Source organism: Macrosteles quadrilineatus, unplaced genomic scaffold (assembly GCF_028750875.1).
Source record: "Macrosteles quadrilineatus isolate MER2022 unplaced genomic scaffold, UCM_ALF_1.0 Scaffold_4__1_contigs__length_99947679, whole genome shotgun sequence".
Lineage (NCBI taxonomy): Eukaryota > Metazoa > Arthropoda > Insecta > Hemiptera > Cicadellidae > Macrosteles > Macrosteles quadrilineatus.
The window spans coordinates 89,247,465-89,308,412 of NW_026542597.1; the positions used below are offsets into that span (position 1 = coordinate 89,247,465).

Below are 60,948 nucleotides of genomic sequence, written 5' to 3' on the forward strand. Positions count from 1 at the left end.
TATTACGAATCGAAAATCGCCTGCTAAATTGCACTCCCGAATTGGCAGGAAGTTTTCTATGGCTTAATTTAGGCCTAGTGCTCTATAATGGAAAAATATATCAGATTAATTGACCGGTGATAGCAATGATTATTGTGTTATGAATGCTATTTTTTGTGTAGAAGCTTTGGATTTTAACAGGTTTGTTTCAACATTTTATTCATCAAATGTTTGTGAGTTTTATTTATGCTACTATTTACAAGTAATTGATGCACAAAATGTTGCTGATATTATTGTACAAATTATTTTTTGGCAATCGTTATATTTATAGTCCTTGTTTATTGTTTTGCTTTTTTATATAAACATTTTGAATAAACAATAAAATTTTAAGGTTGTATAAAAGTTGTGTATAGATAATATAGTTTTCACCGTATGTAAAGTGGGTATAAATATTTTGTTGGCAAATACAGAGAAGTTATTGAATAAGAATTTTAATCATTTATCTGCATAGAGATACTAGAAGATTTACAGCTTTATTTTTCATTCAAAATTAATAATCGTTGGTAAAATTAACTAAGTTATAAATATTGTTGATACTAATTTAGCTCTTGTATAAGAAATAAGAGTTATAAACATTATTTGTTGTTCTTAGAAATTCTTTAGCATACTATGCATAATAATTGTTGGCGTAGGCCTACAAAGAAATTCTGACTTAAAGTATTATTGGTTGTCGTAAAAGAATATTTATTTAGGCTGTGCACGTTAATTCACCTGTACATAAATTATGGGTTTGGTTCTAAATTAGTTGTTGCCGCAATATTATTTTTGTAGAAATAGAAATTCTGGACTATAATTACTTGTGTGCACCTATACAAGTACAAGTCCTGGAATACAACAATTAACGTTGGTTTTTTTTTTATTATCTGTACATATTATTTTTATCCAAAACAGTGGTTCTTGAGTACCACTGAGGTACTAGTTTTGAGGTACTTTAAACGAAAAGTTTGTTGCCCTTAGTTAAATATTTCACATTCTTAAAAAACATTAAGACATAAGACGTAGTATAATTACATGTATAATAAAATATTGTAATTTTTACAGGTACATCGGCATTAAAATTATATGTTTTAATTACACATTAAATATTTGTGATAAAGTTATAAAACGATGGTTGGTTATAATCGATGAAAATATAACCAACAACTAACACACTGAAAAACTGACAAGAATTTAAAGAGTAGAATGTTACCCCAACATCCTGTGTCCCCTGAAGAATACCTTAGTTTGGGAGAGAATAATAAGGATTTATATGAACCCCTACCAGTATTTTAAGTTGTAGGCTAAAATTTATTTTTTACTCAAAGGCAAAAATAAATATTCTTGGTTCATAAAAACAATTACGATAGTATGTGTGTGTGCCTTTAAGTATTTGTGTTTGAGTGATTAAGTTTTTAGAACAGTAACAAATTTGTAAATCTAGCACCATGTAAAAAGAGTTTTGTAAAAAAATTCAAAATATTTGTCTATTACAATTTAATGTCACGTAAGAGTTAACACAAACAATTTGAAACACTTAACCTCCATGCATCTACGCCTTTCTTTTAAATTATGTTCTTCTTATTTTCCCCATGTTTGTGTCAAAAGGATTATACACGTATAGTATTGTAAACATGTAAGAAATATGTTTAAAATCTGTGAATATTTTTTACAAAATGTAAGGGATGACAACAAATTGACCACCCTTTACCTGCATACGTCTACACCTTGCTTTCAGATTATTTATCTTATTTTTTTTACAAATTTCAAAAATGCAATTGAAATTCCAAAATACTCACTTATCTCCTCAGTATGTGTACACACTTCACTTTACGCGCACGCACACACACCCGCACCCGCGCGGTACGTCAACGGCTGGCCGACCGGCACACGACTGGCAAACGGAACGGCGGCAACGGCGCCGGTAGACGGCGCGCGCACCCGTCAATAGTCACACACTAACACACACGTACACTCCCTACGGCAATGTTTGTCTGTGTTATTGTTTATGTTCCGCAATGTGTTAGTTCCGCAAACTTTTCGCATAAAGTCCAATAAGAGAGAAGGTAAATAAGGTGTGCGATATTTTAATTTTGTAAGCAGGGTGATATTTGTTTATGTTTGAGTTTTCAGTCTTGATAATGTTGGTAGCCTGTGCGTGATTAAAAAAAACTTACCCTTGAAAAAAAATAATTTCGAAGGGAATTTAATCATGGTTCCCCTAGTACAGAAAAACAATTTTCAATGTTTAATATTTATGTTTTAAACATTTGATTCGTGTTTTTATTTTACACAGACATGACAAGACATACACACAATACTAGTTTAAATCAAAAACTTGAATTTTAGGCTTTGATTTTGGATCCACCGAGTTACCTTACACTTTTTAGCAGTATAACACATTGTTACCGATTCTATATTGGTCTGATTACAATTTATGTCACATCCTAGGACGCTAGGTTTTAACCTAGAGCTGTTTTCCACATTACTTCAGGCTAGTCCTAGAGGGTCACGGTATTATCAGGTACAAAATCAATTGGTGATTGGCGGGATTTGAACCCGATACCTCGGCCTCCAAAGTCCTGTGCTCTACCACCAAGCCAGCTCACTACCACGTCGTTTGTGAAATTACTTAGTTTCAAATAATTAAGATCACACAGAACATTTTATATTTGTAAATTGCTATTTGAGGTATTAAAACTAAACGGTAGAGCAAATCACATTCAGAAAAACTTAACCAGAAACATGAAATAAAATGATGAATTTACACCAACTAACATTAACCAAACATAAAAGAGGCATTGAATTATCTACACTTTCAATACGCTCATAAATTTATAAGTAAATATACCAAGAATATTCAATGCCAATGTTTAAACTACGACTATAATCGATCTTACTTTAATCTTTAATCAACAAATATAATCCAAAATCGATGCAAAACTAAACATCTCAACTAATAGCACACAGATAAAACATACTCCTAACAGGATCTACAAAATAAACAAAACAGCTGATTCAATAATTATTTTCTAGTATGTTCATTTAACAATTTTAAAAATAGGTTAATTTTCAGTAAATCGTGTAACTTATGCCATTTTCAACCAGAAACTTTCAAATTATAAACTAGTTATTGAACCCTTAAAATGAAATACGTGTTTTAAATCGAGTTTTTCACAGACTTGTCGGATTGTAGAGAAAAGTAAATTCGCAGTTGAGGTGATGGATCTTCCGATGTCCCCAGAAAGAAGCAAAGTTTTATCTGGTAAATATATCTTATTTAAGGTACTTCGTTAATTTAAGGTACTACTTTGATGCAATCCTGGTATATTTAACACACCGTAATACACATACTATTTCATATAGGCTACTGATATTTCATAAATAATTAAAATAAAGATAATAACTTTTCGTGAGTTGTCAATGGTACCGAGAACCGAGGCAACGATGTCGTGGGTTCGTTCCTAGTGCATTAACAATTGACCAGTCAATTCTTGTATTGTACCATACAGCACATAGTGTACTGTAGCTTGAGCCCTGTTTTTCTTGATTAATTCGACGCACTGGCCCATTGGGTTGGCAAATGCTATGTTAAAATATACCTTCAACCTCAACAAAGGAAGAATTCTCGTTTTTAAGTAATATTAAACATGTATGCCTGGATAATTAATCATGGGTCTTTACAAGTAGTAGTTTTTGTATCTATATGTACGAAATGGTATCAAAGTCTTAGTATTTTAATGCATTATTTGTTCGAGCAAACTGTTATTCGGTAAAAAGCTACTGTACGGGAATCCATATTGCACCCAGCTATTAAAGGCAACCTACGAACTTCGGTTCAATTAAAAACACTGTACGGCCGTGACCTTTAATTATAAACCTGTGTCTGTGTGGCCTTAGTAAATTGTTGCCAAGTTTTTGGCAAACTTCCTGTTTACTTAGGTTAGGGAAAATATAAATTGTGTACATACCATCTTACAGTGAACAGTATTAATTTGGATAAATATTTAAACTGTTGTTATTATAGTCTTTCTATTCACATTTCGTACAATGTTGATTAATAAGTGTCACAAATCTTCCTTAACCTTTTCGCTATAATACTAGATTGTTTATAATAAATTAGAGATAATTTGAGTTGCCAGAATAATTTAAAAATAAATAAATAATGAAAAACTAATTATTGACAACAAAACGACTCACAGGTAACCTAAACGTTACCGTTTTATGATCTACAATAAGGCATTGTGATTATAAATCTATAATAAATCATGTTTCAAAATCTACCGTATCAGCGCAGTCAAAAGTTCTCAAACATGAACATGCATTAAAATAGGCTACACTTTACAATGGGACATTGTACTTTCGTTGTTCGAAATCTATGACATTACCTAGCAAATCGAAGCATATTTAGACTTTATGTTTGTCTAATTTAATTGTTTTAGCGAATTTCCCTATAGGGAAGTAGCTATTAACGTAGGTCTCATGGTAAGACCTAAGCCCGGGACCGATTTACTTTTTTCATTTTGATGTCCCTAGAGGCCAAAAACACCATTCGTTCAAATTTTTATATATCTATATATAGGGTATATATATGTGTCCATCCGCACGATAACTTGAGTAATTTTTGTCCGATTTTGATAAAATTTTGTTTGAAGATGTAAGGCGGGATAAACTTGAATGAGTTCGCGAACCAGCATGATCGGACTATGGGAACGGGGGTTTATGGGGGGTTTTATGGGGTAAAAATAGTGTTTTCCCATTTTTGACCCTAAAAACACAAAATTTCACAATTTCTTTTCAAACCTTTTTGTAGAGCTTAAAAAACAAATAATTTAGTATATTGAAGCGTTATTATGCGCCTAATTGTTACGGAGAAAATTCATAAACATTATAATTTTAAAACTCCCATGTTATTCTTATGGAGAATAAGTCAACTGTTGTTGTTTGCTTGTTTATGAACATATTTTGATCAAATTTGGAGAATACATTAATTTCTTACTAAACCACAGTATCTTTTAATATTTAACATTTAAAAAAACTTTTTTACCCTCCCTGTTGCAGCAAATCTAAGAACTCATTAAACTAATTCTGTTTAAATTGGGAATAAAAATGTGATATTTTTAAGGAGACATTTAGTTTAAATCCAATCAGGCAAATGGAAATTCGCTAAGTCTGCAGGTTTGCTGCGGCGGGGGTATTTACATAGACTGTGCAACGTCTTCACTCATTTAGGATGAGACACCACTGTTAGAAAAGAACCGGTATGGATTAGGGGCCTATACAAATAAACAAATGACGTTACTTTATTTAAATGCGACTGTCAAAATACGTCCGAACCAGATGATACGGCTAAAGACATTCGGACCTGTGACGTAATTTATTTATCTTTATATTCACCGTTTCTGTTCTCATATATTAGTTATTTGAAGGTGAATGTTATTCACTTTTGTTCCCTCGTTGAATGGTACTAGCTACATATTGATCATTGTTCCTTAATGGGGGTACAATGTGAGTTCAAGGCTATTCCGTTGAAAGGATAAATAATCGGTATCAGCAACCGGACACATACTTTCTCCCAATAGCGGTGGGAGCTACTAGCATTTTTACGGGATAGAGTTGCAATAATTTTTGAACCGTACTATTTACAGCAATTAGGGTTATGCCGTTTTGTTGAGAGTTACAAGGGCAAAATATTTGGAGCCAGTTTTTTTTAATCCATTTTTCTGGGTGTTATGGAAAAATCACTGTAAAAAATCTAAATTAAAAAAAAATGAAAAAAGCTGGAGCTACTATGGATTGGTACCTACATAGCTAATTTCATCAACATCATCCCACAGGTATGGTCTGTAACTCTGTAGGTTTAAACAGTACACACAGAACATCACTTTGAAAACCACTTATTTTGGGTTCAGAAGGACCCAAAACAGACATTTCCACAAAAAACTACCTATATAACTCGAAAATTTCTCCATATACTATGTATAGGGGGAGAAAATAAAAATTCAGGGTGTACCCTACAAATGCACATAGTGTGGAGCGGTGGCATCTGTCCATGCTCAATGTTGGTTCACATGTCTTTCCCATGGGATTGTTCAGGGATCTTCCCCTTTGAACTGACATCCCCGGGGATAATTTTATCGCTCCCCCCACCAAGGTGCCCCAGGCTTACTTTTCAATCAATTCAACGCCTATATCAGTAGTACTGTAATTAACCGTTCCCCCGTTACAGCAACCCTATGGTGTTTTTGGAATACATTAAAGAGCAGCCCGTACAACTTTAGCATTCGTACTGGGATGTTTTAATAATTGTTACAGTGATACATTCAGCGTTGTGAATTTTAGCGAATTTCCCTATAGGGAAGTAGCTATTACCGTAGGTGGCACGGTAAGACCTAGACCCGGGACTGATTTACTTTTTCATTTTGATGTCCCCAGAGGCCAAAAACACCATTCGTTCAAATTTTTATATAGACTTATATATATATACGTCCGTGAACGCGATAACTTGAGTAATTTTTGTCCGATTTTGATGAAATTTGGTTTAAAGGTGTAAAGCGGGATAAACTTGAATGAGTTCGCGAACCAGCACGATCGGACCATGGGAACGGGGCTTTACGGGGGGTTTTATGGGGTAAAAATTGGTTTTCTCACTTTTGACCCTCAAAACACAAAATTTCCCGATTTCTCTTTAGACATTTTTAATGAGCTTAAAAAAACAAATAATTTAGTATATAAAAGTATTTTTGTTCGATTATTAGTAACGGAGAAAATTAAAAAAAAAATTTAAATTTAAAATTCCCATGTTATTCTTATGGAGAATATTGTCAAATGTTGTAGTTTGCTTGTTTATGGATATATTTTGATCAAACTTGGCAAATTTATTTATTTTGTACTAAGCTATCAATATTTTACTCAAAAACACACTTTATTAGTTTCCTTGTAGCAGCAAACCTAGGTACTCGTTAAGCCTAATGTTATTAAAATATATTTAACTGAAAATCAATTCAGACAAATGGAAATTCGCTTAGTCGGCAGGTTTGCTGCGGCGGGGGTATTTTATTTTATTTTATTTTTTTTTTTTTTGTTAAATACCAAACGAACAAATATGTGGTAGGAATATTCCACTAATATTATACGTGAGAAAGTTTGGATGTATGGATGTTTTTGTGACAAGTAAATGAGGAAAATACTAAACCGACAGGGTTGAAAATTGGTATGATAGCTCACATTCCCGATTAACATATAGACATATTCTTATCTCAAAAATCCTTTCCGGCTCTGCCCCAGTTGCTCGTTTCCGATGTTAACCTTATATTATATATTATATATATTATATTCATATTTGAAAAAAAAAACTACTGTAATTTGTTATGGTCCTTATAATTCTTAACAAAATAGTGCAACCCCCTATTGCTGTAACAATTACGGATTGGTTATTGCAACTTTTGTGATTTTCCCTTATAAAATATTAGCGAATTGTCCTAAAAGGAAGTTACTATTACCGTAGGTGGCACGGTAAGACCTAGGCCCGGGGCCGATTTATTTTTTTTTATTTTTATGTCCCCAGTAAAAGCTTATGTAAATCTTAAAAGCTGATTTACACTAGCGAGTTTGAGTTGTAATTAATACCCCCGCCACAGCAAACCTGCAGACAAAAAGAACTTCCATTTGCCTGGTTGGAGTGTCACTAAAAATTATTTTTATAAGATAGCATATTATTTATTTCGTATTTAAGAAACATCAATTGAACTAGTACGTATGGTTGCTGCTACAGGGAATGTAATTAAGTTTTTGTGAAATGTTAATAGTCTAGTGTGAAATAGATAAATTTTCCAAATTTGATCAAAATATTTTCATAAACAAGCAAACAACAACAAGTTTATTCTTTACAAGAATAACAATTGATATTAAATTTTGGTAGTTTTTTTTTTAATTATTTTCCTCTTAACCATTTGGCGCATTACAACGCTTCAATATATAAAATTATTTGTTTTTAAGCTCTACAAAATGTTTTGGGAATAAATTACTAAAGTTTTTAGGATAAAAAATTAGAAACCCAATATTTACCCCATAAGCCGATCACACTAGTTCGTGAACTCCTTTGAATAAATGTAGGTTTACACGTTTATAACGAAGACAAGATTTTATTTTGATCGAGATTTTTTCGAGACGAGATTATGAAAAAACTGTTAAAAACGCCTGCAGAAAGTCAATGCAATGTACAATACAAGAACAGACTGCTGTTGCGTTTCCTTTGCGAAGGCGTTCTTATTTAATTAATAACTTTTTACATTTAGGCTACTAATGCTTTTTTAAATTTTTTTCATCTTTACATCGCAAATGATGAGAAGTTTTGTTAAGTGTAAGCAGTGTGAGACATGTTTTACTAACTGTAAACATTGACAAAACAAGTTATTCAAAAACATTCTAAAAATAACACAAGACTGAAAATTAAATTAATAGGTACTTAACTAGTAAAGATTTATGTTTTAGACGTTATTTTTTTCAAATTTGAACTCCGTACTGTTATCACCATGTTTCCTTCGCGTAAGAGTTATTTTTAATATGATAGGCCAAATTAATATTTGTTTTTTTTATACTGATATTGATGTTTGTTAAATATACGGAAATTTGATGGTTATGAATGAAAACTGCGTTATGTAAAAAGTGAAATAAATATATTTATTATGCTGGTTCCACAATAGTAGGTTTACACGTTGGTTCTCAATGTCATAAAATCGGATAGTTTTCACCCGAGTTTGCTTACAATAAATTTAACGTGATTGAGTTGCATTAAATCCAGATCCAGCCCAACACCATTCGGTTTCAATACATGGTATCCCGTAGGATTTGCCCATCGATCGATAGTTTGATATTGATGCCTGACTATTCATAATCAACGAGTGTACGAAATTAATCTAGAAGTAGTTATTAAATTATAAGCCAATCATCGGTCTCAGGTAAGAGACACGACTCTCGGCTTCTCAAACAATTTATGAAAAACTTTAAAGATTGCCTCGTATATCATCCACAAGTTAAGACAAATGAAGATGTTAGAAGCTAGTCATGTTCCAGCTACTCAAAACTCCCTGCGAGTATCAACTGACACGGAGGACTCATACTAAACTACCGCGGCTTTAAATCGCAATTTTGTCCTTTTTTCACAATTAATAAATGGCAGTCTTTCTTTTAGGTAAAGTTTGATTTCTTTTCGTAACTTAATAATATTAATAAATAAATTAACCTCAATGGGTTAAGATGTATTTGTTTCACTGACATCTAGCGGTGAATAGACGAACTCGCCGCACTTTGGGTGGTGACATCTAGCGGCGATTGGACGAACTGTTGTGCTCTCCGGACTTTATCTACACGTGTAGCTGATATAAAGTCAATGCTTTTAGGGAATTTTCCACAGGAAATAAGCTATTACCATAGGCCTCATGGTAAGATCTGGGCTCGGGACCGATTTACTTTTTCGTTTTGAGGTCCCCAGACAGCAAAAATACCAATCGTTCAAATTCACGGCCCGTTGGCCGTTGATAACTCGAGAAAAAATAATCCGATTTTGATTAAATTTGTCACAAACGTGTAAACCTACGTTTATTAGAACGAGCTCGCGAACCGGCACGATCAGGCTATGGGAACGGGGGCTTATGATGGGTTTAATGGGGTGCAAATTGTGCAAACATAAAATTCTCAATTTAATTCTAAACCGTAGAGCTTAAAAACAAATAATTTAGTATACGGAAGCATTGTTGTATGCCTGATGGTGACGCAGAAAATTCCTAAAAGTGTAAATAAAATTCCCACGTTATGTTAATGGATAAAAACAAAACTGTTGTAGTTTTCTTGTTTATGGATATATTTTTATTGAATATTGCAAATTTCTTTATTTCATACCAAACTAATTAACATACAGCATCAATAAAAATACACCTTATAGGTGCCATTTACTACATTTATGAAAAGCGCTATTTGAACCAACTAGCAACAGATGCTGTGGTCCACAACGAGAACTTTACTTTTTTCTATGGTTTAGGCGCAGTGGTAGAGCATTATGTCTGTGGTGGATGTGGCATAGCGTATGAATTAAAAAGAACCGATTTTTCTTAAACTTTGTCCTCTCCCATAACTGCAATAAGCTTTTTATACTTATAGGCCTATGCCAACCCAGTACGAAAGACGGATACTCTGCTAGTAGGGTCTACTGTATTTAACAGTTTTACCATTTTGTAAGTGATGAATTTTATGGATAAGAAATATGTTTAAGATCATTGCTTGGAACTATTTGTGATTTGTTTCTTAAAAGTGGTGAAATAATTGGATAATTGTTTATTTAAAGGTAATTCCTTATGTTAGCTTTGCACAACCGAACTGTAAGTTAAATAGTTTATTACCATGCTTCGTTCACTGCTGAAATTAATCTGTTAAAATGCAAGAACACTGTTTTTGGAGACACTGTATTAATTTCATGCTACGTAGTGTTAAGTGTGCGTTTTTTTACACCGGTTTGAGTTCATTATTCAAATTATAGCTGAAATGTTTTTTTCTTTTGTTAACCACGTAATAAGATTGCAATTTCAATACAGACTCGGCATGGGAAAATAAAGAAACAGGCCAACACGTTTTATAGTTTAGAACATGTTTTAAACATTTACAATCGCTCATTTTTATTTACTCGTCTTGTCCTGATCTCGTTGAACGAATTTTCTACAAAAACGTAACCAAAAACAACTTAGAAAAAACAGCGATTTTATTAGTATGTTTTCCACTACATTAATCACCACACTATATATATTTTATATATATATTATTTTATTTCAACTTTGTTTTCGCAAATATCCAAACCACAGTAACGTCCTCCGACTTTTGTCAAAACAAGTCTTTGTGGTTGCACGTTTTACCCGTGTTTTCCGAGGAACCGAAAATTTACAATTCAAAGACGAAAACATTCCCGAGGTGTTTTCATTCGGGAAAGAATGGAAATTCGTTCCCAATCTGCTTAGGGGCGACCCCGCGTTATCTTGGGGTCATAAATTGTTGCGCCTACCTGTCCGTTGCCATGGCAACCACCCTGTCTCCCAACGGCGCACCGGATATCGCGAGTACGGATCTGTATCCGGTCTAGCACCGCTGTTCCAATTGCGGTCAACCCCCCCCCCGCAATCAAAACATTGGGGTTATACACACCCTTGTGCCAATTGTGACTAATTTTGAAATTTGTACCCCTTTTGATCTTGATTAGCTGTTTTGTGGTAACGATTGGGGGGTTGTTATTCGATAGCATTGCAGTTTTTGATGCTTGTGGTATGTGCGAACAGAGGCTGTAATTCATTTAATTATAGTGTTTGCCTTCAAATATGGAGGTTGCGGTTTGATTACAAGCAGACTTAGATGTAATTAGTCATTCATCAGGCGACTGATTTGATGCTATGTAACAAAAGATTGGCATAGCATGGTTAACATGATCAGGGTGTAGACCATTACTTACATAAATACATAATCAAATTCTCATTTCTTTTTTAGAACAAAAATAAATTAAACTAAATCAATAGAAATAAAAAATCATATGAGAATTCAGTTTAAACAGAAATAAATTGGCAAATATACAAAAAAATCTAAGGCTATCGCCACAAATGCTAATTTCAAATTTATTTAAACACTTGTTAAATGCTGGGATACTGCTTCATAATATCATTGACTTTATATCTACACTATCTTCTTTATAGATATAAAGTAAATGTCTGCAAAGATGATTTTAATAACTACCAGAAGCATCAACAGTGCACACTGTACAAGGGATCTTTAAAATAACTAAATCGATTGACAACAAATATAAACCATAATAATAAACTAAGTACAGTTCAGTATTCAGTCATTGGAATAACTAATTAATAACAAGGGCATATTACACTGATGATAGACTTTAAAAATTCTCCCTTATTATTCTGTTAATCTAAGTTTTTAAATGCAATCTTACTCAAGAAATTTGTACTGTTAAAAATATATAACAATTTTCATTTATTGAATAACCTTTTTACAGTTTAAAAAGTGTCAAAATATTTTGTAACACAACTTTGTACATATTCATCAGCACTACTAGCAATTTCAACATATCAGGGAACGAACTGGTCTAGTGGTTAGAATGCGGGACTTCGGTTCCCGGGTTCTAATCCCGCCAAATCACCAATGAATTTTATCTAAGTGATAATGCAGAATTAAAGTGAAAAACAATCCCAGGCTTGTGCCTAGCGTTCTAAGCAAAAAAATAGACTATCATAACTTTTAGTGGTACAAGTTTGCAAATTATTTGCTGCATTTTATCCATTCCTTGTACACCTCAATATTACTTACACTAAAAATAGGCTTTACCTTCGTCACTGCAGCTCAAATTCTTGTGGTGTAACTATGTTACGGCCGTTTCGGCATTATAATGCCATCGTCAGACTACAAAAACACAAACTCGGCTGAAGTAGCGTCGTTGAAGTTTAAACACGTAACACATACGAACAATATATTGTACGAACATAATTGTTCGTATGTGTTACGTGTTTAAACTTCAACGACGCTACTTCAGCCGAGTTTTTGTAGTCTGACGATGGCATTATAATGCCGAAACGGCCGTAACATAGTTACACCACAAGAATTTGAGCTGCAGTGACGAAGGTAAAGCCTATTTTTAGTTATTATACAGCTCAGGGGCTAAAACATGTATTTTAATTACTTACACCTTCAGTTCAGTAAGTGAAAAGGAAAAGTTTTGAAATACAAAAGCAAAATCTCCCCTTCTTTGCCAACAATAGAGCACTTTCCATTGTGAGTTCACCTAAAGTATTAGATACGCTTACACCTTTTCACTGGTTACTTGCACTTTTAGTCTCGTGATGGGATTTTCAACATTTAGGTATTCTTGCTTCTTTTTAGTTTGTGAGTGAGTTCTGTGAACTTTGAAAATAGTTTAAGATATTTTATTTCGATCAGTTAAATTTTTTAGGATCTTAAAAAGTTAATTTTCAAATTTAGGACTCCCCATTGTATTCATGCTAAGAATTGGTATATAAATTATATTCATTGATTATTTTTTTGTTGCAGACATTGAGCAATCAATTCAGAATGCCCTGGCGTTATTCAACACTAAAGATCTTGATTTGGGAATTGACCAGCCATACGTCATCGATGATCCCATAGTCTCCCTCCACGTAAGACGACAATCAATAAATAGAAGTAATACAGAAATAAATTAGTGTGTTAAATAACCTCTGAAATTTTACAGCAAAATGAATGATTAACTATTGATTTATTTTATTTTTCTGTTAAGTTCAAAGAAAATATCAGTTTAGCAATTATGTGAATGGTATGTGGTGTGTTTGCCTAAATCTGTTAAACCGATAGCCAACAGTTTGTGATTTAAAGACAAAATTATAGGAACAACAATTATTAATTAAATACTAATTTGTTGTTTATGTGTTTATGATTTTAGAATCTTCTGTATATAATAGTTAGAGATTTACAGAATCGTTTTAGTATTTCCAAAATTATTTACACCCAAAAAGAAAAATACAGTAAATTAAAATTCCAATGTTAACATTGTTGTAGTCATCATTATGATGTTAAACAATGCCATTCATAAAAAATTATTGCTTAATTTGTAATTTATAGGACCCAAAAACTGAGGATCCGGAAAAACGCCTTGAAACTTCAAATTCTCGTAAATCAAAAGAAGTTAAAAATATGTACACGCCAAGGAGTCACTTGAATCAAGATGAAAACCAACAGTTTTACGATGCTCTTCCCTTCACTGATACCAAAATGTCGAAGGAGTCTATTGATCGTTGTTTTCTACAAGATCCGGTTAAAAGCACATTTGAAGAAATGCAAAGAGTTTTGAATACAAAAACTGAAACGTTTTCTCCACGGAGTCAATCGGTGAATCAACAATTCTCTCAATCCCCTAAACAGATGTCTTCATCCCCAAAACATGTTGAACCGTCGCCGGAAGAGATACTGAACATTTTTAGTCAAGATCTAGGAATAAATTACAGTCCCAATGTAACGCCTCGAGTCATTTACCAAAACATCAATACAAACGACTACGCAAAACCAAAAGAAAAGAAGGACAAAAAACCAAAACAGTTAAAACTAAAAGAAAAGAAAGTAGAAACAGGAAAAAGAAAATCGGCCAAACAAGAAATTACGCAGAAGGACAATAAAATGAAAGAATTGATGAATATCTATGGATGTGGGGACAAGATGAAGAAACTAAATTCCGATTCAACTATTGGCTCAAAGTCAATGAGTAAAATTGTATCAAGAAAACAATCTAGTGTCAATAAAATTTCGAGCAAAGCAAGTAGTGTAGCTATGTCGAGAAAATCAAAAATCAAATACAAAATCACAAATGATTTAGACATGAATTTCAGTGAGGGGGATTCAGTACCAATAGAGAAATCGAGTAGGCTAAGTACAAAAAGAAAGAATAAACAGAAAATTAACAGTGTAAAACCAATAAAAAACCCAAGTTTGAAAAGAAAATTTGCAAATAAACAAATTGATGAGGAAAATTTGAAACCGAGCAAAAATCTGTCTTCTTACAGGAATAAAAGTTATGAAACTCAGAAGAATAATGTTAAGACCTATAAGGACAGTCAAAATGGTCTATTGAAAAACAAGAACCTAACACATTCTTATCATAATCCAAGGGACAACATAAACAGTCATAAAACTTTGAATGTTAACGATGTAGAGGTTAGCAAAAAGGAAGACTTTACCGTCCTCCATGCGATTCCAGATGCAATTGAACTTGTAGCTAAAACTTCTGATCTCCCTTCAGAAACACAAGGTGAAAAACAAAGCACGTCATTGAACAAACCATCAAAAATTGCTGATGTGGGAAAAGATCAAAATATAACAAAAAAAGTATCGGAAGAAAAAAATCTAAACAAACCAGTTACACTGAAGAACGATGTTCACCAAAGTTACAAAACAGAATACAACGATATGAGTGATTACGGAAACGAACTGGAACACCCAAACCAGTTCCATTACACTCTTCCGACCCACTCTTCCAAATCTAAAGAGGTGGAGAGGTTTCTAAACGGCCATTATCAACACACTTATCTTCCTTTCGTCATCGGCCAGTCGACGAACAAAAGTCACAACCTCTGGGTAAATATTCAAGAGGCGTTGTCACTGATCAAAAACAACATCCCGCAAACTATCGAGATCCAAAATCTATGCAAAGAGAGCGATAAGGATAGCGAACGGCCGTTGACAGTTTTGTCTAAGTTTTCGACGAAAAGTAAAAAGCCGCACCAGTGTCCAGCGTTGATGCATGACGGTCTTTATGATATTCCGGAGACGAGTCGGGAAATGGAAGATGGCGCTAGGTGGGAAGACCATCCGGATTGTGTCCAGGCTAACTTGGACCCGAACTTTTGTCGACCCAGATGTTCTTGTGTTCCCCAGGGAACTCTCAGCTACAAGAAAGTGCTGCAGCAGATCTTCCTGGGGGAAGACGCGACGGAGGGACCGACTGATCCAGTGGATCAAGGAGAGTCGTACACTGGCGAGCTGAGGAAAGCCCTCATTGCATTCACCCAGGAGTTTGAAGATTTAAACAAGTAAGTGAACATTCTCAGTTACTGTATTGTTTAAAGGAGTGATTGCAGTTAGCCTGTTCAACATAACCTTAGTGTAGTAATCTACAACACAAGAAACAAAGGTTGTTGTGTTTGATGAATTTAAAAAAAATCAACAGCTGACAGAGAGCTAGGCAGATTAATAGGGGACCTCCCCATTTTCAGGTCTCAGGTAAAATTTAGGTTTTCAGTGCTCGTAGAAACTTTCTCAATTTACTTCCTTTACATTTTGCATTTCGCTCTAAAAGTTTGGGCTATAGCCATCAATCCGCAGTCCCTACTGGGGAATATGGTTATTTCCAAAACACTAGGAAATAAACCTATAGTTTTATATCGATCCCAGAAGCCCACAATTATAGTTATTATTGTAGCACTGTTAGTATTATTTGATTTCTGATGTAAGATTCTCAAAGGATATCTGCCACAAACCGATCCAAAACACAAATTAACACCTTCTTGGTAACCTAAACTCAAAACTGAATAATAACATCTTACGATATGAGCTTGTATTTAACCTGTCGGTGACAAACGGTCTGTTAATTTTTAAATACCACCATGCTAGGATTAGGATTCAAATAATTTGTGATCGAATGTTTCAGCAAGTATGACAGGTTACTATCAGATCCTGAGTCTTCAAAAGAAGAACTGCAACAACTGGAGGCGTATCTGGAAACTAAAGAGGAGGAGATCAGAAAAATAATAGCAAGGATTAATGAGGTTTGTTTTTTAAATCAATTAAGAATACTAATGTTCATTTGTTAGATCATTTCACATAAAATGTGTTTTTTATAAATTACTCAGGATGACCTAGTCGTGATTGTAAAAGATTTTCTACGTAGGTATCAGCTTCACTGTGAAACTATATTTTGTTCAAAGTTAACAACACATTACATATCTTCACAATGTAACTTCTGCTGGTTCATAATTCAACTTGATTAGTCCCATAAATCACAAAGCAAGATTCAAATGATAGGGACACATTGTAAAATTGATTTATAGGGTTGAACAACTGTGAACTTAATGATGAAGCACCTCCCTAAATTTGAGAACAGTAATTTATTTGTATACCCCTATTCTTGTTGTGATATCCATTACTATTGTATCTTGCTATTGTATTAACAAGCAGTTTTCAATCAATAATATTTATCCAAATATTCTTTAGGTCTAGCTAATGTTTAATTGTTTAGTTACATATACATTCTCGAATTGATAATCTACATACCGAACATTTCCTGTAGATTGTAATTGAATTCAGATAAATTCCTATCTAAATTTTGTTAATTCATTTGTCATTCAGAACATATTACACACTAAGTAAATTGTTGTGAAATTAGCAGTTTTGTAAGTTCATTCAGGTGAACAAAATAAATCAATAAATTTCTTTATTGAGATTAATTTAATAATATAAATAAGTTTGAGTGAGTTGAAAATTAGTTAAAGTGAAGCCACATTGTAGACAACTAATTATATATCAATATTGTATTGTTATCCATAGGTGAAGGAACTGGGGGAGAAGTCTAGGGCAGAGTATGGGAGAGGCGCTAGTCTGGAAGCGTACCGAAGCACTACGTCAGTGCAGCTGCGGCAGACATTACGCAGAGTGCAGCAGTTCAAAGAAGACATCCGCAGCAAGCCTACCACTCGTAACTGGAGCAGAACCTCTTGTGTCAAGAGTTTGTATTAAAATTGTACAACTCACGTCTGTTTATTTCTAGTTAGGGTTGGATTAGTACATATCTCAATGCTAGTGTCTTGGGAAGGGGGGGGGGCGAGCTGGTCTAGTGGTTAGAGCGAGGGACTTCGGTCCAAGAGGTCCAGGGTTACAATCCCGCCAAATCACCAATGGATATTATCTAAGTGATAATGCCGCAACCCCTAGGTCTAGCCTGAAGTAATGTGCAAAACCATCCCGGGCTCGTGCCTAGCGTCCTAGGACAAAAAAATATAAAAAAGTGTCAAGCTGGTCTTGTGGTAAAGTGTGGAACTTTGTTTAACAAAGATACCAAAGGTTCAAATCTTGCCCAGCAATGGAATTTATACAAATGATATTGCCGCAACATCTAGATCAATTCTGGGCTAGGACCTAGAGGAATAAATATTTTTTTTTAAGTGTCTTGGACGGATTATATAAATTTAACATTTTTAGTTCAAGACTGGGTGGCTTGCACTAGATCTTGTCGTTATGGTCATAAATTAAAGGAAACTGAAAGTAAATTTAGATGAATAAATCAGCTGATCAAAAAAGAGCTTTAGAGATGGTGATTTTTTTACATCAACGTTACACAATTTTTACTTTCTATTGGGAATGATGACTGGAATTTTCATTGTTTTCCAAAAGTTGATTTTTTCCGGCACATGTTCAAGATTAATTTTCTAAATTCACAACTGAGGTGAAACTGAGTTCCCTAAAATGTGTTTATGTTTCTGTTTCCTCAAGATGTATTTTTCTTGAAAATGGCTTTTTTGCCTCCAAGAAATAAGTAAGGGGTTTACCTCAGACAAAACATTCAAAATGTCAATATTCAAGTTTATTAATAATTTAACAATGATATATATTTACAAAATATTCTTATCACTTATAGTGTATAGGTTTTATATTTTACATCTGCACAACACAACTAATCTTTTTATACACGATATTCAAAGGCTTCTAAGTAACTAAATTAAATAGTGTGTTAAACAGATTTAATAATAGTGGTAAAAGAATTACTCATACTAAGGAATTTCTTTGTATTTTTAGCTAACATTTTGTAAATTATTTGATGAAATCCCTGTATTTTTTATCAATTATAAGATGGGGACGCCACTATATGCATATTTTAACCCCAATATGAGTGAAGGATGAGTGTAAGATGAGTGGCGCGATCTTGTTGTCTTGTTAGTGATTAAGGCAGACATGTTCCTTAGACACAGCTGTTAATTAATAGCCCATAGCTAATGGCAACTAAGGGACCTACAGTTTATAGTGGAATCTGAACCACAATTTTTCCTTGTAACAAATTGGTCTAATTGTCAGGATAGTACTGCTGATAGTCGTAGTACTCCCTAGTGCAGACGTTAATCTACACCAGGGAGCATCGCATCCAGAGTGCATTCCTATAAATATCCACAACTCGTGACCTCCTAGTAGCTGGATTACAGGACGACGCCACCCGTCCCAGTCTTTATTTTAAGGGGTAGTAAATAAATTAATCAATATAAACGGTTTGGTAATTTAGCATTAACTAGTATCATTAAATTTAGGAGGAGCATGAACTATAACTCCCACTCATGTACTACAATGCTCACGGTGGAGGAGGACCATATGTTCTGTATGATAGGAATTTACACACAAAGCTCAACGTGCAGGCACTTCCTTGCTCAAGAGTATATTTCTGGCACAACATACTAGAGCTGAAACAACATAAGGTCTTCCCATAAACAAGTTTCCCTGGTACTTTGTGGTTGTTAAACACAAAGATAATAGCAATTTATGTGGTTATTTCATACTTCCCAAAATAAAAAAAGCCTCTTTAAATTAAGTCAAACTATGTTTTTTCACAAAAAAATATTGAAATACCGCTATGATATGACATACTACATAAATACACTGAGAATAGATAAAATAGTAATTTACAAACAATAAAATCAATAATATAAAATAAGTTATAACAATGGGCGGAAGATTTCACAACATACGTCAATGCTTACAATTACGTTCACTAGCTGAAGACTAATACTGTTAGGTTTTCTATAAAAAGCTGGAATCACAACTTTAAGCATGCAATAAGGAATGTGTATGATTTTAAAAACCTATTTGTAATTTTAAAATTAAAATTTAACTCAAGGCTCCGCTCTAACTCTTCTATGAGGTAAAATAATATGTAAAGTAATGAGTCTTCTCCTTTGGTAGGTTATGAAATATGAATATTATTTATTATTAGCAGATTGAAAATTTTAAACACATTTCTTATCTTTTTGTGAGGTTTGAAACTGAATATAACTTATGTTTTGAATTTTAGTACCTTATGAAAATGTATTCTAATACTTCAAAATAATTGCGTAATCTTTAATATTGTGTAAATACTAAAGATCTACATTAAGTTTCATCATTGCACATTTACAAATTTTGATACAGTAAAGAGCGAAGCCTTACTTAAACTGCTTGATTTTCAAAAGAGCATTTTCACAATTTCAAACTAGTTGATATGCGATTCATTTGCTTACAGTACTAAAATGACAAAGTGATGTGACAACGTGTGAAAAGGCTGATATAAACACTATAAATATGATATTGATATTGTTTAAGACACACAACCGTCAGAACACTCTCAATATTTTTACACTACAGTAGAATCTCAATAACCTTATCTTTGGTTATTAGATGTTTTTTTTTATTTTGACCCTCAAGTACAAACAGTATCTGATAAATCAACTCTTGATAACGATACCACTTTTTTTAAATCCTACAAAAATTTTTATGGATTGGTTTTACTACACCATCTCCTGTCATTTACACAAAGTAAATTTGGTTGATTGTTTTTTTTTAAGTAAATCAAAAATTAAAGAAGAAAGTCTAATTAAAATTTTAACTAGGCAAATTTCAACCGGAAACATTTACTGTCTACCACGATTGCGGCAGAATCCTGAATATCTCTCAGCGGTAAGGAAACGATCCCCATCGTCTCCCGCTATGGAGGACAAAATGTTGAACATCTCCATCGGTAACGGAAACATCATCCTCCTTCATTTTTGCGGCAAAATCAAGAATATCTCCCGTAGCCTTGTAGAAACCCTCGTCACCCTTGATCACGGCAAAATTCTTATCTACAACAGTATTTTTTAGACATCATCATCGTTTCCTCCAGTCTCGGGGTCAATTGTTGCAAAAGCGTGAAATTTTTTATCTTTAGCAGATGTGTTCGGTTTAGGTATTGGCATAGACTCCTGACGTATTAAAAATTGGTATCAAGAATCAATTGATAGTGGATTTTAATTCTCCAAGTTATCTAATCATTCGACTTATCCAATCTTGTAGCAACTGGTTTAGGTTGTGTGACCAAGACTCTACTGAGTGACCAAAAATACAGTTTGACATTCAATTTTGGATATCACTTAACATTTATAGCAAATTTTCCATACAAAAAGCTATCTGGGCCTAAACTCATGTCATTATATTTATTCTAGCAAACAACAATGAAAGTTTCATAATATTTTATGTACAACATTTAAATTAAACTAAATACAACATCAATTTAGTCATAAGGTATAAATGATAGGTACTGTTAAGTACCTATTCTTTATTAATTGTAATCTCAATTTTTTATCTCTCATAAATTCCTAGGAATTGTCTCAGAAGACTTAAACTTATAATGTGACTAAGCCATGAAAAATAAAACTAAGATGTACAATAAACTGTGTGTATGTAAATAGCTAAAATATATCAATTAAAAATGCTAAAAGCTAAAATATTTTAAAATAAATAATTTGTGCTTTTTAAGTCGTAATTGCCAATTTCAAACCTATAAAATGTGCTAAAATATCTAGGTAAATGTTTAATTCAGCAAAATATTACTATGGCAAAGTTCAAAAATTATACAGCGACATGTCTCAGTGCAAAAGCAGCATTTATGCTCTACAAAAGCACAGTGACCAGAAAAAGACTCTTATATACATACAAAAACACTATGTATCAACATTTTGGTTAACAGGAATGAAATGTTACACAACACGAACCAATCCGTTACTAGCATCCATCATAACACGACACTCCACGTAATCGAACAAAACCAGTGTTTATAATTTTTTATAAAATATTAACTGAGGAAATCGTTGATTTCTGTAGCAGAGAGTTGCTTGGTAGGTTGAGCGGGTTTCATTCCGTTCATCATCGGGAAAGACTGCGGGGCCATGCTGTTCATCGGAACCTTGTTGGCCAGTTGGAACTGTGGAGCAGGGAAGGTGGGGCGAAACTGAGCGGGGGGAGCTTGTCGAGGGGGAGCTTGTAGAGCGGGAGGAGCTTGTAGAGCAGGGGGAGCCTGCCACGCGGGGGCTGCTGCCGGGGGGTTCCAACTCTGATTGGTCCATGCGTTGGCAGGTGGTACAGGTGCAGCGGGGGCAACAGGTGCTACTGCGGGGGCGACTGGCATAGACCACCCCTGAGCGGGGTTGGTGGGGGCAGGCGCCAGTGAGATCTGCTTCAAGTTGTTCTCCATGAGTGACATGGTGAGATCCTTGACGGGGGGTGGAGCACGGGGTGTGACGGAGGTTGGGTTCAGCACTGGCTCCTGTTGTAACCTTCTGGCTACCTCTTGTCTCTCCGCGTACCTAGACACAGCAGTTGTTAGATTAATTATACCATATACTCTCTTTCTTTACCATATTGAAAGATTGACTAAATCAACAAACATTAAAACAAGGACGACAGGATAAATGGAGAAAAGGATTGCATTAGAAAATAGGATTCTAGGAGGAAGCAAAGCGGAGAAGACACAACAGAGACCCAAGAAAACTTTATAAGCATCCAGATTTAATGGGTGAAATATAGAAGAATTAGATGAGCTGGCCATATTTTGAAAAGAGAGTCATCAATCTTCAACAAGTAATACAAATGTTCAGGGTTCCTTGGAAGAAGACAGAGAGGATGATGAGGTTGAAATGATTGTGGCAAGTGATGATGATATATAGAGAAAAGGATTAACAGAGGAAGATTCAGGACAAAGTGTGTTGCTAGCCTGAAGCGTCTCGGACTTCAGTGCAGGACGGACGGGTTCAATTCCCGTCACGCCCACAAAACATGAGTTTGAACCGCTTTCCAAAAAAAATGTTTGATTGACATTCTCTTTTATCTCTTCTAAAAAATGCTAATGGGGTTGACAAGAAAATAAAATACATCGTGGGACGTGTTTGGTGGGACCAAATATCATCTCAGATATTTCTGACTCTGGAAGTAAAGAGTTGAAAGTGGGGATGTAAGCAGGACTTCCTACCAGACTTTCCCAACCTTGCCGTACCTAAGACACTTGAGTAATCTTTAGATCAAACTGTACAGATAAATAGATGCGTTTTAATCTTAAATGCCACGTAAGAGCGACCTTAAACTATTACATAGCACGTACACTGTCTTTGGAATCTGCCGTGTAGGTTATATTTTAAACTTATTCAAAATCACAGAAAATTGAAAAAAAAACAATTTAACTTACCCCTGTTTATCCTGCAGAGTCAAACCTTTGGGCTGAGTTAAGGTGGACAGGTCTGATTTGAGAGTGGGAGTTGGTTTAGGTATGCTCGGCTTCATGCCGAGAATCTCCTCAAACTCCGATTGAGTGGGAGGGGCTGAGTTGAAGGTCTTCATGTTCATATCCATGTCCCTGCAGTACACAATGGCAATAATATAGGATATTGGAGAAGACATTCATCGAATGTAGGCTACCAGCAAGTTTTTTATTCAATGAGTACATTGCAGAATGAAGCTTTCACATAGGGTACAATTATTATTGTTGATATTATAATTTCTCTTATAGTTTGACACAGAGATACATTGTTTGGCGACTCAATATAATACTTATTTAGTTTGGTTCGACTAAAGCTTTGAATTGGGAATTAAATGTTTCTAGCCGTAGATGCCACATCAGTCTTGCAAAGGTTTCCACTTCCGTAAACAAGGACATTAGCAAGGCAAAACTCAAAACTATTGGTATGCTCTCTATGTAACCTGGCAAGTATCATGTGTCCACAAATCTTGTCAAAGTATGATCCTTCAAGCCTTCCATTTACTAAGTGAATTGTTCTCTAGCCATCTAGCTTCACAACTAGATGAAGCAAAATTAAATTCTTTAACAAAAATCTTTCTTAACAACATTTTTAAAGAAGTCAGAAGCCATCATCAAGCACACAATTTCAAACTCACTTTTGCTCGTTCTGTATAGAGTTGAGCTGTTCCAGTTTGACCTTTTGCTCGGCCTCCACACGGTTGACCATCTCCTTGATGACTGCGATGATAGCGTTGAACTGGTTTAGCGTGAGAGCGTTCTCTATACTGAGCGGCATCAGGAACGGAATCACCTTGGTCGCCATCACCTCCTTGGTCATTACAAACTTCTTGTGGTTCAAGACCAGTTTGTAAATACCTAGGATGGAATAAAGATATTAATAGACACTGGAGTACTTATGTATGCAGTGCCAGTAGCAGAGACATCAGTTCTTCTAAGATTTGTCAAATTTTGGTCTTTAGACGTGATTGAATTACATTGTATCCTGCCAAGATGGATTGACGCAACCCAATGATCTTTGGGACTATTAATCCCCTGAGATGTCGTCCAGTATTTTTCCTTTTCCAGCAATAGTCATTTCAAAGAACAAAGATTGGACAGTCTACTTTGTCTGCGGTAGCCTAGCTTCTAGGTTAGGATATGAATATGAAATATGACAAGTTTTGTTTAAAAATTGCCATTGAGTATAAAATATACCTAAAAAGATCAGGAAACACTAAATAGTAACTAATGAAATTATCCAAAAGGGTTATCATACATCACAAATTACTGAAGATTTTGATCAAATTCAACAGAAAATTGAGGAAAATTTGAAAATCATTGAATTTGTCTAACATAACCTCCTGGGTGGTTCAAATTCTGTAGACAGGCTCAAAAGGATTAATATAAAATAGGTTACGTACCTTTACGTCGTCAATCCTAGGTTAGTCTTTTTAGCAGCGACTAGTTTCGAAACTGACGTTTCATTTTCAAGCCTTGTCAAACATAAAATTACTTGAACATAATGTCGTCGTCAAAGTACACAAATATAACATTTAACACGCACAAATACATTAAGATACAGAAAGACGCGCGGCCGGCCATTACACGCACGACGGACACGACTCAACTACCGACTGCCACTGGTCTGGTGACATTGACCTTGGAGGGGGTTGGACAGCTGATTATGAGCGCCTTTGTTATCAATGTCCTCAATCCTATCAAATATTGTGTTACGACCAAAATTTAGCTTTTCATTCAGGATGTCGTGGGGAAACCTTTTTGTTGCTTTGTAGATTTCATAGCTTTCAAGGACATTCATTAAGGAGCCTTTGGTGCATTTATGTAAAATACCCAGGTTATCACTACAGCTGCTTACGTTGTGGTTGTCATTCATCAGGTGTTCACTTCAACGTAAGCAGCTGTAGTGATAACCTGGGTATTTTACATAAATGCACCAAAGGCTCCTTAATTAATGTCCTTGAAAGCTATGAAATCTACAAAGCAACAAAAAGGTTTCCCCACGACATCCTGAATGAAAAGCTAAATTTTGGTCGTAACACAATATTTGATAGGATTGAGGACATTGATAACAAAGGCGCTCATAATCAGCTGTCCAACCCCCTCCAAGGTCAATGTCACCAGACCAGTGGCAGTCGGTAGTTGAGTCGTGTCCGTCGTGCGTGTAATGGCCGGCCGCGCGTCTTTCTGTATCTTAATGTATTTGTGCGTGTTAAATGTTATATTTGTGTACTTTGACGACGACATTATGTTCAAGTAATTTTATGTTTGACAAGGCTTGAAAATGAAACGTCAGTTTCGAAACTAGTCGCTGCTAAAAAGACTAACCTAGGATTGACGACGTAAAGGTACGTAACCTATTTTATATTGTCTTAAATCAATCCTGGAGGCAATGCTGAATAAATCAAAAGGATTATCTTTTTAATCCTAGTTTTGAACATATATTTACTCTTACTCCCAACCCCAAAACTTTTCTGTGCTTTTGGTTAAAATGTCCTACTCCAAGGTTTACCAAGTATTCCCATGAGGACGGCTGGTTCTCGCGAGGGTATCTGAGGCAGGAACGGTAAAACTTCGTCCAGTACAAGCCACTTGTCCAGGTGTTCCAACAGCTTACCAACACACACGAGACAGTTGACCCTAACCTAGAACACAATACCACAGCTCAATACAAGAGTCAACAACAGAGTACACAAGAATCAAGACATTGTATGAAGTTCAAAATTGTTGATGGTAGAAGTAAAATCAATGAAAAAAAAAATCTGCACAAAGAAGTAAGGTACAGAGGTTGCTTGTAGGACTACATCGCGATTTTTATCTCTGGGATGTTGTGCCGGAAATATATTTGTGATGAGCAAGGAGGAGTCTGAACGACAAGCACTCTGAAAAAATTCCTATCGACAGGGTTTCCTTTACCGTGAGCACGAAGGAGTGTCGGACTTTTCCCTAGACACCAGCCATTAGAGCTAGACACCACTTAAGTATACCATTGAATGTTTCCTCTGTACCTTACTACTTCTCTTTGGATTCTGGAAGACCATTTCTGTTTCCCGTCTTGTAAAGTGTTTCTACAAATTAATTAAGTTTTCCACCTGCACTAAATTAACAAAAATCCTTCAAACTTATGCGGATATATGTTTAGTCAGTCTTCACCTAAACTATGGATATGGAGTTCCATATCCATAAACTAGTTCTTGGGATATGGTTACGGCATCTAAACACACGTAAATCAGAGACTCACCGATATGAAAGAAGTTGATATGCAAAGCCGCTTGATTCTGGGCAGCAGCGCGTTCTTCATCGACGGGTACTCGATGAGTGTCGCGTAGTTGGGCAGCACAGACAGGCAGAGTTCTTGAATCTGCTGAGCATCCGCTTCCAGCGCTCGATACAACATCGGCAATACATCAGACTTCACCTCTTCTGGTGGACATAGCTTCAGAAGCAACTCCATTTTTTGCATGAAGATAAGCAGGATCTGCGGAAACAGATGGCTGTCAAGGTAATGGAACATGGCTGTGATAAGTGTTGAGGGCATGAGTATTTTGAAGAGTTTTAAATGCTTTTCATAGACAGAGCAGTCCTAGAAAAGGGGGAATATGAGGTGGGTGAGTTGGAAAAATGGAGACGAGAAATGGCAGATGGTGGAGGAAGAAGAACTGTGGAATAGGAGAAGATGTTTTTGATGGTCAGAATCATGACCCAGCTGTCCTTGATCAGCAAACTTTTTATCAACGTACCTGGCTAAAATAACCAGCTGATCTTAGTCAGAAACAAAGCTATCATCACATTCGTACAGCACTCATTTTTTAAATTTATTTTATACGTACACCGTACACCCTAGTGTGTAAAAATCTAACCTAAATGTAATCTAATCTAGCTAATTTTTTAATAATTGGATCCAAAGTGTCATTGTGTCCAAAACTTAGAGGTTATGTTTTTAAGACTGCTTCAATCTTTAAGCGCATACATAATTTCCCCCATTGACTCATATCGCTTAGAATTTACCTTCCCAGTAAATCATCACAGTTCAAACAAATTTCCTAAAGGAGCATCATCCCATTAGTAATGTTCTAGAAAGTAAATGAAAAAGGAATATTCTTGTTGTCTACCTACAATTATATTATGATAAATATTAAATAATTATGATACATACCTGAATCGGATCTGTCATTTTCATGACAGGCTTAAGGTGAGGAAGAATAAGTTGAGAAAACTCCTCTTTGGAACAATTCTCCGAGATGAGCAAAACATTGGGCAGAACGAACGGAACCATCGTTGGGTTCACAAATTCCTTCACCAAACAAGGAATAACTCTGAAACATCAAGCCAATAATTACAAATATTTTGCAATCATTCTTTTAATATTGTGTTTGTCAAACAGGGTGATTAGAGCAACTGCCATACAAATATCAGGGGTTTCTTACCTGGAAATTTTCATGAAAACTCTATGTGTAAAATACAATTACTAGGTGTTACTTGTCACGTCTTCATCCACGATTGTGATTTCATCAAGTGAATTACAAAACAATTACAAACTTTCTTTGTTTCAAAATTGGTAGCATATTTATATTGTTACAAGACTTTAATTTACCTCAAGAAATCTTTTTCAAGGGGACAGTCCAATGGTATAGTTTTGTAGTCATAACAGTTACTCTATAGAACTAACTTTAAATAACATTACAGTACTAGTAACTAAGTTAGGTGTAAATGTACCAAGTTACCTGAACAGACACACTCTATGTGGTAGTTTCTCAATTATTTCGGGAAGTCCCTTATAAAACTGAGACTTTTGCAGGTTATCCCACTGGAACAAAGAGTCCAGGTAGTTCAGAGTTTTTACCCCCACGTCATTGAAGAAGTCTATCTGTAAACAATGAGAAACAATTTGAATACGTTTTGGTAAAAAAGTGAAATAAAGAGATGTTAAGTAAGATTTGTCAGTGAACTTGTATACACAACTCCAACTATTTGAATCACTTAGGAAAGAATAAAAAAAACGATAACCAGTGATAAGAATCAGTGGAATGAGGCAGAAGTCGTGATCACAGTAAAATCCTGAATATCTCCCACGGTAGTGTAGACATCATCGTCTTCTGCGTTCATGGAAACATCATCGTCTACCATGATCGTGACAAAATCTTAAATACCTCTCGTGGTCGTATATACATCATCATTTTCCGAGATCGCAGCAAAGTATTAAAAATCAACCACAAATAAGTAGACATCATAATTGTCTTCCCGGTTGCTGCAAAGTGCAAAACCTTTAATATTTTTAACGGTTTTGTAGACATTTTGTCTCTTGTGGTCACAGGAAATTATTATCAGTCTCCTGCGGTTACAAAATAATACTTGATCATCATTCTTTTTTATGTATATACATCTTCATTGTCTTCCACAATCATGGCAAAATCTTCCACATCTTCACGGTCTTGTGAACATCATCATGTCCTGCGGTCACAAAAACATCTTCCCTATCATGATAAAAGTCAAAACCGTAAATTTTTCAATCCCAAACTCTTAGAGGACAAGTAAAATAATAAAATACCTCAAGGTAAAAATCAAACTACCCAAATTTTTTGATAAATCGGAATGTGGTAAAATTGATATTTCAATTGATTTGGGTGGATAGAGTTCTACTGTATTAGGTTCAATGTTTTTTTTTTTTTTTAGACTTGAGAGTTATAAGAAAGAAGACACTGACCTTAAGAAACTCGTGTTCGTCTGGTCTCAACTCGGGCTTGACATTAAGCATGAGTCTCACCATGTCTCTTAAACCTTCAGCCACACACATCAGTTTGGACAATGGTAGCTGCTTCAGCTGTAACAGACAAAACACTTTAAAGTCTTCAAGATGGATCAGCTGTTGGATTGTCAAAATCCAGACATTAATTGGAAGCAAGAGTAACTTAATTAAAAATACACCTTCAACTACCTTTGCAGGTAGAGCTCAAGAAAAAAAGCTGAACACTGGACTTGAAATGTGTTGCAGCCTGGGAAACATTTTTGAAAATTAGAATACTTGGTTAGAAAAACACACACAAATTATGATTTTAACTTTTACTACATGATATTTATAAAAGGCCTTAATCACTCATTAAAATAAAATTCACTATGTGTAATCACACTTTACATGTAAAGGTCAGTGATTTTTTCATCACTTTCATTTTTCTTTGTAGTTCATAAGAAAACTATATCTTCACGACCTCAGTGGCAGTGGGGGATCTAGAGAGGGGGCGAATGGGGGAGACCGCCCCCCCCTTGGGCATATATATACATATATTTTTTTACTGCATGTAATATAGTAGTACCTACAAATTGCGTACAATAATTTGTCACACTAATTTTGGATAAAGTAATGGTATAACACTGCCATTTTGGAGACTTAGTTTACAGAAATATTTTGGTGGGGGTACCCCCGAAATTCCCCCCCCCCCCCCGCCTTGTGGCTGTTCTAGATCCACCACTGCTGAGTGGTGTAGGTATATTTTTTTTAGTGTGGGAACGCTCACAAAATTTTTGGAAAAATACGGGCTCCTTACCATTATACAAGTTCTTTGGAAAAAGCAGAGTGGTCTCCACTCGTTCTCGCCCCACTATAAGACTGACTAATTTCTTTTACCGCGATAAGAATAGAAAAAGTCACTGGACCCCTACAAAAGTTTGGTCAAACCAAATTTTAGAAAATTAATGGCAGATAAACCGACCTGTACTTTTGTCTGGGAAGATTCGATTAAGCTACGCGCGCACTACGGCGGCACGGCACGGACGGGCGGTACGGCACGGACGGCATTTTTAAGAGGGGGTGCGCGCACTAGGGCGGCACGGCACGGACGGACGGGACGGGACATCCGCACATCCGCAATTTAGGACAGTTGACAGTCTAAAAATTGTGAGTAAAGATGGATGTAGATAAAGTGGTGATACAGTAGTAGGTTTAATTTTAGCAGAGGAAGAGGAGACAAGAAGGTGCAAGCAAAGATTTTAGCTACACCACATAAACAGGAAAAGACTAAGTTTTGGAGAGTTCCACACCTTGTTTCCTGATCTTGTAGAAGGATTATGTGTAAAACTTACCTGATTGTTTCATAATAGATCATATTTTTGCCCATATATTGTCACGCCGGACGTTATTAAAATATTCCGGATGTCGCATGTTGTACAGTTTCGGGTATTTATCAACGAGAAAAATCAACTTACTAACATCTATGTTTACAACACACGAAAACTACTACTACTGCTACTTTGACAGAGATCAGTTGAGAATGGCGGATGTCCCGTGCCGCCCGCCCGGTCGCTGTGCAGTGCTCCCGGTCGGTACGGGCGGTACGGGCGTCACGGCAGCTCGGAAATGTCCTGGAGTTCTGTCTCCCGGACTTTTTAACAAACGGCGGAAGCTGCCGAACGTCCGTTGCCGGCCGTGCCGCCGTAGTGGGCGCACTCATATGACATTCAATGTTATTAACTTTTAAAAATTGCCGTGCCGCCCGCCCGTCCGTGCCGTGCCGCCGTAGTGCGCGCGCAGCTTTAATCTGAGCGTCAGTTGATCCAAAGTCGGTTTAAAGAAAGTCTACCGGAATAAAAACTACAGAATTTTGGCATTTATGACCTGAAAAACTCCAGGTAGGTAGTAATAATGGTTGCCATTTCATTGAAAAGTATTAAAAGTATCAATGTTGGACCAGATAGTGGCAAAACCAGGGGTTAGACTCTTCACTTACAAAAACTTTTAAAAATGCCAAACCGTAGATATACACAAAAATATACACATATAGACCTTATCCGAGGAAGAAGTACACAAAGTCTTTTAATATTACGGTATAAGCATTCCGTCCACAAATACTTTACGACTACTGTAAAAGCACACACACTGACCTCATTGATGTTTCGCTTGTAAGACATCCAGTCTTTGTTGGCAGTCAGCAGAGGTTGGCCGTCGTTGTACAACGCTGTTATGACAGCTCCCAGGCTGAACATGTCACTCGCTGCTCCGTTACTTTCCGTCAGGGCTACCTACATCACAAATAAATTGATTTTCAAGTCTCAACAAGAATCAAAAACAGCTGACTTGCATACAACTTTTGAGTAGTCGAGGTACATCGAGACCTCTTAGATTTTTAAGTCTCGTATTGGTATTGCACAAAACGTATTGAAAAGAGGTGCATTGGTCCTTACATACCTCAAATAACATAGTTACCATAACCAATAGCGAACTTCAAACAAAGAATGGAAATTATGCTAAGGCCAAATATTAAATACTTATCTCCTTATAAGCTGATTTTCCTAGATACAGAAGCAGAGCACAGGGTCCGCTCTCCTTTTTTATCAAATTTAACCCTTTCGATGCTGGAATTTTGTTGTTGTAAGTTTCCAAAATATGCTAGAGTTATTTACTTATTTTGTCCTAAAAGTGCTAGGATTGCCACGGGGGCAAAGTCTAGTGTAAGAAAAAACATTCGGTAAACACAATTTTTAACCTCAAAAGTACTAAGGAACGATATGCTGGGCCTCAATCGTATGAGGAATCGAAATGATCCATCGATGTTTCAAAACAAAAATCGAGTCAACCAATATGTCTATTTAAAAACTCACACGAAAGTGATGTCTATTTAAAAACTCACACGAAAGTGGCACCAGCACAATATATCGTCGATTAGCACTATTTGGACGAAACACGGACAACGATCGTTCAATAGAATTTCAGGAAAAAGATGCACAACGATATATCATCGCATAGCACCGAGGGGGGTACGGTACTATTTTCCTGGGAGTGAAGCGGTTTGCCACTGAATTATTTTTTGAATGACCCGAAAACCACTCCTCCGCACTCGCGCCTAGGAATACCAGCTTTATAGACATTATTTATCAAACAAATTTTTTAATTATTAAAAAAAGAGTCAGTAGCTTTTTGAGTCTGAAATTTGATTAAGCTTTCCTTGGGCTTTTTAATTGGCAATGGCTAAAGAAATGGCAGAACTTTCCCATTAAATAGCCTAGGTCGTCTCACTTTATATTGCACCCGCCCTGCATTCTATGTATCTTTAGAAAAAATCAGATATTATTTAAAAAATAAAGATGCAGCTTGAAACATTTTAACTTGAAACAGAATGAAGGATTAGTGTAGAGTTGAGCGATATGCATTGTGAAGACGAGCTGATTCGTTAGCCACAACAATAAAATCTGGGTTCAGATTCGAGCCGTTGAAATGCAATGACTTTTCTTAGGATTGAACCGGCTACCTTCTGAATTCCATGCAACCACTTAGCTCTCAGATGTTTATAAAATAAATAACAACAAACTATGATAGCTTAGCTAAACTACTACATAAGTCATCTGACTCATTCTACAATCATAAACAGCTAACACTATGAGCTGCTGTCTCGACCAATAGGTCAAGTATGCATTAACATAACAATTCATTTTTATAAAAATACTTAATACTTTAATAGCATCGAATGGCGAACATACGATTGTTAGTATAAATGGAGGTGAGTGTATGATGAGTACCCCGATCTTGTAGTCTTGTTAGTCACTAAGGCCGACACTTTCCTTAGGCACAGCTGTTAATTAATAGCCCATACGATGGCAACTAAGGGACCTACACAGTTTATAGTGGAATCCGAAACATTTTCGCCTTGTAATTTACGAATTGGTCTAATTATCAGGAGTACTGCAGACTTTACTCCACACCAGGGAGTATCGCATCCACAGTGCATGCCTATAAATATCCACAGTTTGTGACCTCCTAGTAGCTGGATTATTGTAGTATTTTACAGTTAGTACACCTACCTCTGGGGCGAGATAGTCCAGTTCTGGCTGCGCCAATGGATGAACATCTGGCTTGTACTGCTGCCACAGCCAAACAGGCTGAAAAATAACCAGATTATACCATTGACTTTGGATACTGAAGACGACAACGTATATGCACCAAACAGTAAACGAAACAATTAGCAAACTGACACATACATCACATTAGTTTGTCAACAGCCATTATGCTTGGTAAGGGGTGGGAGTAACTATGGTATTTTTTGGGAATAACAAAAAAATGTAATAGCTTTTGAATTGAATTTTTACAGCACGGGGAATTGTAACATTGGGCTTAGAGTGAAAATAAAATGACCATATTATAGGCTAGTACATTGAAAATCGAAATTGTTTGAGCAGTTTTTGTAGAAATCGGATTTTATGGAAAAATCACCATTAAAAATCAAAATTTCACAAAAATAAAAACACCTGGACATACCTTAGATTACGGTTCACAAACGCAGAACCAAGGTAATTAAAACAGATAACAACAATAAAACAAAACAAACTAATGGGAAATTGACTGCATTGTGAAATGGCAAAGTCAGCTGTTGCTTTCAAAAACAAAACTCCCTTCAGTGCAACCCTTATCAGTTCGAAAAAATAGTAGCAGTTACCAACTTTTTTCTTTCCCTGCAACATATCATTGTTGCAATTGTTTGAAGTATTTCTATTTAGCTTTAGCAATAGAATTTCACTTAGCTATATTTTTCTGCTTGTGAAGATAATGTGAGTAAAATTCCAAATTAACAAGTAACTTAACTATTATCTTTTTTGCGCAATACGTTTAAATAGTTTAGACTGCAATGAGTCATAAACTGTTCAAGCAGTTAAGTAACAAAATAATATTTGTCCAAGAATACAACCAAAGACAGATGCAGTCATGAGAATTGATACTAGACGTTTCATTTCTTTATCAGTGAGTGTAAATAAAAGGTTTGATAACAATATTTGATGACGGACTGAGAAACAACAGTTATAGTTTCATAATAAACATTTCTTATAGATTACAGGATTGAAACACTATTGGAAAAACACCAAGAAAAGTTTTTGGCACAGATAAAAAGCTATTAAATATTGATCAATATTGATCATTGTAAAAAATAAATAGGCTAAACTATACTAGGGGCCACGAGAGTCTGCAGTTGGTGGCAGCCAATATAAAGAATGGACCAGCAACATCACTGTTCACTACTTTTTGACACTAATTAAAATATACCAAACAATATTTTCAAATCAGCTGGTATTATTAGATTTGACAACACTGTACTGTCATCATTGGCTCCTTCGAAGTCATGTGGTAAATATAGGCGCCTCCCTCAACTGCAGACTCTCATGGACCGTACTGTAGTTATAGTATTACATTGATTTAATACTGAATGAATATTTAAACTCAAGTGTAAAATTAATCTGCATTCTAACTATGATTCATTCACAAAAATTAGGTGGTTTGAGGGAATGTTTTCTCGTAACTTTTTTTGCTTAATGTATCTTACAGCTGATAGATGGATTGGATAAATTTTTGCTTTAATATCAGCGGTTGAGGCTATTGTAATAGCCTCACTAAGGCACCCTTTAAGGCACTTTTGAGGTCAAGTGGAGGTGATAGATTTCTTCCCTTGAAACCTACATTTTGAGATCAGAGAATAGAACTACCCAAAGACTACCAAGGTATTGACAATAATAACCAAGAAAATACTCACAGTAGCCGCAGCAGGTTGAGAATTCAAAATGCAAAAATCGAAACCAAAGATTTTCCAGGCGCCTTGTTGGTTCACAACAATGTTTTCCGGTGTCAGGTTGTGGTGCAGAATTTTAGCATCGTTGTGCAAAAATGCAAGCCCCTCTCCTACCTAGAAATGTTATTGTTTGGTTACTATAATACTTTTGGCCTTAAATTGTGTCATTTCATTAATATAGTGAGCGAAATGCTGTATGATTTTAGATAATGAAGTCGAGATCTTTCCTTATTTTTAATTTTTAAAACGTTGGCAGCCTCTGTTGCCTTGTATGTGCCCGTCCACATGGGCCACTGAGGCCTGTGCATGGAACATATTCAGCAAAGCAAGGGCTTAGCCGGTACAGTACATGGGCTATACCGATAAAAAGTAGTGGCATGTACGAACGGGGTGAAGCAAAAACAAGGAAACCCAAACGCTAACAGTGTTTCATGAATATTGCAACAATGATCGATCAGCTGATCGTCGAAAATTGTTGAAAGTATAGTGTTTTAGCGAATTTCCCTATAGGGAAGTAGCTATTACCGTAGGTCTCATGGTAAGACTTAGGCCCGGGACCGATTTACTTTTTCATTTTAATGTCCCCAGAGGCCAAAAACACCATTCGTTCAAATTTTTATATATGTATATATATATATATATATATAGATATATATCTAATATATAAAATTCTCGTGTCACAGTGTTTGTCTGCAAACTCCTCCGGAACGACTTCACCGATCGTTATGAAATTTGGTGTGTAAATTCTGTAGGTATGCGAATCGGACGTAAACTATTTCCCGTTTCGAAATTCTTAAAAGGGCTCCCTCCGCCCCAGTGGCTCTGGAGTTTCCCATGTTAACCTTATGAGAAATGGAATTAATGAATCTTAACAGCTGTTTCAATTAAACAAGTTGGTTCTGTTCTATGATGTTCAATAGCATTAAAGTTACAAGGATTACCAACAGGGTGCAGCACTATTATTTCTTTTACATTTATGACAACAGCTAATTTGCAGCCAAAAGGTGAGTGAGCGTAGCGAACGAACTTCAACCTGGAGGCGAGTGAGCGTAGCGAACGAGCCAACCTGAAGGCAAGTGAGCGCAGCGAACGAGCTCCAACCTAAAGGTGAGTGAGCGTAGCGAACGAGCTCCAACCCAAAGGTGAGTGAGCGTAGCGAACGAACTTCAACCAGGACGTGATTCAGCGATGCGAACGAGATCATCTTGAAAATTAAACGTAACGGTACTTTCTTTCCATCGGTCTGTCTTAGGGGAAACCTATAACTTAGGCGATACGAAGTTCGCCGGGTCAGCTAGTATATATATAGATTTATATATATATATATGTGTCCGTGAAAAATAAGGCGGGATAAACTTGAATGAGTTCGCGATCCAGCATGATCAGACCATGGGAACAGGGTTTTATGGGGGGTTTTATGGGGGGTTTTATGGGGTAAAAATTGGTTTTTCTCACTTTTTACCCTCAAAACACAAAATTTCCCAATTTTTCTCTAAACCTTCAGAGGTTAAAAAAACAAACAATTCAGTATATCAAAGTGTTTTTGTACGGTTATTAGTTACGGAGAAAACTAAAAAAATGGTAAATTTAAAATTCCCATGTTATTCTTATGGAGAATATTGTAAAATGTTGTAGTTTGCTTGTTTATGGATATATTTTGATCAAACTTGGCAAATTTATTTATTTTATAGTAAGCTATCAATATTTTACTAAAAACACACTACTTTATTAGTTTCCTTGTAGCAGCAAACCTAGGTACTCGTTAAACCTAATAATGTTATTTAAATAGATCAATTGAAAATCAATTCGGCCAAATGGAAATTTGCTTAGACGGCAGGTGTGCTGCGGCGGGGGTTTTATTTTTTACATTTTATCAGTTTTCACCAAGGCTAGGACTGCGATAGCCGCAGCACAGTATTCGAAATTGTGTTGGGTGTGTTGAACAATATTTTATCATTTATTTTTGGGTTTCCGTTTGTTTGCACCACCCAGTACCAGAATCCAAACCCATGAAAACGCTGCCTTGGGCATTAAGTCCATGGCACTACCGACTTTGTATCGATACTATGTATGGACTGAAAAAGACATTCATAAGACAGCATAATTTATTAAAACTCCCAAAAACAGCTGGACCAGATAAACCCAAAGATGCTCGACCATGACATTGGTTGTGTCTGTACTGTTATACTCACTTGCAACAGTCCGTACTTGATTTCCACTTCAAACAGTTTGTAGTTTTTCAACTGCGGACTTGGCGGTGTCGGAGTATTCTCCAGTTTGCCGAGGATGTTTGCCAAGCTGGCAAAGACTGGCTCTGTAGCAAAAGCTAAACTGTCTCTGAAAAAGGAAAACCAAATCAATTTTCACTTAAGAATGAGTAATAAACACTAAATAATATTCTGACTGATATGTAAGTAGGCTACTAAAACATTCACTTTCATTCTAGTTATTTTTGTCAGGCCATTTAAACCAAGCCTCTCCATCTTCTCTAAACCACAGTTCTAGGTTTTTTTCTTCGCCTCTTTTAACTATCAGGGTTCAACTCCAAAAACATTTCTTTGAAATATTATTTTTTATTCTCACATGTTCAAACCTTCTTAATATTTTTATGCAAGAGGACTTACAACACAGGGGGTATACAGGTTTATTGCGGACATTTTCCTTAAACCTTAAAGGTCCTTGCAGAATAATCCTTTAAACAACATTCACTTACTATCACCAACGATAAACTACAAACAAGAGGAAATATTTTAAAGACATCTTGCTTTATTTTGGATGGAGGCAAATTAGCCCATTATAGCTATTATAGTTATTACATGAAATCCACGGCACAAATAGTTTTAATTGGTAACCGCATCAATCATCACATACTTAAAAACAAATATAGGCCTAATAAAATCATCAACCTCTAATAACCAAGCAAAGAGGTTCGTGTTTTGGACTTGCAGAGTTATTTGTAAAAACTTGAGGTTTGGACTGCTCCAAGAATTGTGTTTTCAATTATATTATGCCAATAGTTTTGATTTTTTTGTATGTTAAATGTCAAACCCTCAAACAAACTCTTACCTGGACTCTTCGCAAGGATGGTGTACAACCAGAATCTGCGGATGTCTAAGCCTGGTCAGTTGTGATGCTCCTCTCTTCAGAGAACTAAGGATGTCTTCTCTATCCTGTTTGGTCCATCGGTCCAACTGTCGCTTCTCAAAAACAAATATGCTCGCTTCTTGTCTCGTAGACTTTTTGTATCCGCTGTAAATCTTCCAGTGAAGGCCTAAGGGAATCAAAGTTGACTATTCAAATTATCGAATAATACACGCAAGCGTAGCGTTTTCTTCAGTCTGGGAACCAACGGTTAACCAATTCCTGCTGGACACTCTAGATTTTTTTTTGTGGTTGCGGTAATGGAATAAAAGCAAAAAATAACTGTTTCTTGAGTTCAAACCTACTGAAAAATATACTTGAACCAAGTTTTTCCAACGGAAATTTACTAGCAAATATCAAATATTGCATTGATACCGGTATAAACAATGATATCCCCAAGAAAAAGACTAGCCTGAACTGTAAAGAAAAAAAAATCAGTTATTTTTCTTCCAAAAATTGAATGTTAAATAGGCCTAGTAGAGGATGAACTTCAAACCAACCACATATAAGCTAACTAAGGAATTCGTTAATAAAGTTAGGCAATACAACTAGCCTACCTAGTTAATATTTGACAAATATTGATTACTTTCAATCATATATTTGTAGTTCAATTGCACCTATGCAGTTCAATCATAACACAGTACTGCAACAGAAGTTGATTCAGTAGGAACCAGAGAAGCACACGTTAAAAAATGGATACCAAAAGTCTAAACCAAGGGTCTTATATTATAACTACGTCTTACCTGAGCCAGCGCTGGCGATGTGAGCAATCACCTCATACTCTCTGGTGACCGGGTTGCCAGGCAACACTCCCTGGAGTTGGGAGACAGTCGTTGACACAGTAGAATAAAACTTGTTAAACACATCCATTTAAATTACCTGTAAACAAAGCAATAGACAAATCTCAAGTAGCTTCTAACTGACATAGCCTATCCTCTTTAACAGGTGGTATTTCTTATCCAGAGTGTTCAGCTTCCATTACGACAAACTCCAGGAAATGGTTTTATAGGTAAAAATGAGAAGAAAACAAAGAATAAAACTATTCCCGAAATGGTTTAGTTAAAAAGATATCTGTCTTTGTACCCATTGGCCGATGCTATAAGTTATCTAGGCTATATTATTAATATGCTACATGAAACTTTGTAAACAATAAGGCTTTTTTGTTTTGCGATTTAACCCTACACATTAATATACCAAAATGTTTGTCTAGGTGTAGATTTACAAACTGACCATACATGTTTGAAAAAGCCCCTTGGGCTCTGCCCCAGTAGCTTTTAAAGTTCCCATGTTATCCTTGTGACGAACATATTTTTTTACATTATGATCAGATGGATAGTTTAATTGCTGTTAGGGATTTTGGTTGCAAGATAAGGAAAAGTGAAAAGGAAGTGGAAAAAGACTCCTCGGCACTGAGGCCAGTCCGGATAAGGGTTTTTCCGGTTAAACGACATCTCCAAAACAAACCGTTTACTGTGATATTCTACTTAAATTTAGGATAGTTTTGTATTTAGACACGTGATCACTGGTCTCAAATCGTTCCCATGAGAACAGTTGTTTCAATACCGCTCACTTCCTGCCGATCTAGTCCGGTTAAACCAATGTCTGGTTAAAAGGTGTCCGGATAAGAGGGAGTCTACTGTATTTGAATTTGAGTTGGCGTAGCCTAAATATTAAAATGGAAAAAAGTGAGAAAGCTTGGACAGTTTGATATACGAAAAAAACTTAATTAACACTGTGCTGCATTTCTTGAGCAATCATGGAAAGAGCCAATTTGCAAACTATGGAAACATAGGAAAGTCAGAACACCACGAAGTAGAAGAAATAGTAATACAGTAATGGTTTTTGTACAATTTATAATCCTAATTATGGACAACATTATAAGGCCTATCCCGCTATCCATTTTAGGGGGAAACATTTGTAGTAAACACTAAAAAACAAAATCAGCTTTTGAAAATTAATAACATAACTTATTTACAAGAAATGTTGATCTATATCGAACTGTTATGTACATTGTGTGTATTTCCATAATATTTGAGTTGACTCTTTTAAAACCATCGGAAATTACTTATGACGGCTAATCCTTTTTAAAGTAGGCCTAATGCCTATAATATTTCCCAATTGCTCAAGATACTTCGGAATTCGAGCAACAGGTCCACTACCTACTATTTTATTACGGTTAACAAGGCAACTAGGCCTAAAATTAATTGTTGATAGGCCTATAAGCATTTCATATTGTTTTCAAAATTCAATTCTATTATCACAACAACTTAATCATTTGCATTGACAGAAACAAGCCAAAGAGAGAAATTAATTTTAGTATTTTTTGTTTGATAGATTATTATTTGGATAATACCGCAAGATTTTCTGACTAGCTAAAAGAAAAATGTAAGAATTGAAAAGGTCCTGCTTCCAAGATATTTAACTTTGAAGAAACATGGCCTTACCAGATGTTATGTTTATTAGCATAAAACATACTTCATACTTCTTATTGAACTGAGAAATGATTTAGATAGGCCTACATCAAAATATTAACAGCTTTAAAGTGAGTTCACTTAAAAAAACAATATGTTTGTGAAAAAATATGTTTTTGTTTCTTCATGACACTAGTGTAAGCTATAAGCTTGACTAACAGTTAGGGCCTAGTTACATGGGGCTCAAAGTTTTTAACTGCAATTTAAGAACAAACTGGTAAGCCTATTTATTCCAACAACGTTGAAATTACTTACTTTAAATTTATGCAATAATTAAAAAAACAGTCATTAAATTTACTACAACTCTGTTAATTTATTTCCACTAGAGGTGGGTCGAAGTATCAGTAGTCGCTACTTTGTACTAGGTACTCGCGATTCCAAAAGTACCTAGATACTGAAAGTGTCGAGTACCAGATACAAAGTAATCGCGATTACTTTTAGTATCTAGTTTTGTAGATGTACGAGTGAGGTTAGCGATTACTCGTGTACTCCCTGTTCATCTCCCTGTTACGGGTAGTACTAGACGAGTACAAGTACTAGACGAGTACAAGTACCAGACGAGTACAAGTACTAGACGAGTACAATAAGTAATAAACGATTCCTTTGTATCGAAGTGTTGACTCAGACTGTCTACTGTTGCTCTAACAGTGTTACAAGTATCGAGTACAGTCTAAAAGTCTGATGATAGTTTCTAATCACACTTCTCTTGATTTTAAAACTACAGACAAAAAAGAAAATATTTGTTTCGTGTTTAACGACAAACGTTTAATAATATAAAGAACCCGTAGGCCTACTTCGATTCCTGGATTTAGAAATAAATTTAACTTATTCATAAAAACATATTTTTGTTTTATAGAGCCGACAAATATTATATTCTCTAGTTATACAATTGACTCGGTTAGTAGGCCTCTGGCCTAGTACTGTTAAAAGTATCCATATTGATGGTAGTACATAGTACTCGGGAGTTGTTAGTGGAGTTGGGTACAAGTACTCAACACTCAAGTAGGAATCGCGAGTACACAGACACAGGTAGGAGTCGTGTCGAAAAGTAATCGCGAGTACAAAGTACTCGCTACTCGGTATCAGGTACTCAGCTGTACCAGTATCGGTTGTATCTGGTACTGGAAAGTAATCGTTTGGTACATCTCTATTCCACAGTCTAACCTCAATCCACAGTCACAAAAATGACAAATGAACACTGAACGAACTAACTCAACTAAACTGACAAGAAGAAGAAGCAAGAACCAACCGTCTGCTTTAACGTAGGGAAGAAAACCAAATCGCAAAGTCTTTCGATTACTTTAGCTCGAACCCGTTGGATATACCATAGATTAATACTTAATACTAAGATTAATAATAGTAGCATACCTTACTTATATATGGTGGCATCTAGAGTTAATGACCGTTCCCTTAAAAATTCCATTAGCGTATATAATAGTGTAAATTTATCATAATTTTCATTTCCTGAGTTTTCCATACTTTTCATCATTTGAGGTTTTAAAGACTGCTGAGAAAGAAGATGATTAAAATACCTTGGCTAGTACTCACTAGGACACCCGGTCGCTTATCAACCGGCGATCTGGTTGACGAGCGACCAAATTGCACAAATATCGCCGTGTGTGTACGTGTCTGTCAATTTGGTTGACGGCGATTTGGAGGTTGCCAGGCAACTTTTTGGTTTTCGGACATGTATCGAAAACCTGGGGGTTTCCGATCAACCATTTTATCACCGGGCAATCAGATTTCTCAAAAAACTAGAGTGTGTACGCTTCAGCGACCAAGTTGATCAACTAAAGACGGCTAGCGCATGCGCAGTACACTGTTTGTGTCAACTGTCAAAACTAAACAGTGCTAGTGCTAAACCTGGTCTCTTTCAAGCTAGAGGGGGGTTTCGATTGTTTGAGTTTATTGTAGACTGCTCCAGTCGCTAGATATCGAAGTGTTGCTACGAGTCTTTCTTCGGCGGGGATTGCCTGTCTCAATCGTCGGGTGTCCTTTTTTCCAATATGAGGCGTCACCAATTGCAAAATGTGACGGAAATTGTCGTCTGACATCCTCAAATAATTCTTGTAATCCTGATGATTATCATCTCGCAAAGTTCGTAGAAGTGCCATGTGGCTGTAACTGTGTCTGCGTTGAAGCCACCCTTTAGCCCAAAATCTTTTGAACAATGGTTAAAAAAAATCCTTCAAAAAAAATCCTTCATCTAAAATCCTTCGTCTATGGTTACTGCAATTAATTAGAATTATAACTGCGGCAGCAATCTCTTCTTCGTAGGTGGGCATGTTGTCACAACACACAGGTCAGTGCAACTAGAGCTCGAACCAGATTCCAGAACCAAACACAGTCCATCCCCACCAAATTTTAATTTCCTGCTCGGTTGAAAGTGCTAGGTATCCTAGTGTGTACCCCCCGGCAATAAAACGTTCAATCATCAACTTAGTCGCTCGTCAACCAGGTCGCCGGTTGATAAGCGACCGGGTGTCCTAATGAGTACTAGCCTTAACAGAGTAACCGATTACTTCGAGAACAATTTGGAGCGGGCAGTTATTTGTTTTTGCGCCAACTGCTACTGCTGCCCAATATAATAACTAATACAAATTTCCGTTTAGGCCTAATATTCGTGGATGTAGCTATGGAGTTGTTGTCTTCTTTTTACTGTATTACATTAATAATCCATGAAGGAAGTACCCTGTTTTTGGTGTAAACGTTGTCGCGGTAAAAGGGCTTTATGTCCATTGGCACTCATATATTTTTCTTGTATGTCTTACAGCAATATATTACATGGGTACAGTTTCTTAACTGGGCTATGCTAATATCAATTGAAACTATCGAATTGAAAATATTTATTAATAATCGATATTTTTAAATAACTATCATAACCAAACCTAACTAACCAAACTTGCTGATGGTGAAAAAATCGCATGAAGGTTTACTAATCGAATCAATAGTTTCAATCGATATTAGCATAGCCCAGTTAAGAAACTGTACCCCTGCAATTTTTATTAAGAATACAATTTAGTTAAAAAAGAATAGTTATAATACGAATAAGAAAAAATATTAGTTAGTAACAGTTACCCGAGACCGATGATTGGCTCATGATCAAATTAACTGTTTTACACTCGATAATCATTTTATCACAGAGATTTTTCATATTACAAAAACAAGTAGTGAGAACCATTTTTAAAATGAGAGGAACTTTAAAATATCCATAAACAAGCAAACTGCAACATTTTACAATATTCTCGATATAAATAACATAGGAATTTTTAATTACAAATTTTTTAATTTTTTTTTTGTAATTAATAAGCGCATAAAAACACTTTGAGATACCGAATTATTTGCTTTATAAGCTCTTTGGAAAGCCATATATACATATGGCCTCTGGGGACATCAAAATTAATCGTTCCCGGGCCAAGGTCTTACCGTGCCACATACGGTAATAGCTACTTCCCTAGGGAAATTCGCTAAAATAAGGATAAAAAAGAAAAATTAAAGATCTAACTGGTGTAGACAAAAATATAACTATCATTACAAATTCCTTGAAACATAAAAATCCAAAAATACATACTTGACGACCACGGCGTGGATACCAGTGTGATAAAACCAAAACCAAGTACTGTATCAAGTACATGTAAGTATGTATCTATCACATAAACATTACCATATATAATAGTCAATGACATTACTGAACCGACTGGACAATGTCAACTTCACCTTTTCATGTAAATCCATTCAGTAAAAATTCTGTCCACTAATTAATCAAATTAAAACTGTTTCGTCCTTATCTATTTTAGACATTAAGATAGTTCATTCAAAGATTCACTGAAAAAATGTCATGACAATATTTACACCGGTCCCCGGTCTCTTTGTTATACTGCAATTTGTTTTATCAAGAATATCATTATTCACTATTCATTAGTTATAAAAATAATACTACTTACAAAAATATTCGTATTTTTTAACGATTGAATAATAGTATTTCACTTCTACCTTGTTGTCTTCGTTTCAAATTCAATTACATCTATAAAATTGAATTAACTGTAATATTTGGTGTTCTCACAAACATCGACAACGTGCTGTGTTTGACGACTACACTAGCGCTACTAACATGTATCACCCTAACTAAGCTGCGCACAGTTCATCTAGTCACCACTAGGTGTCACTGAGCCTAAATCTATAGAAGTGTTGTTAATAATTAATAATCTCAAATTATCAAGGTACAAAAACAAATTCAGCTTTAGTTGAAGGAACGTATCATTTATAAATGATAAACTAATGGAAAGTTTCGCGATTCAAAGCCGGGGTTGTTTACTATAAGTCCCCTGTATCAGTTGACACTCGCAGGGAATTTTGAGTAACTAGAACATGACTAGCTACCAACATCACGAACACTCTTCGTCCTACGAACGATACATCCAATTACATACATTGTTTGAAAAGCCGAGAGTCGTGTCTCTTACCTGAGACCGATGATTGGCTTAAAATCAAATAGCTTTATCACTACACTACTATGAGTATAAGTTGAGCAGTTTTGTTTTCGATAATAGGAGTTTAAAGCTTCGCTCTCGCTATATATTCACGATGTTGTCCCCTGACTGCGGAGTGGGGGAAGCTCAATTTTTAATTCAGCTGCAGTTATATAAGACGGACAAAATGAGAGGATTCTATTGGCTGAGGGAACACAACATTACCGCAACGGTACGGAATGCAGCCGTTGGCCTAGGTGATCTAATCGATAACTTGCCGGGCTAAAACCTGAAAGTACTAGCTTACCAGATTCGAATCCTATCGGTGGCACTAACTTTTTGTCTAAGATGTTTGCATTATCAACAAGTTTGGTTAGGTTATGTGAGTTTGATTTTATAATTAAAACATTACAAATTTGAATTTGAGCTATTATAGTTTTACAACTATTATTTTTTTTCAATTAGTAAACCTTCATTGGATAATTTTAATTATCAGTAAGTTTGGTTAGGTTATGACAGTTTAATTTTATAATTAAGAAATTTTAAAATTGAATTTGAGGCATTTATAGTTTTATTTTATGAACCGAACTATTTTTTCGAGTAGCAGCAAACAAACCTAAGCACTCGTTAAATCTAATGTTATTTAAATTGGGAATAACTCTGTCTTATTTATAGAAATAATTTATAAAAATTTAATCAGACAAGTTGAAATTCGCTTAGTCTCAAGGTTTGCTGCGGCGGAGGTATTTATATATTTATTTTATCCAGCTATGTTTTTTCTTGATTTTTTAAATACATTCCTTATCTTCTATTTTATCTTTTATCTATCTTTTGTTCAGGTTGCATAATCAATGTTTATAAAAATGAACATTTTAGCTTTTTTGTAAAGTAGGGGTGGAATTGGAATGGTCAGAAACGAAACGTTTAAAATCCAATAAATGATTGTTGTATAAAAACTGTATGTCTTAAAAGCAATATGAAATTAGTGGATTGTAATAATGTTTCCAATAACATACCATAAACTTTCCGTTTTAAGATGTTTATTTTATGGTCCACGTCATGGGAAGTATGTAGTAAACGCTAGCAGTGCAGAGTTGGGAATATTTGTATTTTCTATTATATCTATAAACATTTTATTTATTTATTGATTTATTAAAAACCATGAAACATGATTGCTCCGCTCAGCTGACTTTCACTGCTATGAAAGCAATCCTAGATATTTGTTTGGTTCAAAAGTTATAGTAATAATACTAGGAACCAAGGTATTCTGGTCTTTTTTACATAAGATGCAAAAACGATTGAATAATAGTGTTTAACTAATAACTACTGTACCTGTTTTTCATTTTTTAAACTTTAGAGCTCAGCGATTCAAATGGAGAATGGTTGTATTGTAAAGAAAATATACCTCGTTTTCATTCATGTTAAATTCAATCACATCTATAAAATGTATATCACAGTACTGTTTCGTCTTCTACAAGCCGTTGTCGCGTAAAGATCGACAACGTACTGTGTTTGACGACTACAGCGCTACTAGCATGTATCCCAGTAACTAAAGCGCGCAACAGTTCGTCTAGTCACCACTAGGTGTCTCTGAACTTAAATCTATAGAAGTGTGTTTATTAAACAATAATAACAAATTATCAAGACACAAAAAACAAATGTTGCTTGAACTAAAAGAAACTACGATTTATAAGTGACAAGTTAATGTAAATTGTTGTGGTTTAAAGCAAGGGGTCGTTTACTATGAAAATTGTGTACCTGTTGATACTCGCAGTGATTTTTGAGTATCTACAGGACTACTACACTTAGAAGATATACAATAGAGCAGAAATTAAAAATGTAGATTTAATGTTATTCTTTACAAAGCCGAGAGTCGTGTCTCTTACCTGAGACCGATGATTGGCTTATATTATAATCAGATAATCTCTATACTCACCCACTCGCTGCCAGAGTTGTTGCGAGGTAAAGCCGTGGTTATTTACTATGTAAATGAAAATACTCAGTATTCTTTGATACTGGCAGTGACTATAATGAAGCTACTTGATTACACAGCATAGTAGGGTAATTCTATACGGGTCACCATTCATAAAAATCCAATGTGTCTATGTATATACAAGTTTGTGATAATCTATTACGTACATATTAGTGATACGATACTACGCATTCGGTAGCCACGGTGCATTCAAACTCTTATCATTGGCATGATTGTCGGCTTGATATCGCATAAGTCATAAGAAATTAATTAATATTTTCCCCCATAAGTAATGTACATAATTACATTGTTTTTCTTTACTTAAAAATAATACAGCAAACATTACTATGTAGATAACAAACAAAATCTCAAACAAAAAATCAAACGTATGTATATTGTTTTAAATTTAAAGCTTTAGTCTACACGACTAAGTCGAATAATTTGTAGTTATAACATTTTCCATAAAACCTTGCAAGTTTGATTTGTATTGCCGCCATTTTCCAAGATGGCGGATTTCACTGACGTGGAATGTTTGGGGAATTCTCAGGAAATTTTAAGGAGTACCTATGTCCCAAACACACACAGAGGAGTTTACCCTTAAATTAGTTTGTTCTAGGTTAGGGTGTTTTTTATAACTGTCCTGTACCATGATATCAAATCATCAAGGTACAGAATCCGCTCTCTGGATTGGAACGTCACGAAGAACGAAGAACGTAAACATTATTTTTGTGTCGCTTGCTCGCCTATACAACAGGTTCAAACCCGAACACACCACATAAATATTTTCACTGGCTGATGAGGACCTGGTCCTATAGCAACCCAGAGCTTTGAGACTAATATTTATCAGAACTCATTTGTTTTATTCGTCTATTTTAAAGCCATATTACACCTTGTTGTCGTTCAGTATTAAAATATTTTCTATCCAAATAATGAATTTATTAATAAGTCAGTTTAGTATCTACGAGCCGTTTCGCGTAAACATCGACAACGTACTGTGCTCGTCGACTACACTAGCGCTACTAGCATGTATCACCCTAACTAAGGCTCGCAACAGTTCGTCTAGTCACCACTAGGTGTCTCTGCTCCTAAATCTATAGAAGTGTGTTTATTAATCATTAATATCAAACTATCAAGGATTAAAAAACAAATTTAGCTTAAGTTGAAGGAAAGTATCATTTATGAATGATAAACTAATAGAAGGTTTTGGCGATTCAAAGGCGGGGTTGTTTACTATGAGTCGTCTGTATCCGTTGACACTCGCAGTGATTTTTGGGTAGCTACAGGACTACAGCTCATTTCGTCACGATGAAAAAGTTAGTGTTTTGTTGAAATTTGAATAAATATTATTTAAAAAGCCGAGAGTCGTGTCTCTTACCTGAGAGAGACCGATGATTGGCTTATAAGTAGATTATAATCAATTAACTCTTAAACACTCGCTGACACTGGCATTAGATCGTAACCAGTCATTTCATAAGATTCACCCTGCCTAAAATTGATTAGCGTATGTTTATAAGTTGATATACAAGATTATGATATTAAACAAAATATTAAAATTATGTTCTTTACGTACACATTACTGAACCGACTAGTGTTGTCACACAGTTCCGAAAAGAATCCCTCCTCATAAGGATAAAAACGTTGGATGTCACGAATATTAAGACATAATGTGTTTATCAAAATTTACAACAGTTTGTTTCATGATTTAAAATACCTCCGCCCCAGCACACCTGTCGTTTAAGCGAATTTCCATTTGCCTAAATTGGTTTTTAATTAATTATATCTAAATAACATTACGTACAACGAGTCCCTAGGTTTGCTGCTACAGGGAAACTAATGAAGTGTGTTTATTGGTAAAATATTATTAGCTTAGTGTCAAATAAATAAATTTGCCTATTTTGATCAAAATATATCCATAAATAAGGAAATGAAAACATTTTACAAAATTTTCGATATAAATTACATAGGATTTTTAAAATTGCCATTTTTAAATTTTCTCCGCAACTAATAAGCGTATAAAAAAACCACTTTGATATACTGAACTATTTGTTTTTTAAGCTCTTCAAAAGGTCTAGGTCTAGAGAAAAATTGGGAAACTTTCTGATTTGATGGTCGAACATGTGAAAAATGTATTTTACCCTATAAAACCCTGTTCCCAAGGCCCGATCACGCTGGTTCGCGAACTCATCCAAGTTTATACCTCATTCCAACTTAAAACAAAATGCATTGATAGAATGAGTCATGGGGAGGGGTACAAAAGGATCAGTAGGGATCAAAAATTACCGTAAAATTAAACAGAGATAGAAAGAACGATTCGGTTAAAAAATAATTCAGGTCGTAAATTTGAAATTTGCGAAATAGCAACGAGTGAAGAAAAAAAAGTTGCTTGAAATTAAAACCAGAGAAAGTATGAGAAGAAAAATGACACCCTATAGAAAAAAAAGAATGTAGCAAAAAGAATAGCATAACTAGGCAAGTCTGCAAAATGAATCGCCACAAGAAAGAGCTAATCGCCTTGGTCTAATAAGACAAAGGCTAGATAATGAATCATGAATCAATAGAAGACAGAGAACGCCGCTTACGTCTGATATGGAAAAGACTAAACAATGAAACACTTGAAGAAAGAGACCATAGGATGGCGTGAAACGTCATTCCACATCAGCAGATACATGTTTATGAATTAAAATATTGAACACTTTAAAGACAATTATGCACTCTCACTCTATTCTTAGTTCGTGTAAGGAATTATTTCTTTTAATTTATATTTGGACCACTTTTACGAATGCTTCGATTGCCAGGTTAAAATTTCCATAATAATACATTGAAATTCCAGTAAAACTTAAGCGATTCAATTTTAGGGTTGAGGGTTGTTATTTTATGAAGAATATATATACCACGTAATGTTTATTTTAAATGTAATTACCTCTATACAATTTAAACTACTGACATATTAGGTCAGTTCCGTTGTCAACTACAGGTCATTCGGTGTTCGCGTTAACATCAACAACGTACTGTGTTTGACGACTACACTAGCGCTACTAGCATGTATCACCCTAACTAAAGCGCGCAACAGTTCGTCTAGTCACCACTAGGTGACAACGAGCCTAGATCTATAGATGTGTATTTATTATTCAATAAACTCAAATTATAAAGGTTCAAAAAATCAATTTAGTTTGAACTAAAAGAAACTACGATTCATAAATGATAATTATATGGAAATTGTCACGATTTAAAGCCAGGGTTGTTTACTATGAATACTCTGTATCTATTGATACTCGAAGCGATCTTTGAGTAGCTATTTGACTACACCTCGTAAAGCAATTTTCTAGCCATAGTTCAATTTCTGACACCTGCTTAGGATGTAATCATATATTGTTTGAAAAGCCGAGTGTCGTGTCTCTTACCTGAGACCGATGATTGGCTTATAACATTGGTAAATATAGTCAATGCTTAAACTCAACCATTGTATACACAATGACTCGCAGCCTGCACCCGCATTTGGCGATTAGACCGTATCTAAATCCAGTTTGTATACAAGATTGTGATAATCCATCAATTTTACATTACTAAACTAACTACACTTAAATGTTCAGTGTTGCCACACAGCTCCCGAAGAAATTCCTCCTCACAAGCATAAAAATCCCGGATGTCACGTACATTATAACACAACTTTTAATTGTTATAATAAAATATAACAATGTTAATTTAACTTTCAGCTTTATACTCGTGGATGTAGTTGTGGACTTATGGTATCTTACTTAGAGTATTACATAATTCACTAAGAGAACTTCTCGATGAAAGAAGTTCCCTGTTTCTGGTGGAGACTTTGTCGCGGTAAAAGGATTTTGACACTAATGTGTGTCAGAACTGAATTGTTTTATGTGTCTATTTTAAAGCAATATTCACCTTTTTGTCGTTCTGTATTAAAATATTTTCTATCTATTACGTGTTAGCAAACATACTTTAGGTCACTATTAATCATCACTATTTAATTCAGTAACTAAATCGACCAAAATTCATGTCTAATCAATAAAAAATGTTTATGTTTTGTTCAAGTATAAATTACAGCACATTTTCCATATATTGTGTTGTTGAATCAATTTTGATTAAATAAAATGTCTAATTTAAAAACGTTTCATTGTTAATATTGGCAATACCGTGAGTGGGAGCAGTTAAATTAAAGTAAACAATTTTTAACTAAAAACCCAAAACAATTTGTACAACAATGAAGTGTTTGAACACAGGTGTGAAACTGAAGATAAAACAAAATGAAGGAAGCCAAGATGAAGATACATTAGACAGCCAAATGTGGTATAAAATAATTTTTATTAATGAAGAAAGTTAAATTCCCAAATAATCTAGCCAAGACAATCATAATACAAAATTTGTATTATATAAATGCAAGAAGATCGTCACGTGAACTATGTATACATTTTTATACATGACTTCAAGCAACTTTCCAAAACTGTTGACAAACAACGTCAACTTGATCTTTTCATATAAGGAAATATGAATATTGAGGAGAAATTCATCCTCAAAAGACTCATGACAATTTTCACATTGATACATTTTTGTAGTTTAAGACACTACTAAGGAAACTAGCTACATTACACACTGCATGGTTGTGTTCATAGGAATGATATCAGTTGCGTGCGTGACTTATATATATAACACAGTGTATAACCCCCCACTCCATTTATTCAATAAGGGGGGGGGATTAGACCCCAACCCTTTCCACCAATGGCATAAGTATTTTATGGTGGTGGTGGGGGTCGTGGGCGGGATTTTATAATAACGCAGGAAGCAGCATTATAGCTTACATATTCGCAATGCCTCCTACAGACCACACGAACCTTACTGGAGTAGAGCCTCGAATCTGGGAGACTGATTTTGATGAAGCACAAAATGAAAGTGATACAGAAAACGACGAGGACTTGCAAGAGATGCTAGAGGAAGAACAACTGGACGAGGATGTGAACAACGAACAAGGTCAACCCACACCGAACAATGAATTTCATTCGGACTACTGTGAAACACCAAAGATTCCAGTTCAAGCAGATGAAGTTGAAAATGGAGAAAATAAACTTTGTCGAGTATTACAGTTTTGTGGCAATGTTCGAAGAAGATTATCCTTTAGTTCAGAGAGTGAATCAGAAAATATGTAGCTTTTTACCCTTTTTTTAAAAACTCTTCAGTTTAACCTTGACCTAATTGTTGGACACAGTTAATCAAGCTAATAGCATCATTACATATTACATCTTAGCAATTTTTAAGTCATGGTAACGTAGCAGAACAAACTATTTGCAATGTTAAAAATATAAAATTCTGGTATATTTATTTCTATTCTTGCTACAAAACGAATGTGGACAACGTATTATGGCTACTAATAATTTATATATTCATTGGCTATGTCTAATAAAATTCAACACTACTTAAGTATAAATTTGACAACAACTAAAAAGTTTTGTGGTAATTTTCGAAGAAGTTTATCCTTTAGTTCAGAGAGTGAATCAGAAGATATGTATCTGATTTTATTATTTTTTAAAAACTCTTCAGTTTAACCTTGACCTAATTGTTGGACAAAGTTATTAAGCTAATAAAATTTCCGCAACTGTATTGATCATAAAAACGATACATCTTTACGTCTTAGTAATTTGCAATATTAAAAATGGATCAGTAGGGGTTTTAATAAGAAAAACCAAACATAGAAACTTCTATCATATTTATTTCCATACTAAAAATCGAATGGTAACAAAGTATTATGGTTGCTAACCATTTATATGTTTGTTTTCTATGTCTTGTAAAGTTCAACACTACTTAAGTATAAAATGTACAACTACTATTCAAGTAAACCTGTTAACAAAGATGAAATGTAAAGGAATTAACCTTAAACAGTTAATGCAAATAAATTTTGTGTTTGTATGCCTAGATGCCTTTGAGGATTATGAAAATATATTGAGTTATATCATAAAGTGTTACACTTAATTTATACACAATGGCAATGAAGATCTTTTTGCAAAACACGAGATAAACATAATATATCTTTTAAATGTCCTTAGAATAGTTAATTTTACAATATAGAAAAATGTTGATGTAATATTGGACAACTTGAACAATCAATATGTTTTCTAAAATAACTTTATCAAAATATTATACATGAAACTTTGCGAACACATTGTTAGGATATAACAAATTTGTTTCTAATGTTTTATGAATAAATTAGATGGAAATCTCTGATTAAAATAATCTATTTCTAAAATCTCAAGGTCACTCTTTAAATGCAAAAATTGGGAACGCATTTGTTAGGCTATAACAAATGCGTTCCCAATTTTTGCATACTAAAGGAGAATTTAGAGGATAATTAAGATCAATTTGAAACTAAACCAATTTATAATGTTACAGATGCCCATCCCGAAGACCGATCACGAATTATGTAGTATCGGTGGGTTGTATTCGGGATGGTCATGCCTCTGGGTAATTTAAGTCGGAACCTGTCATTTCCTTCTCTTAAAATGACTTCACCGTTTGGTGTCATCAAAAGAATTTCGAATTTACGATTTTTGGGTAGCCTATCAATTCTGGTTTTTTTAGCTTGAATTTGTGGTGGACGACAGGGTCGAGCAAAGCCTGACGTTCGTGGTTGGCTAGGCAAAATCTTGTCTATCACAACAACACGTGAGGTGCTCGGTGTTGGATCAGATGTACAAGATTTTTCCTGAGCCTGGCTTTTGACGATTATTGATGGTCTTTCAAATGACTGAGGATTGGTAGCGACAGGTTTGCTGCTAATAATTTTAGGTTGAGTGGGTACCATCCTGCTTTTCCCCTTAGTGTGGAGGCTGCACACATTAGCATCAGAAAAGCAGGACTTTTCACAACGCTCACCTTTTTTCACCCCTTTTTGGAAAATATAAGAACATTGTGGCTTGGGCTTAAATGCAGCTCGTCTTTTGGCCATGAGTTTTACCAATTTTTCAGAAGGGTTTGAATGGGGGGGAAGGGATTCTTTTGAGGATTCAGTTTTAGTAAAGAGTTTTCTAACAACGGTGGGTGCAGCAGGGAGGGATTTGGGTGGGGGGTTTGGAATGGTAATTTCAGGAGAATCTATGTCAGGCATTTGGTTCGAGGAGGAATTTAAATTAGGAAGAGTTAGGCTATGTGGTTGAGGTTTTGGAGATGGCTTACGTTTGGGAGTGGATGGCTTTTCTGGAGATTTAATAGGAGATAGCAAGGAGAGAATTATGGGAGAGAGAAGCATGGATAGAGGGGACTTAATTGTTTGATTTTTGGGCGATGACGTAGAAGAAGAGGACGAGGACGATGAAGAAGACGAGGAAGATGATGACGAAGAAGAAGAAGAGGAAGACGATGAATCAGACCGTTTCTTCGACGAAGTGTTACCAGAAGAAGGTTTCTTCAATCTATCTTCAAACAAAGCAGAAGAAGATCCTGGCTGCGAAAGAGTCTTGGCGGCAAGGGAAGATTGAGTTGATATTGTAGTTGTTTTCTTTGCATCGTCAGACAAAGCAGATGAAGAGGATCCCGGCTGCGACAGAGTCTTGCCTGGCTGCGAAAGAGTCTTGGCGGCAGATGAAGAGGATCCTGGCTGCGACAGAGTCTTGTTGACCAGGGTTTCAGAAGGAGTTGATGATTTCATCTTCTTAATACCTCCAGTCAACGCCTCCTGAAGTTTAGATCTCTTCATGCCTGCCACTGGCTTCATTGGCTTGGTAGTCTTTCTTAAGCAGGGGTCCATGGCTTTTCTGCAGGCTGGCAACAGAATGATGTTATTAACCAATATGCTCTCTCATTTATACCCACCCTAAGTGGTGGGGGATATAGATAGACAGAGTGGGGGAAGATATGAGTGTGGTAAAGAGGTGGGGGAATAAGTACATCTAAAAGGAGGAGTTGCATGTGGGCAGAGAAACTATTTTAAAGATAAAGTTTCAAACAACCAATAATACAAGTAGGTCAAGGTCATTAGTTATTTAAAAAAAACATGCAAAGATTCAAACCACTAACACCAAGTCACAACTACTAAAGCAAATTATCTAGCAAGAAAGACTAAACAGTACATGCATGAAGAACTTTTAGACATATAACATAGGCAAGGGCTTGAAAGGAGCAGCTTGGGTTTACCATTGCTGTATGTTAAGGAAGGGTAGAAATGCGACTTGGTTTGACCACTGTCGCATGTTCAGGAAGGATTTAAATACAACTTGGTTTTACCACTGTTGTATGTAAAGGATGGATAGAAATGCAACTTGGTTTGACCACTGTCGCATGTTCAGGAAGGATTTAAATACAACTTGGTTTTACCACTGTTGTATGTAAAGGATGGATAGAAATGCAACTTGGTTTGACCACTGTCGCATGTTCAGGAAGGATTTAAATACAACTTGGTTTTACCACTGTTGTATGTAAAGGATGGATAGAAATGCAACTTGGTTTGACCACTGTCGCATGTTCAGGAAGGATTTAAATACAACTTGGTTTTACCACTGTTGTATGTAAAGGATGGATAGAAATGCAACTTGGTTTGACCACTGTCGCATGTTCAGGAAGGATTTAAATACAACTTGGTTTTACCACTGTTGTATGTAAAGGATGGATAGAAATGCAACTTGGTTTGACCACTGTCGCATGTTCAGGAAGGATTTAAATACAACTTGGTTTTACCACTGTTGTATGTAAAGGATGGATAGAAATGCAACTTGGTTTGACCACTGTCGCATGTTCAGGAAGGATTTAAATACAACTTGGTTTTACCACTGTTGTATGTAAAGGATGGATAGAAATGCAACTTGGTTTGACCACTGTCGCATGTTCAGGAAGGATTTAAATACAACTTGGTTTTACCACTGTTGTATGTAAAGGATGGATAGAAATGCAACTTGGTTTGACCACTGTCGCATGTTCAGGAAACGCAAATGATTAAGGAAGGATAGACAAAGATTCATTCAAACCCTAGATAGACAAGGGTTTGAAAGGAGACAGAACATGATGTGTACCGTGCGAGTACACAAGATGTAGTGAGGTTTGAAAGAGATTCAACTAGTTTTGTGCGCTCTGGTGGGGGGTTGGACTAAGTGGAGGCGTGGTCTACTCAGCCAATCACAGGACAGGTAGCGTAGTGGGGACGGGGCTTGCTGGAGGCGTGGTCTACCCACCCAATCAAAGGATATGAGGTGTAGTGGGGGACTAGCAAGAGCAGCCATTATTAATATTTATTTTGATATTAATATTATTTGAAAGATAGCGGAATAGCCGTTTTAATAATCCAAAACAAGATACGTGATTTTATAATGCTTATGGAGATGCAAATTACAATTTAAAATATATTTTTTGGCTTAAGAATGTTCAATAATACAAGAAACAATATTAGTTGGGTCTCAAGAACGAGATATGAAGTAAATTAAATTATTAACCGAGCTAAGTAAAATAAACACATAACAATCGTAGCATTTTACAAATACTATTAACTAAAATATATTTAGTTGTACATGTATTTTTTAAGGAAAGATTACAAAGAGATAGAAACCATCTGAACTATGCGTAAACTAAGATTTTTCAAATAATTACCTGTAGTAAATCAGGAATACTCCGTGTTTCAAGTAAAGCTGCGTTAGTTAACTCTAGAGGAAAAAAAACACATTAAGCAATTAAGTATTAGAACCATTTTATATGTTTATTTTGAGAAGAACAAGTCATATGTTAAGAAAATCTTATAAAAAACAACCAATTTAATCGAGCTATATTTTAATAAAGTCGGCAACTGACTATGAGAAGTACCTTGATTAATATTATAATTTAAGAGCGTAACAAAAAGTGAGTCAATTCATGTACGTGAGAAAGCAATTTGAGATAAAAGAACAAAGAATAATTTAATATAAAAATTGTTAAGTAAAATATATAGTTTTCTATAATGATTATTAGAATGTGAAGAAATTTTTACGTATGTCAATAAAGCAATCCTCAATAAAAAACAAAGTATAATTTTAGGCAATCACATTTTACCTTTTATAATCCAAACAAGTTAATAATTAATGTATTAGAGTCATATTTAGATATCTCGTTTTGTGAAGAACAATTTATACGTTTATACATTGTTAGTTAAGGAAATCGGTAACCATTTTTTCAATCTTAAAAATGTTTAGTTATTCAGTTTAATCAGTCCATATTTTAACAAATACAAAAACAACAAAAGGTAATTAATATTATCATTAGGACTACAACAAAATATGAGGTGAACTTGAATAAACATACATTTATTTTGGCAAGGACAATGTACATTATAAGATATTTTTTTATCCTAAATCATTTATTTTTTATTATAATATAATGATTTGAGGTAAATGATATAGTTTTTTGTTTGTATATATCACAAGAAAGATTATTTGCGGTTTACATAACATCTGTTACAAAATGTGAGACATTAAATACGTATAGTGATTTAGCGATATTGGAATACCAATTTTCTTAAAAACATAAAACCATTGACTATACACAGAATAGACTTCCCAAGTAATGTAAAAATTTGAAGCAAAAAAGAAACGTAGTGCAATCTGTTAAGTGATAAATCAATCAGCTGTTTGCTATGTACTGCATTAGTTTTAATTAATAGTCAACAAAATACACTAGTAAACTCTAGTGAGATTGGCCTCAAATTTTTATATCACGTGAAAAGACTAAAAACTCACTGCCAATACCTAAACTATTTCTAATCGAAAGCCGTTTTATTCTGTAGAAAATTATTATAAAATAGGCGGTAAAAATGGTTGTAACGTATATTGTTGTATTCATACAGCAAAAGAATTTTTGAGTTAAGATAAGTGTTTTGTAAGTGCAGATTTACCGAAATATTTATTTATAGTCTTGTAAAGTTTTCATATAATTAGGATTATATTTGAAAGATAAGTTAGTTTCGTTTTTATATTATGAGAAAGGTTGTATTTAAATGATTAGACAAAATAGTGGTAGGATCTTTTATACAAATAGTTGAGCTAATTTAAGTAATGATTAAGGAATGAGCTTCTTATAAATAAATAGTAAAAGCTAATATATATTAGGATACTATATGTATATGACAAGAAAAATTAATTACCTGTATATTTAGGGAATATTCCACAAATCACAATGGGACGACGTGTATCACAAACTGGAAACACTTAAACTTAAAATACAACAGGGAAATATAATTAAAACTCTGGAAATTACAAAATGTGACAGGATAAAATTGCTTGACACAAAGCAGTACGCAATACGAATGAAGCGTGTCTAGTTTGCGCGACAAACAACAATCTTGAACACAATGCAGAAACAATAATAGGTTAACTTACCTCCTACATAGATAAAATAATCCATTAACAAAAAGCCGTAACACCGCTAAGCGTAATCAGTGACGCTAGAAAAAGTAAAGCAATAACAGTTAATCACATGTCGGTCCCCCGCGAGAACGAGTAGGCCTAGTTATTTATAGGCACACACATGCGAACACTCACATCTGTTGTCGTTCCGTGAGAATCATCTCTCGGAAGATTGAAACGTCTCTGTGCAAACATTTAGAATTTCTGTAAACACTATATAAGTGTTAACAGAGTAAACTACAGATCATTTGACTCTTAGCTACCGTCAGGAAAACATGTCTGCAAGAAATTCAGCTCCTATTCAAGACCCCAAAATATCTTCAACATCGAATATCTCAAATAATAATATTCAAGAACAAAACACTCAAGAACAAAACACTCAAGAACAAAACGCAGTAGACGTAACTATGTCACCGATACAGAACTCACAAGTATCTAGTACCTCGTACTTTCTCCGCCCAGAGTTCGAAGATTATATGAGACAGCTAGTTGATGGATAGTTAAATGGAACAATACATATTTTTACAATCCAGTACATGGTATATTTGAAACATTAAAGCTGAACATTTAAAAAAAACACATTCAGACAACCTTGACCTAATAACAATACCAACCAATCCACAACATACATCGCCAGAGTCGCTGCGTAATTCACGCTGCTCCACAATCACAAAATACTTACCAATTACCTAATTATGACGTCACGGGATTACCCCCGTGTTTGGCTACTACTAATGATGATGATGATGATAACTTTTATGCGAACTGTTTATAGTTAACATTATTTAGACAGTTGTATTCAGTTGAATTAGTGCTAAAGTTGGTGTATTACGATAATCTTTATAGTAAACAATATAAGCTTGAATTGTGCCAGTATTAATCCATCGTTGGAGAGTGTTTAAGGAGTAAGCCAAATGTTCATGATAAGCTTTACTTTGATTTAAAGAAAGATTAAGTTTAGTACCAAGAAATAAATCACACCCCTTACATACGCTGTATTAATGCTACTGTAGCTAAATGCTACTAAATAACCTGTGTTTGTATATTAATTTCCTACTGTAACTAAAACCAAAGAAGACTTCTTTTATTTATTTTTAACATTCTTGTGTTATTTATTTACAACATAAGTAATGTTAAATAAATCAATGAGTTAGATTGCCAAGTTAAAATTTCCATAATAATAAATTAAAATTCCGGTAAAATTTAAATAATAAACACCAAAAAAATTAGTTTGTTCTGAATAAAACGTGAGTTTCCTTTATATTGCTCATAGGCCTACAAAAGAAATAAACTAGGTATATCAAGCCATGACTCGGTCCCTCGGAAATAATGATAATACTATTAACAAAAAAAATATATTCATAGTAACATAAGACATTAACGATAAAAAATAATGTTTTACTATATTATTTTTAACATTTTGAGCTCAGCGTTTCAATTGGAGGATTGAGGAAATTATACCACGTGATATTTATGTCAAATTCAGTTACCTCTATAAAGTTTAATTTACTGTAATAGCTAGATGAGCCGTTGTATACTACGGACCATTTGATGTTCGCGTAAACATCGACAACGTACTGTGTTTGACGACTACACTAGCGCTACTAGCGTGTATCGCACTAACTAAGTCGCGCAACAGTTTGTCTAGTCACCAGTAGGTGTCTCTGCTTCTAAATCTAGAGAGGTGTATTTATATTAATCGATAATCTCAAATTGCCCAGTTACAAAAATCAAATTTAGCTTTAGTTACAGGAAAGTATTATTTGTAAATTATAAACTAATATAAATTTTGGTGATTCAAAGCCGGGTTTGTTTACTATGAGTCGTCTGTATCCGTTGACACTCGCAGTGAGTTTTGGGTAGCTACTTGACTACACCTCTTTTCGTCACGGTAAGTAACTATGTGCATAATTACATTTCATTGTCAATAAAAAATATTATTTATAAAGCCGAGAGTCGTGTCTCTTACCTGAGACCGATGATTGGCTTATAAGTAAATTATAATTAATTAACTCTTAATTTCTCGCTGGCGCTGATTAGATCGTAACCAGTCATTTCATAAGATTCAACCCGCCTAAAATTGATTAGCGTCTGTTTATAAGTTGATAAACAAGATTATGATATTAAACAAAATATTAAAATTATAGACTATTACGTACACATTACTGAACCGACTAGTGTTGTCTCACAGCTCTGAAAAGAATCCCTCCTCAAAAGGATAAACACGTTGGATGTCACGAATATTAAGACATAACTTTTAATATTTTTAATATTCGTGGATGCAGTTATGGTGTTTTCGTATCTTAGAGTATTATATAATTATCTCTTCACATGTGTATCAAAATTTACAACAGATTGCTTCATGATTAAAATACCTCCGCCCCAGCACACCTGTTGCCTAAGTGAATTTTCATTTGCGTAAATTGATTTTTAATTAAATATATTTAAATAAAATTACGTATAACAAGTCTCTAGGTTTGCTGCTACAGGGAAACATATTAAGTGTGTTTATTAGTAAAATATTATTAGCTTAGTGTCAAATAAATAAATTTGCCTAGTTTGATCAAAATATATCCATAAATAAGGAAACAATAGTTATTTGTGCAACTAGTGAGAAAGGTGAGCAATTGACTCACTCGAGAGAAATCCTTAGTCACGAGCCATAGGCGAGTGAGGAATGGTTTCTCGAGTGAGGCAATTGTACTTTGAACTCGAGTTGTACATTATACTTTTCCTACAGTTACCATAAAACAAATAAATTTGTGAAGAAACATAACCTATTTTTACACAAAAGTGAACTTTTAATATAACATTTAATGTGAAGTGAAATACAACAGTACAACAGCTGACCAGCTGATTTACAGCCAGTGTTGCCAACGTATTTCGCGCGCATACGACGTTGCCTGCAGGTTACGCGCTCACTATTTCGTGCCTTTACGTTGCAAATCTGGAGTGAGACAAAGTAATTAGAGTGAGACAATGTTAACATTGATGAGCGAATTGGCCACTTTGCTTTCTCAAATCAGTGAGAGAACATGTACATTGTTAGGTAACTGTAGGAAAAAACATTTTACAACATTTTC

The 60,948-nt window shown here is 35.0% G+C and overlaps 3 protein-coding genes across 3 annotated transcripts; 1 reads left to right on the forward strand and 2 right to left on the reverse strand.

The window, feature by feature from the left end:
* The first annotated feature begins 3,098 nt into the window (after nucleotides 1-3,098).
* LOC128992436 (uncharacterized) lies at nucleotides 3,099-17,351 on the forward strand. Its single transcript, XM_054416009.1, has 5 exons — nucleotides 3,099-3,280; nucleotides 13,108-13,214; nucleotides 13,675-15,635; nucleotides 16,253-16,370; nucleotides 17,149-17,351. Exons 1-5 carry the CDS (start codon nucleotides 3,238-3,240, stop codon nucleotides 17,335-17,337), a joined length of 2,418 nt encoding a protein of 805 aa, XP_054271984.1. The 5' UTR covers nucleotides 3,099-3,237; the 3' UTR covers nucleotides 17,338-17,351.
* A 2,861-nt stretch (nucleotides 17,352-20,212) lies between these two features.
* Nucleotides 20,213-40,353, reverse strand: LOC128992435 (SCY1-like protein 2). Its single transcript, XM_054416008.1, has 15 exons — nucleotides 40,314-40,353; nucleotides 38,331-38,466; nucleotides 37,513-37,717; nucleotides 36,639-36,783; nucleotides 34,411-34,560; nucleotides 32,689-32,770; nucleotides 30,779-30,912; nucleotides 28,608-28,724; nucleotides 27,628-27,770; nucleotides 27,060-27,219; nucleotides 26,145-26,381; nucleotides 25,416-25,548; nucleotides 23,542-23,761; nucleotides 22,835-23,002; nucleotides 20,213-21,959 (listed from the first exon to the last, which is right to left on the reverse strand). The coding sequence occupies exons 2-15, from the start codon at nucleotides 38,455-38,457 to the stop codon at nucleotides 21,449-21,451; spliced, it is 2,532 nt and encodes an 843-aa protein (XP_054271983.1). The 5' UTR covers nucleotides 38,458-38,466; nucleotides 40,314-40,353; the 3' UTR covers nucleotides 20,213-21,448.
* A 12,531-nt stretch (nucleotides 40,354-52,884) lies between these two features.
* On the reverse strand, nucleotides 52,885-55,717 carry LOC128993127 (uncharacterized protein DDB_G0271670-like). The gene is made up of 2 exons (XM_054416886.1): nucleotides 55,606-55,717; nucleotides 52,885-54,266 (listed from the first exon to the last, which is right to left on the reverse strand). The coding sequence occupies exons 1-2, from the start codon at nucleotides 55,715-55,717 to the stop codon at nucleotides 52,885-52,887; spliced, it is 1,494 nt and encodes a 497-aa protein (XP_054272861.1).
* Between the last annotated feature and the right edge of the window lie 5,231 nt (nucleotides 55,718-60,948).

What these genes read in the sequence shown, in the direction of transcription:
- LOC128992436 (XM_054416009.1), top strand. Translation starts at nt 3,238, where the DNA reads ATGGATCTTCCGATGTCCCCAGAAAGAAGCAAAGTTTTATCTG. An exon ending in ATCCCATAGTCTCCCTCCAC is followed by an intron (nt 13,215 to 13,674) that starts GTAAGACGACAA and finishes TGTAATTTATAG; the next exon opens with GACCCAAAAACTGAGGATCC. An exon ending in GAGTTTGAAGATTTAAACAA is followed by an intron (nt 15,636 to 16,252) that starts GTAAGTGAACAT and finishes CGAATGTTTCAG; the next exon opens with CAAGTATGACAGGTTACTAT.
- LOC128992435 (XM_054416008.1), bottom strand. Translation starts at nt 38,457, where the DNA reads ATGGATGTGTTTAACAAGTTTTATTCTACTGTGTCAACGACTGTCTCC. An exon ending in CATAGAGTGTGTCTGTTCAG is followed by an intron (nt 27,220 to 27,627) that starts GTAACTTGGTAC and finishes TTGATGTTTCAG; the next exon opens with AGTTATTCCTTGTTTGGTGA. An exon ending in CGTCCTCATGGGAATACTTG is followed by an intron (nt 23,762 to 25,415) that starts GTAAACCTTGGA and finishes ATTCCATCCTAG; the next exon opens with GTATTTACAAACTGGTCTTG.
- LOC128993127 (XM_054416886.1), bottom strand. Translation starts at nt 55,717, where the DNA reads ATGGCTGCTCTTGCTAGTCCCCCACTACACCTCATATCCTTTGATTGG. An exon ending in CCTGTCCTGTGATTGGCTGA is followed by an intron (nt 54,267 to 55,605) that starts GTAGACCACGCC and finishes TTCTGTTGCCAG; the next exon opens with CCTGCAGAAAAGCCATGGAC.